Below are 72,089 nucleotides of genomic sequence, written 5' to 3'. Positions count from 1 at the left end.
CAATGAAATTTTCATCCTTAATTAATAATAAGTAGCCCCCCCCCCCCCCAGCATATCAAGCTGGTTCTCTATATTTCTTATAAATGGTTTTAAATCCTTGTGAGGATAGACTCCTTTTATTTTTTTATTGTCTATTGTGCCCAACAGATAACTTTCATGGTGTGGTAGTCAACAATTTTAAAGGGCCCTGTGTACAAAATTGACGACTTTGGGTGATTCCGTACTAGTGCTAGATCGCCGACATTGCATTTTTGCACAACGCAAAGTTTCTTCCTATGACGGTTTTTTCTAAACTCTGCCTGCCTTTGCAGTGTGGTATGAGCTTCTGTCAGCCTATCCTCCCGAGACAGTTCGTCATTAATTTTAGGCAAAGGCTGCATCGACTCTTTTCTTCTTCTTAGTCAAACATCAGTTCAAAAGGAGTTGCTCCCGTGGAGTCATGAGGCAAATTGTTATAGATATCTTCAAATACATGTACATAGTCAATCCATTTGGTTTGTTGACTAGGTAAATACGTTCTCATAAAGCGATTTAATTCCCGAAAGATCCTTCTACGGGATCCGCACTGGGATCCCGTAAAAAATATGCTTAATTCCATGTTATTCAGTGAAATCTTTCAATTTGCTCCTCTACGTTCTCGGGAGGAGTACGTACAGACAATATAATTTGATTTATTCCCGGGCGTCCAATACTAATTACAAGGTGCCGTCAGCCTTCTGAACCGGAAGCAAGGGGTTGTTACAATGTGATAGTGAGGTTTCTATGACCCCCATTCTAATATCATCTTTATTTATTTGCAGACAACTCCTTTCTTTGAGTGAGGAACGGAATATGTGGAGCGACAAAACGTTTTGTGCTCCTTGACCTGCATATCATAGACGTAACCTTTTATGATGCCGAACTTCGCCTAAGCTGGCCGGTGTGGCTGAGCGGTTCTAGGCGCTTCAGTCCGGAACCGCGCGACCGCTGCGGTCGCAGGTTCGAATCCTGCCTCAGGCATGGATGTGTGCGATGGCCTTAGGAGAGTTAGGTTTAAGTAGTTCTAAGTTCTAGGGGACTGATGACCTCAGATGTTAAGTCCCATAATGCTCAGAGCCATTTCAACCATTTGAGCTCCGCCGAAAACACAGGTGCATATTGTGTTAGTGTGTTTCAACTGCTGCTGTTGATTAGAGTTCAAATATTCTAATTCGTCAGCTTTACTTTCAAATTTTCTTATGTCTTTTAATTCTTCATGAGTATCTTAAATATTAGTGTGACCAACAAATGGTTCTTCTCCGTTTAAAAACAAAATTTGCGGCTCCTCATAATTTATAGTGAGACTCCCATATTCCATCCTATCACCGACCGTGATCGTAGCAAGGTCCAGAGTTATTTGCCATTGACGAAAGTTAGGGAAGCTCGAGCCAAGTCTACAATCGCGGACCTGTCTCGTAAAAAATCTAAACCCAGGATACATGAGACTGAAAGATGCTTTACTACCAGGAACGAGCATTTTATGACTTCGTTTCCCACGGTTACCTCCGCCTGTACCTGAAACTTTATATTTTAATTTTTCCCTTTTATCGCACCGTGAATTCGACAATTCTGCACCGGAAGACGTGGCAATGTTTTCACCGCAACAATATAGCCGTACAGTTCCTCACTCATGACCGACATCGATGCACCAGTATCGATAATCACATTTACCGGTACGTTGTTAATTGTCGCCTGAATCGCAGCTTGTACACTCTCTTTACCTCTGACGAACTGCCTCTCAGGTTCCCTTGAGAGTTCGTCTCGTATATCCATGCCATCGTTGTATCGTAGCATGGTTGTCTGTGCCCTGATTCCGCCCCCATTTAACTTCCTATCGACCGAGCATGGGGGACTTACGCTGGTCGCTGAGCGTTTAACGCTGTGCGGAGTCATGGTTGTTGCTCCGTCACGTGCTCTACTATATGTACATTTTGACTACTGTTTATTACCGTTTACACTTTGATCACGATTGCCACTATTCTTTGGACTACCCTTTTTGTAGTTCCCATTTTTATAATCATTTCCGTTATTCGGTTGCCCATTCTTCTGTGGGCTTCCAAAACCTTGCCATTATTGTTGTTAGAGGCACTATTCGTTTCTCCTACTGTTTGCTAGCGTCTTCCTGAATTAAATCCAGGGAATCAATCATTGACATGAATGCTTCAAAGTCCAGTACCTTGTCATACTCAGGTACCTTTAATATTTACGTAACGAACCTTTCTTAACGGTATACAACTCTGGATTATAGACCGGTTTTCTAGTCTTTCTTGAGGACCAGAATTTATTAAGAAATTGCTTCTCGAATTCCTCAAAGGCAGCGCACATTTCTGTAGCCTCCATAGCCCAGAGAGCGACATCTCCTGTAATGTACGATACGACTAATTGTATCTTTTGTCTTTCTGACCAGTAGCTCGGCTTTACGTTTCTAAAGTTTTTTTTTTTTTTTTTTTTTTTTTTTTTTTTTTTTTTTTTTTTTACAAAGACGACAGGATGTGTCGTTTTGTTGTCTTCATTAAAGGTTGGGATTTGTCGGTATTTTAACACCGACTCATCTAATTTCATGCGCGAAGCGAATGTGCAATCTCGCTCACCGCTACTGCCTTACCATCTGCTTTGTTTGTTCCGCAAAAACTGGTATTTTGCTGCGGGGTAGGATTGTCGTTGCCATGCACGTTACCGATCGGTGCATTACCATATCGCGTCTTGTTTTGCTCGCTGAAGCAACTATTCTCGCAGCTACACCTCACTTCAACTCGTCAGCGTTGAGTTCCCCTATCAGATATGTCACGCGCCCTCTCCCTATCCTCACGCTCCTTGTCCTTTTCATCCCTTACGAATACTACATTTTAATTAAACTTTCATCGCCTTCTTTCTCTTTTAATTGTAGTTTCCTGAGAAATTCACACATGAGGTTTTCCATGGAACTCATTTGTGTTTGCGGTTTAGTAACAGTTCCGGTATCCGGTAAATCTGTTTTTCCGTCTTTCACAACTATATCCTCAATACGCCCATCAGCTTCCCTTGAAGGGACTTGCGCTTCGTGTTCCCTACTTGTGGATTGGACATCCGATTCCTCATTGATAGTCTGAGCATCGTTTTGCTGTGGTACATTTTCCACGCTGTGCTCAGTATCCTCTACGTTTTCACTTTCTAACATTACTAACTTCTCGGGCGACCCATAGCTCATGTTAAACTAAATGACTTCTCTTACATACAATGGAATCACAGATACCATCACACGGTATATATTCACTTTCCCCTTCAGTCCATTAACCACTGGGTTCCCTTCCGAAAGGTTACACACAGTTTAAAATGGAAAAATGTCAATTTGTAAGGTGCTACTCAAACTGCTGTCTAGCACACACAAAGCAATGCGCACTAGTGCAATTTACATGTAAATGTTACTTGACGTAAGTAACAGTTAATCCAAATTTTCATAAAGTTCCTGCACCAGAGAAAGTTACTTGTCACTATATCAGCAAGCTGGTGCACTGACACAAATGCCCAAACATTGTAAATGCTTCTGACAATAGTCAACGTATGGTCCAAGCTCAGTTTCTTTTTGTTCAAATTAAACGTCTCTGTTCTCCTTCAGTTCACTCATACAATAGAGTTCATTCTCGTTCAGTTCATGAAAAGAATCATGTGCAGTATTAAGTATACATCATACACGTACACATACATATACAAGTTATAAAGATTAATCACTAAGTATTCTTAAGTTCACTGAAGTTTTCTATATTTGTTAAATATTCTTGCCACTCTGTAACGAGAATTTGGCCCCATGCTGGGCGCAATTTGTACTATTATCCAAGCTGTATGATATTGTTCGTGTAGCACAAGAAATAATTAAGATGACTTATTCTCAGTATCAATGGTAAATGCAGTTGTAAATGCAGAATACTCTATTCTACTAACACGTAATGATGTTCTCTGATATGAATGGTTGCAAATTAGAAAGTGCAACTTTAATTGGGCTTTGCTATTTTCAATAAAAAGAAATGCTCTTTTCTTGGGCGCCTTGGCCCCACACGCTTTAGTTTTCTGAGGGCCAGTCGTTACTAGAATATTATGTCTCACGTACCTTTCGTCGTCTGCAGACGCGCGGTGCCGCTCCGCAACACGAAGCTGAAGTGCTGTGTTAAAGTGCACCAAAATGTTGTCGGTTACGTGAAAGGTTTTGATTGTTGTGCGAGTAATATTAATTTCTATTCAACTGCAAGTTTAAGCAGTCTGGTATGTTTGTGTTTAACGTATTAGACATGAAATGTAGCAAAGCTAAATGTCGCGCACATGAAAATCCGACCAGCTTCATTGTTCTGTTAATGAGAAGAGACTCTGCGCTTTCTATGAGGTTCGCATTGAAATCTTGTTATAACACTGATTAAAATTCTCTGAAAGCTATTTTCTATTTACATCTGAATTTCAATTATTTTTTATGTAGTGAAACGTGAGAGTCCTGTTCCGTGCTGACTGGTGCAGGCTAACAAAAAAACTCTTTCTGCAATGAAATATTCAGGGCCGGCGCAAGCCGAAGTGCCGCCCCGTGCGAGCTGCTAAATCGCCCCCCCCCCGTTTTTTTTTTTTTTACAAAACATTTGTGGGATTTTATTTAAACAAGTCTGTAGGAAATGTCAGCAATCAATCGCAATTTTTGTTCTTACTTTTCAGATATACCTAGGTTTCGGCCACTGAGTGGCCAGTCTCTCAAAGCTTTTAATATGTGCCTACATCTAAACCGTCATGTTGATAGTTGCGTTCAGCATGCCGGTATAGATGTAAACATAACTCAACGCATTGAGAATAGCCACACTGTCCCGAAATCTATGTAGATCTGGAAAATAAAAACAAAAATTACGACTGATTGGTGACAATCTCTACAGATTTGTACAAAGCAGTCGCTGAGCACCAGCTCAAAAATGGAGTCAAACCTGATTGAAGAAATCTAGCAAATTTTAATAAGCCTTGTGAATTTACAAAAATGTTCAAATGTGTGTGAAACCTTATGGGACTTAACTGCTAAGGTCATCAGTCCCTAAGCTTACACACTTCTTAACCTAAATTATCCTAAGGACAAAGACACACACGCCCATGCCCGAGGGAGGACTAGAACCTCCGCCGGGACCAGCCGCACAGTCGGCTCGGCTAATCCCGCGCGGCACGAACTTATAGTTAACGTAAATAAACATTTTTCAGTGGTTGTGAACAGAGAATGTATTCAACGGAAAACAAAATATATTTACAATTTATCGATAATTTGGTTTGAACAATAATATTTACGATAACTAATGTTGAACAAAATAAAAAACACAGTAAATAACAAAGACACTGATCATTATACAAAAATTTAAAGAAATACTAGACAAATCGAACCTTCCTGGCTTTTGCTTGTCCAAATTCTTTCACGCGATCTGTGTAATTTAAGTCCTCTGCAAGCTCGCTCAGTCGATGTTGTTGCAAGATCATTCAAACGAGTTTGGCTCATCGTTGATAGGAGGTATGTCTTTATCAATTTCAGTTTTGAGAAACCCCTCTCTCCACTCGCAACTGTCACTGGGAGTATTAGGAAAATTCTCAGAGCAATGATAAACATTAGGGCTAAACTTACGTCTTCCTATAAACTTCAGAGTCTCTTTTGGACCTATTCCAGGTTTCAAGAATGTTGAAAGCACTTTTAGTTCTTCCCTCAACTCCAGTGCATCAACGTCGCAAAATCGCTGCGAGGTTTCTACACTTTGTGTCCAGGCTTTCAGGAGATGCATTCTTCAGGTCACCGATGTCGTAGAGAAGATCAAAATAATCACAATGAGATTTCTGCTGATTGAATCTCTCATCCAAAGATGTGGTTACTATATCTAAAAGATAATAGTAGAATTCAATCTTGTAAAGTTTTGTTGGGTTATCTATTGTCTCATCCCTTCCTTCATAGGTAAAGTGTATTGGCTTCTCACTTCGTCGCAGGGAAACGCTTATCCGTGGTAACGTTAGGTCTTCTAGCTCTAATTCTGTAGGCAATTCTTTGGAATCCGTCAAGAAAGACACAACCTTTTCTTCTGTTCTGCAGGTCACAAAATATGCTTTCGTTTTTTCAAGCATTTCCACGGCCTCAGAAACATTTATGACAATAGTCTGGAGGGTCTTACTGACTACACTGATGTGAAGCAGAACGCCGTACCAGATTACCGGAAAAGTGAGAAAGATGTAATTTTTTATTTGATTCGCGAGTGACGTTGCTTCGTGAGCGGTCATGCCATCGAATTCTTCTGATATCTGAACCAGTGCATCATAAACGCCTCCAATTTGAAACCTCAGGGGAGCATGTGGATCGATGCGAATTTCTCACCTATCGTTTAATGGCTTCAGCAACAGGTTAGGCAGATACTTCAAGACATCCCAACGTCGTACGGAGGACGGGAAGAAGACATACAAGCTTGTCGAAAACATGGAAACAGCATATTTAGAAGACATGGCGGCATCGTTTACAACAAGAATCAATTAGTGAATGCTACATGTTATATAAAATGCTCTCTTGTTCATATCTGAAATTCTTTTCTGGGGACCAGATTTCTTTCACGTTAGCTCCATTGTCGTATCCTTGGCCCTCTCATATTACACAATATGATTTTTTTATCTTCCAAGAACTTGAGTACGACCTGCGTCAAAGTGGAGCTTGAAGAATCGGTCACTGGAAGAAATCCCAGGAAATGCTTCCGAATTCGGACATCGTACACCCGGTCGAGTCTTGTCTCCTGGACGAAACGTACCGCAAATATCATCTGCTCAACTTTTGAAATATCTGGTGTGCAGTCCAGAATTATACTGTAATATTTTGCAGATTTCATCATTAATAGAATACTGTTGGTTATAGATAATCCAATAAGATGAATTATTTCATTCTGTGTTTCTTTTACAAGATAATGATGACCCTTGTTCTCACGTTGCTTTGTTCTGTGCAGATGCTCCATCATCACAGTGTCGAACTTTTCGAATAATTCAACGAGTTTCAAGAAGTTTCCGTTGTCAGGCTGAAAGATTGTATTTGTACTTCCTCTCAAAGGCAGACATTGCCGACGACCCAGAAAGGGAATTATTGCTGTTGAGCGCTCAAGAACATTTTACCAATGTTCGCTTTCTGTATTCAGAAGCCTTTGATGATCGGCGTTGACAGTTCGTGACTTTTTCAGTCCCACGATCCACTTTTTATGTGAATTCAAATGCTCGGTAGACTTCCGGCTTCCCGTGACATTCGAAATACGAAGCAACCTGCCGCCAGTCGCTTATACCGTTCTTTACAATTTTTACTGTAGATGAAGAAAAAAGTTTGTAACAAACGCAGAACACAGCATCCTTGCTCTTTGAGTACACCAACCAATGTCTGTCTGCTTCTTCTAAATTCTTCTAAGAACAGCTGTAGTACACAGGGCTGAAACGCCGGCTGTCCGCATTTTTAGGACATTCTTCAGCTTCCTTAATGCACTCGGGAGGACCTCGCATGACCAAAGTCGTTCGAATGCAGTCGGTAATAATTTCTGGCCATCTTCCGGGATCTGAGTCAATTGTGTCTTCCAGTTTAGGCTCTCCTTCAATCCCTTCTCCGGTGTTCCGACTGATTTTTCTCCGGTATTTTCCGAATTGGGTCGCCTAATGTCAGTTCTTCCTGATGTTTCAATCTCGAAGATTTTGTCACAAAGCAGGTCTTGAGTCCAGATGAGGTCTGTTGAACATGTTGTAGATGGCCCACCGTCAGCGTTGTTACTGTTTCCAGTGGTAGCGGTACTGTGTTCGTCAACTTTCTGGTCATGTCCTGAAGATAAAAATGTAGCTGCAGTAGCTCCACTAGTTTCTGTCCTTTCAGGATCTATTTTTCCACCCTCGCCTGTGCTAGGTCCTTCTCTCTTTGGCTTGAAATATCATTGTAGTGCATCCTTTTGCTTCTTATCCTCATCTTCCTTCAGCGCCAGTCTTTTCCTATATACACGTCCAGACAGTCTTTTTCTACCGTCAGTCATGTTTCGATCCAGCCTGTAAAGAACGATTACCTGAAACTAACTGTTGGTGTCAGTGTACTAACTTTATTTGCAACACACTTCGCAGACAATTTCCTCATATTCCACTGCACGTAAACGGAAAATTATATTACTGTAGGATACACTGTTCAGGAGATGAAGTCATAAGAACTGAGCCGCGTGAAATTGAATTTCAGGCCGAATTTCACTACAGATGCAGGTGAAACGGTCAAAGAATGGGGCGGAAGACAATGTAGAGAGAAAGAATCAGGACGTGGAGTAACATAATAATGCAATAAATACACACCCGGGCATCGAGGGGTAGTAATGCTAGTCGAATTATATTAACTCACAGCACTGCGGTTGTTCATTTCAAAGAACTGACACTCGTCATCTGTCGCAATTTCCATGTGTCACTTCTTTCGTGTCTGATTGTGGAATAAGGGGTAACAATTTAGTCATCGCCGTATCACTTCACTTTTCTTCGCTTTATTTTCATTCTACCTATTGGGACGACGCTTGATTCTTTGCCGACTAACCAATTTTTGAAGTAACAGATCACAAGAAAAATAAGTTTTCCTATTCTGAAATCTTGAAATAGAATTTTTCTAACTTATGAGTAACGTGCACGCGCAATAGTAATTGTACGTTATATGAAAAGCACTTACCAATTACACCCCAAGTTGCAAGAAATTCGGACGCACCAATTCTTCTGTTCTCACGAAACGCAGTGAAAGTGCTTCTGACGAACCAACCAACCAACCAACCAACCTCGGCCAACTACCGAAACGAATTCTGTAGTTTTCGTTGTAGAGAACGCAACAATACCTATTACCTGGCAAGGCGAAGTGCCAGAAACTAGGTCACGTGACGAGGTACAGCGAGGCTACGGTTAAACTAGCGCCCAAGAAGCAGCAAGAAGCTCACAATAAGTATGCGACCAATGATAAGGATAAATGCATTATCAGGCAGCAATTTCTATGGCATTACGAACAATAGAAAGAAATATGAACTTTGCGAAAACTGCACAACTTTTGCCAAACAGAAATGAGCTTCAAAGTTGGCAAGGAAACCCTTAGAAGCAGTCTATGGATTTTCGTTTCAGAAGGTGTCAAAATTAAGGTTCTGTTCTGTGGGTCGGCTGTTGTGGCCGAGCGGTTCTAGGCGTTTCAGTATGAGACCGCTATAGTCACAGGTTCGAATGTCTGTGATGTCATTAGGTTAGTTAGGTTTAAGTATTTCTAAGTTCTAGGGGACTGAAGACCTTCGATGTTAAGTCCCATAGTACTCAGAGCCATTTGAACCATTTTGCTTTGTGCGGACGAGAGGGAATTGTTGCTAAAAGACCACATTTTCTCAGGTTTTCATCATAATCAAAGTGACCAGTAGTTTACTAAGAGGAAACATGGATTCACACGCATTATACAGTAAATAAATGTCGGCAAAGTGATAGTGTGCGAGTAGTATTGTCAAACAAAACTGCTGGTCAGAGTTCAATTATTGTTCATGCACGCGGAGACAGGTGTTTCATGGCTCAAAAACCAAAACGTCCGACTATCATTCAGAAACGCATAACAAAAATTTTAAAAAATACGTCGAAACCCAAAATATGCCAGGCTAACTAGCAATGTCTTTATCCCTTGTAATTACTCGCAGCGTATTTACCCATTCGGAATACTTCTAGCCATTGTAGGTGTTAGACATGTTTGAATGTAGTAATGTTCAACCATTTTTTTCCATAATGCGGGAAGAATAAAACACTCGGAACCGCCATTGAAGGGCTTAGCAAAATTGCTCCAGCCTTAACATGTAACCGCAGTATCGAATATTGCATTCGAATTTCCAAATTAGATTTCGTCTTCCGCAAAGTCAGTTGTGAGTAAACGCACGGCGCGTAACAGGGTGGCAGCTCTCCACTCATAGGAATACTGGCGTGTACGCCCACCTCCGTGTTCCTCCGGCGTAAACACGACGGTGCTGCCATAGTGGCAAGGAAGAAATTAGTCCTCCTCACTACCCTTGTTCAACAGGGACGGCCGGCAGTTAGTCGAGGCGCTATGCCACAGTTCCCGAAGTCGCTCCCTCCGAGGTTTGGTTTCGAATCCCCTCTTGGGCATGAATGTTAAGAAAAGAAGGGGGCGGCAGATTTGCCGCCCCTCGGAAAGTGCCTCCCCGTGCGGCCGCACGTTTCGCACGTGCCTTGCGCCGGCCCTGGAAATATTAATTCACTTTCAAGTGAAACACTGAAGCAGATAATTGTCAGTGAGTGAGTTTCTATTTTTAAGCCATGTGGCATAATAAAAAGCTTAAAATTATGTTCTCGCCTGTAATGGCGTCTTTCAAACACAATCAGCTCCGTCTATGAAAACTGCAGATTATTCAGTAATAATTATGGGATGCCTTTCCCTACGCTATTGAAAGGAAAGCGCAAGTTTACACATTTATATGATTGATTATTATTATCATAAGAATGCTTTTTCTTATAGTATTAGTAACAAACACATACTATTCTCATCGCAAATCGTCAATGGCGTCCTTCTACAATCAAGAACAAAACGAAGAATAGTTAGTTTTTTCTTTCTTCCTCGTTAGAGGACTGTCTATTCATTTTTATCTTTGTTCACAGATTATCCTTGAAATACAAAGTTTTCGTATTAATAGTAATTTTCATTGTTCTTTTTCTATATTATTTTACAATATTTCACTGCAATAATCACAACACATCGTCTTTATGCCTTTTATCAATGTTTTCGTTATTACGACTACTTTTATATCGTCACACTAGTTTCGTAAATTTTCACAATAACGTCATGGGTATGGCACGTCAGGTATTAGGCTACCACATCTACAGGCTTTTTATAAATTTCTTAACAGTTGTCCATCTACTGGTCATTTTAGAACTCAGTTTATTATGCTGACTGAATTCAATCATTAATCAGCGTTTAGACTGTAGCAAGCTTTGCGCTGGTTCATCTGTTACTAATCGATAACTGGACATAATACATAAACAATTCTCATTTTTTGATTCTAGCATACCTTTCAGAAAAGATACTTTAACATTTGTGGGTTGAAGACATCAAAATGTTAGGAACATTTTCCAACTAATAATCTTCATGATATAAGCAACTGTGCAAAAAGCATTGTTATCGAAGATATTTTATAGTTTTCAACACTAAAGGCTAAAAGCCATGTAAAACTTTATTTACAACGAGAGAAGTACGAACTAATACGTAATTCTGTGATGCCAGCCTGCCTACCTACAGCAGCATATTTTTGACCGTAATCCATAAATTTCCTGTTCCTAATAATGGATGATGTAAACAAACATCTAATTGAGAAACATCGTATCAAGCTGAATTTCTTGAAATTTCTCTTGTCGGTTCTAGATCACTAGATACACTTTCAGGAACTCAGAAAGTTGCAACAAATTATGGCAGAGCAAATTCTCGCAAATTCTTTTACAGCTACTGCAGTATCGGGAATCACCGACAAACGAAGGTGAGTATTTGCTATTGATTGTTACACACTGTTGGATTTCAGATGTGGTGGAGGGTCTTGCGATTACACTTGCACTGCTAATGAGGTTTCTGCTGTCAGATTTTGAACTGCAGGTTGATTTATGTAACAAAGGACGCTGATATAATGGATAATTTAAAAGAAAGCACTGGCGTGGAGATCTGAAATGGAATACATACGGGGTGCTCAAAAAGTCTCTCCGCAGTGCAGGATTTATTATTAGCCGGTTATTTTCAATAAGATGGTGCAACGCTCATACAGCTCGCGTTGCTATGTCACTGTTTGCTAATGTTTTTGTTGATCGCATAATTTTATAGGGACTTTGGCCTCCACGATCGCCTGACCTAACACCACCTGAAAATTTCTTCTCGGGTGCAGCGAAAGCAATTGTCTATAAAAATCGTCCAAAATCCATCGAACTGAAAACTGCAATATCCACTATCACTTCTTCTGTTACAGAAGAAATGTTACATCTTGTGTTTGGAAACATGATTAGACGAATTGACTTGTGTATTCAACAACAGGGGGGAAACTTTCAACATTTAATGTGAAAATTTGTAAGTAAAAATGAATTTTTCAATACATTAATGTCTTTTGTTTCATTAAGTTTCCTTTCGGTATATTCACTGCGGCATACGGCACGCGCGGCTAACAATCATACGGCACTGCGAAGAGACTTTTTGAACACCCCGTATAGGCGCAATGAGGAGAATAAAGAGACGATCACTAAAAAGTGGACCCAAAGATGTTGATGTTTGTGACAAGGAATTACGTCGTCGCAGACAACTGAGATACGTACTTTGCTTTCTTGTGTAGTAGAAATATCGTTTGAAGACAAGAATTGTACTGTGAGGGCTGAAATTTTCATTCAAAGTGTTTAAAACTTTGTTTATCAACATGGTGAGTAATAGTTGCCAAGGCAGTGTGCCAGTAGAAAGTCAGGAGCAGGTAGCAGACCATGTTGCGGTTTTAAATAGCAACCTCACTGATAGTGAAAGTGAAATCGAAGTAAACAGTGAGGCAGCTTAAAACCAGATTCGTGACAATGAAGCTGTAGGGAGTGTCCATGTGAGTGCTTGTTCGCCATTCCTTGGTTTTGGCGACACTGGAGTTGTAGACTCGAACACTGGAGCTACAGAACTTTTGTCAAGCAAATTGAATGAAACAGCTAGTATTTCAACTAATACTTTAGGTGGGAGAATTATCGAAGCAGCTAATAGTTTAATTAGCGCCTTATGTGGCCAGGGTCAACTGAAGACTGAGATGCAACTCGTTGCCTTTGACCAATGACGACATATTTTAGTCATAGATATTAGTTTATTATCAAGCCGTCAGGCGAATGCGAAAAAAGGCAACAAACGTAAAATTTGTATCCTGTACTGACGTTGACTATAAGGGTCAACTGCAGAATAGAGTACTGGTAGTAGCGAAGGCGAAAAAGCAACAAACATAAACATTTGTGTCCTGCATTTCAGTTAACCTATGTAGGTCCACTAAAGGATGGCATAGAACCTTCGCAGTTCGTCTGAGGTACAAGATGTCAGTGCTATATATTTCCTTTTTTTTCCCGCTACAATTAAGCCGTTGAGTTCAAAAAGGGGGTATGTCACTCAATTGATGTTCTGAGATATGGTGAAAAAACTGTATAATTGTGAATAGCGTTATTCCCAAACCTTATAGTTAGTCCCACAGACTCGTGAGGAAGAATGCAATGTTATACCAACAATCCGTAATCATAGGCCGGCCGGGGTGGCCGAGCGGTTCTAGGCGCTAGTCTGGAACCGCGCGACCGCTACGGTCGCAAGTTCGAATCCTGCCTCGGGCATGGATGTGTGTGATGTCCTTCGGTTAGTTAAGTTTAAGTAGTTCTAAGTTCTAGCAGACTGGTGACCTTAGAAGTTAAGTCCCATAGTGCTCAGAGCCATTTGAACCATTTGAACCATTTTTTGTAATCACAGGATGACGTCAAGTAATATAAAATAACTGACATATCCGCTTTTTGATTAGAACAAGTCATTGTACTGAAACTTTGTATAACGAAACAAAATACCACATCTACAAGCAAAATATTATTTTTAATCATTTCAACATGGTCATACACATGTAACATGGCAGAGTTAATTCCACATGTTTTACTTATTAAACAATCCTTTTTATATTGATATATATACGTGTTCATAAATTTGTCACTCTTGATCACTGTCCCAAACTTCACCTCCGGATTTATTGGCGTCCTCTCAACCAGTCAGTTTATTAATGTCGCACTGCTTTAGAAGGCAGTCAAAATACTCACGAAACTGCAAAGGGATAACGTCAATCTTGCGTGCAATATCCTTCAGTTTCTCAGGTTTCAGTGGAATGACGTCCATGTATGCTCTCGGCACATTATGGAAATGAGGGACTGGCTCAACTTACCAAGACGAAAATTATATTTCACCATTCCACTGTTGGGTGAAACAGAGACGCATTTTGATTGGTCAGTCAACTCAAGTAGTTTGTAACAGCCCATTTTTCTCCTTTCACAGTTACAGACTTATTAAAAATTGAATCTAGGTGTTTCTTATAGTCAAGAAATGCGTCTTGTGCGCATAGTTCAATATGCATGTGTTTCCTTGCTTTCTGCAGTACTGTGAACCATTGGTGGGTAGTATACATTATGTACCGTTTCCTTTTCCGTAATTCCAGATTTGTAAAGTACCTATCACAGTCATTGTAGGAATTCCCACGTGTTGGGAACATGTGGAAAACGTTGGGAATTCTACCACTATGAAGTAAAGTATACCAAAATTGAACCATTGTGCGATTCCTATTCTGTCCTGTACAGGCATCTGAAAATGCATAGAATGTTTTCACACTGGAGGCCACATGCTTAGTTACGAAAGCCATAAGGAGAGAAACCACTACATTAAGACCCTTCTTACCGGTTACTTCATCAAACATACAAATGAAAGCTTTGATATCAGAAAATCTATGAATACAAAATATGCTACAGTCGCGGGTTCGAATCCTGCCTTGGGCATGGATGTGTGTGATGTCCTTAGGTTAGTAAGATTTTAGTAGTTCTAAGTCTCAAATGTTAAGTCCCATAGTGCTAAGAGCCATTTTTGAATACCAAATATAAATACCCATGGCTACGGTAAATAGAACATATCAGCTACTAGTATGTGTGGAACAGGCACGTTCTGCATGAAAACGAATGTGATCATTTCTGATTTTCCCACCTCTTCTCCTTGTACAAGTTTTTCACAACATGCCATGTTATCACAGAACTGACGTGCCCAAAGCTTATGGAGTTTCAACTCATTTTGCGCTGCCATCTTGATAGCAGGGTTGTTCTCTCCTTCAATTGTACATGTAAGCCTTTCACATTCACCACAGAAGTCCACTTGAGGACGACCAAAGCAATAGTTCTAATGGTTCTTGAAAAATCATAAAAATAACGATATCGTACCTTTGATTTAAATAACCTTGGGTCAGTAGTGTTACTTTGACTCTTTGAGACCTATGAATTATCTACATTTCCTGGTCGTATTTTTCAAGAAACACGTTTGTCACAGATAAGGAACTTGAGAGGTGCCTCTTCTTCCTACCACAAAGTCCATAATGCACTACCCTTACTACCCTTACTACACTACTGGCCATTAAAATTGCTACACCAAGAAGAAATGCAGATGATAAACGGGTATTCATTGGACAAATATATTATACTAGAACTGACATGTTATTACATTTTCACGCAATTTGGGTACATAGATCCTGAGAAATCAGTACCCAGAACAACCACCTCTGGCCATAATAAGGGTCTTGATCCCACTGGGCATTGAGTCAAACAGAGCTTGGATGGTGTGTACAGGTACAGCTGCCGATGCAGCTTTAATACGATACCACAGAATATTACCTTACATACAGAGAATTCAAACAATGAACATTGTATGATTATTTACATGCCATCTGCACCTGTTTCCCTCATAGGAACAATGTTTCCTTTCCAGTTGGTATGCTCCAAACCCTTGACCTTCTTTTGTTTAATCACATTCCTCTTCCACGATTCGGGGTGTCTTTTCTTACTTCCAGATTCATGTAAATCATCTTTGGACCCGTCTGACGGTTCCATGACCGAAGCCATTTTGAAATCTCACAGCTGATACAACTATAGTATCCTCTGCCGCAACTGACCTATATGGATCAGCAGAAGAATATGATACTGAAATGAAATACCTCATTAAAAAAAAAAGGCGATGTATGTAACATTATGTTCGAAATATGGAAGTCATGCTATATATCCACTATTTGTTTTCTCTGTACAATATTCTTTTACCATTCATCTTTCTTTGCAATGCATCATCTGTGCTAACTTGTGATGTCATTTTTCAAAGTTGAATGATTGTATCCTATTCTTCAGCATTCCCAGAGTAGTAGGCTCAAACAGTGGAATTATAGAATTATTGTCAAGCTAATTAGCTGAAACAGCTAATATTGTAACTAGTACTTTAGGGGGCAGATTTATGAAACACACAATACTTTAATTACCACCTTACATTACCATATTGGTGAACCATACAATACTCTGAAGGACTGTAGGACACAATTGGAAAATACCAATACAAAATCGCAAAAAAAGAAGAGATTGCAAAGCTTACAAATAAGGTAGAAACACATCAGAAACAGATTAATGCTCAAGTTGGGTCTGTGGAAACCAATGTTGGTTCTCTTGAACCAGAACTCAAAGCAAAAATTGCTCGTATCGTGGACTATTTCAGAGTTGTTCACTTGAACGTAATAGATGGTTGTGATGTATTGAAAAATGTAATACATAACAAGACATCAGAATTTAAATTCAAGAAATTAGAAGATCATTGTAATAAGAGTATCAGAGTTAGAGTCCAAAGTCACTAATATAGAAAAGCTTGTAACTCATTATAGGTATATGCAGTAGTGAAATGAATAAAATGTGCAAGAAATTTACCAAGTTACAATTGTGCAGTTTCCAGGTGACAGTAAAATTTACCCCATTTATAATTTTTTTTTTACGCGAATTTAGGGACATCTTTGTAAGTGGTATAACTGATAATTTAAAAATCAAAATTGGTAAAGAAGTTTTTGGATGGTGAGGTGCTATCATGGGCAAAATAAAATATTAGTACTGAAATGTCTTATGAATTTGTGTTTTTAAAATAAATATTGGTCAGTAACAGAGCAAGCAAGAACAGAGAGTGAATTTTTAAATGGTCTGATTTATAGAGATATGCAGGAAAGCATGAAAGCTTAGGTGATTAATCCATTTAAACAAACCAATTGATAAAGTCACCCACATTGACATCTTGAAAAGGAGTCTTCAATGTTAAGTGCAGTGGGGACTTGGGTATGGACCAGATGAATCTGTAGAGGAACTGCTAAAATACATAGATAAAACTGACAGAGCCTTAGAAGGAAATGCAAATAAAGACAAGAATTTTAGTTGGAATAATATATATCAGTCAAATGGACTCAAGAGCAACTGTTGGAATAAGTGTGTAAGGACAGATGAGAAAAACTTCAGAAATGACTATCATGGGAAAGGAAGCAGAAGGGATAATCAGTGGAGTCAGAGATAGGAAAAGAAACAGATAACAGGGATAGCCAATAGGGGGAGAGAATAAGGAAGATTATAACCTGAGGTAAAACAGAGGCGATGATCAGGGATAATGAGGGTTGCTTCAACAGGTGCCTGTCAGTTTGCAGTCATTAGTATCAGACAAAATACTGTGAGTCAAAAGGAGGAAATGTGAAGCCCCACAGATGCATTAGCAGTGGGATTTCCCAGGTGTGCAGATTACAGTTTGACAAAGTTTTGGAGTGCAATGAATTTTGAACACAATAGGAGAAATTTAGAAATTGGGGAAATATATTAATGTAGAATGGCTGCAAAAACTTTTCATAATCTGTGTAGACCAGAGAACAGTAAGAATGTGGGTATTAAAGTGTTGATGATAACTTTCACCTTTATGGTATAAGTAATTTGATGAGTAATGAAAGTGCGGTAGGTGAGAGTTAATCTGTTTGTTCGGATGTTGAAACTAGTGAGTCTGGTGATCTTATGTCAAAAGGAAACTTAGTGTGATAATTGTGGTGCTGAGGCTGAGGACTCTGACAATGATCTGTGATTAGTGAAGCAGAGGAGATTTATGATTTGTGAAAGTAATGAGAGATTTTGTGATGTTGTAAATGATGCTACGATTTGCGAAGTCAAATTATTTTTAATGAGCTAAATGTGATGATTTATTTGGAGATCAAAAATGATATTCTGAAGGGAAGTGATAATGCAAATAGGGTGATGATTCATTGGGGGTGATGGATATGATAGGGTAGTGCAAGAGGATCAGATTTTGTAGTTGGATGTCAGAAAAGTGGGGTGCACCAATAGTGAAGAGGATAAAAAATCAACTTGCTTTGATGATGAGATTTTAAAAGTTGCTTCGGGTCAATACAGAAATATGGATAATAATGTTAAAGTTGTTGAGAAAATAGAGGGGATTTGCAATGAATTACATCCAGTCTGATGGGATGAGAAAAATGAGGGCAATTTAGAGAAAGATAATAAGCCTGTAGGAGCTTTGCAGCCTATTTTCGAAATGAATGTGATCATTATCAAGGTAAGGGTAGTATTAGTTGTGAAGAAGTGGAAAAGGGTTTATTTGAAAAAGAAGGTAGAGAGGAGGGGGAGTTACAGAGGAGTTCTTACATTTTTGTTAAAACTGATAACTGCGAAGGGGACTGTTTGATAGACACTGGCTGACCAATCAGTAGAATTACTGAGAAATTGAGAGATCAAATTAATCACAGTAAGAATTTTACCAAATTGTCTGTTATTGGTGTAAAGATTAAGGAAGCAATTGGGAGGCACAGTAAAACAATATAGTTTCAAGTAATCCTAGATTCTGAAATTGGTGATGTACTCTGTACAGGTTATCTTTTCAAGCTGAGGTTAATGAGGATTTAATTTTGGAGGTTGATTGGATTGTTGAAGCAAAGGTATGATTTAAATGGGAGACTGAAGAACTCATCATCTTGGAGCCAAAGAGTGGGATTACTGGGAAAACTAAATTGTTAATGTTAAATTGCACTGGCAAAGCCAATCAGATAAAAGGGGTTATTTGTAATGAAGACAGGGGCTATGTAATTGATGAATGTATTAGTGATGAGGGACAAGATGTGGATGGGTAGTATAAATTGGTAAATTTAAAAGTTAATAAGTCTAATAAGCTTAACCAGAACAAAAAAAATGAATTGAATGAATTTGCATTTGAATTTCAAAATATGTTTAGTGAGAAACCTGGAACAGTGAGGAACTATCAGTGTAAATTTAAGTTGAATCCTTATGAGCCATTTTACACAAAACTTTACTGTATTCCAACTTCAAAAAGAGGGAACAACAGAAAATGCAGAGCTGGAGGATCATAGGAAGAGGTTTTTAGTAATATACAAATCTGTTGGTTATTGTGGAAAAAAGAGAGGGAGTGAGAATTATACTTAATTCCATACAGTTAAATAAATATTTGCAAAGAGAAACAGGTCATGCTGAGAATACAGACGAGCTGCTAGATAAATTTGAAAATAAATCCTGTATGTCAAGATTTGATATTACTTGCGATTGTCATCAAATTTCTCTTGAACCTCATTCTCCGCTTTTTCATATTGTGGGAGATGTTTCCAATTATGTGTAGTATTTTTTGGGTGAGATGTGCCTGTGCCTGTTGCCGAATTTGTTGGGGCTTAGAGTTGTGTGTTGGTGAAGGAATCATTAAATAAACTAATTTATATATGGCTGACCTACATGTAACAGGGGAAAGATAGGAGGAACATTGAATATTGTAGAAGAAGTGTAGCAAACATTAAGAAAAGGGGGAATGATCATACAATTAGAAAAGTGTAAGTTTTCAGTGAGTAAACTGAAGGTTTTGGGACACTACATAACAGAGGAGGGAATTTTGTCGAATGAAGAGAGAATGTTGGTCTCAGTAATATTCCTAGAGCTAGAAATAAAGTAAATTATTTTTTGGCTTAACTTATATAAAGACACAAACTCTTAATGTACTATGTTTGAAGATGGATTTGGGATGAAATGTATCAGCATGCCTTTAAGGAGATAAAGAAAGAATTTTGTGACAGCAAAATCTTACACAGACCTGATCTCTCTCTACCCTTTTGTGTAATATGTGACAGAAGTGATAGTGGGATTGACACTCATTTATTTCAAGAAAAATCTCAAGATGGGAGAGTGGTACACTGTTCAACAAATTTTGCAAGTAGAACTGCATGGAAATATGAAAAAATTACTTAGTTACCGAAAAGGAACTATTGGTTATTCCATATACATTTTTAAAATTCAGGAATTGTCTGTTAGGACTTCAAACCACTGTGCTCAGATCATAAAGTATTGAGCTTTTTGTCGGACTGTAAGCTACACCATGATAGGATCACACGATGGGTGCTTTTGTACACTAGTTCAGTTACACCAGTACTTAATTATGTAATAGGTAAAGCCAATGTAATTGCCAATGCATTTTGTAGACTACCATTTGGGGGGGGGGGGGGGGGTGAGAATGAGAAGAATGAAGAAGAATGTGATACAAGTTTCAAACTATGTTAATAAGGGGAATTACAGATAAAGGGACAAGTAAGGTTTGTAAAGACATCAGGTGGAATCAAAATCATTATCTAATTGGAAACTAGTAAATGGCTTTATTGGCATGAAGCGAAAGGAAAAAAGTGGAATGCAGTTTAAAGATTACAAGAGGACCTTTTTTTCCTGAGAAATAGCCCAGGCAGTGGCAAGTTTATTGGCACACTTACCTACTATGAACAGGAAGGGGACAGTCATTGTGAAGCACTGATATTTCTACAGAAAATTCAAGTAAATTTATATTTTTATATCATGACAAGAAGGGTTAGACATCTTTTAGCAACTTGTTACAGATGCCATAGAATAAAAGTTAGTAACTAAACGTGTAGAGCCTATATGAAGAATGTTCTGAAAATGGAAATAGTGGGGAGGGATTTTTTTTGGCAGTTACCAAAATCTAAAGGTGGTTACAGCTATATTTTTGTAATGGCTGATCTATTCTCAAAATTCATCAAATTTTACCTGTTAAGAAAGGCTACAAGCAAAAGCATTATCTCTAAAACATGTGAAGACTATTTTCAGAATGGACGGTGATCTTTGAAAGTGTTGAAAAACTTTTTTAGGTATGAAAACATTAATTTCTCTGTTGTTTTTTTCTGGTAGTAGTCCAACAGAAAGGTATACGAGAGAGAGAGATTGTTTAGAACACATTGCAGTAAAAATCATTGTAGATGCATAGAATATGTGAGGGATTTTGAAGCCATTTTAAATATTTTACAGCATTCTGTTTTCTTATTATGAAATTATGCAAAACAGAAAACCTGGCAACATTTTCAATGAACTTGAATGTAAAAGCTTAACTGCACAGGAAAGGGAAGAAATTGTTAGGATGACCATGGAACAATAGTACAATTTAAGAAAATAGAGACATGACAGAAAAGTAAAAGTTACACAATTCAGAATTGGGGACCTGGTTCTTGTGAAAACCAATGAAAAACCAAGAGCAATTAGTAAAGAAAGCAAAAAGTTTTTGACACACAAATTGAGCTATTTGAATTGATATCAAATCCCCATCCAAATACTTACACATGAGTTTATCCTAAAACACTAAAAAATTTGGCATAAGGAATAAAGTATAGTACACGATTTTTTATTTTACAACAATGTCATTATTCCTCTCAGGGAAATGTTTTATTTGTACATTAAGATCCCTCTAGGGATCCAAACCTGGACCATTTGCTTCTGTAATTTAGCCTTCTGATGGTATAGTTATTCTCTATCCTGGACTCTGGCTTTGAATGTCAATTTTCATTTTGAAACTTCCTGGTAGATTAAAACTGTGTGCTGGACCGAGACTCGAGTGTGGGACCTTTGCCTTTCGCGTTCAAGTGTTCTACCAGGTGAGTTACCCAAGCACAACTCACGCCCCGTCCTCACAGCTTTACTTCCACCAGTACCTCGTCTCCTACCTTCCAAACTTTACAGAAACTCTCCTGCAAACCATGCAGAACTGGCACTCATGACAGAAAGGATATTGCAGAGACATGGCTTAGCCACAGCCTAGGGGATGTTTCCAGAATGAGATTTTCACTCCGCATCCCCCCCCCACAATTAGTGGTAAAATAGCCAACTGGATAGCCCATCAAAAACTGCACACAGGTCAAGCATGAAAACTAGAAGAATGTGTTCTGAACTGTGAAAAAAGAAGGAAAATAAAAACAGTGAATGGTCCAAGCAGATGATGGCAACATCAGGTGACTTGCAGCAACCATGGTGTCATGGTTGTATGGTTATAGTGTCGGACTGTTAAGTGAAATATCGATGTCCAGATCTCCCTTGTGTCCAATGTTTTCACGAATTTATGAACTGTCTGTCCAGTCACTGATATCTGCTCTCCTTCTGTAGTCTTCACAGCTCTCATACTATACATAGGTTACAGAACATGAGTCATGTGGTAAGAGTATATTACCATCGCAAGGAAATGTGATGAATAGAGAGGGAAGGCGAGATGCCACATAGACCTCTCACAGAAATAAAAACAACAAATAAATGGATGTTAACTGTGTTACAATAAAGGAATTAGAGTGTCAAAATTTCTAAAACAGAATGCAAGAGTCATAACATGTGTAGAACAAATAGGAGTTATGCATGTCTGATGGTCCATTCCTTACACACTGCTGTTTCAGACTGAAGTTACACCACGAGCCATACACAAATTTGAATACAATGAACAGACACGTCAGTGACCAGATGCAGTTCATAATTTTGAGAAACATATTGGGTATTGGAAAGATTTGAACATGGATTTCCTCCATTGCAGTCCAACTCCATAACCACATACCCACAATCCCTTCATTATTCAGAATTCTGTCGATGTTGCACACCTTGAGCTTAGACTGTTCACTGTTTCTATATCGCTTCCTTTTTTTTGTAGTTCAGTGCACCTTCTTCCTGTTTTGATGCTTTACCTGCGTTCAGTTTTTGACGGGTTATCCAGTGGGCCATCTCACCACTTAATCCGAGGGAGGATGCGATGGGGAGTTTTGCTTGTCTGTAACGACAGATGGAATGTTAATCTTTTGCAGCCCATTCTTCCTTCCCTGGCTGCATTTTCTTCGCCAAGCCCCTTCCTCCACAGCCTTACTTCTTCCCCACTGCCCCTTCCCCCCCCCCCCCCCCCCCGTCCCCACCTCAGTGTTCTGATTTAAGTTGACATGGCCATACACCCGGTTCCCTGCATTCCTTGCAATTTTGTCCCTCTTGCCTCTTATTTCATTCTTTATTGCGTTTTGGCGCCCCTTGGGGTCTGACCTCCACTTCTAAATGCTTAGTCTTTAGTGGGAGACATTTGGAGAACAACTCTCCCTCCTTGGATTCCTTTCGCCCGATTCCTTCCCCTCTTCCTTCCCTGCCTTAGTCCTCCTCCACGTTGATAGATCACAAGAACGTGTAACCAGTCCATGTGGTGGGGCTATTAGTTACCCATTTGGCCCTTGACAACACAGGGATCACACTACTGATAAGTGAGCTGTTGCCTCCCTGTGTATGTCAAGGAATGGTTGCTTGTCATCCTGGAGCGTTGCAACTCCTGGCAATGGGCGCTGTGCCAGGCTGCCCTTGATGTGTGTGGCACCCATGGGGAGAGCCCCTGATCGGAGTGTGTGGTTTCAGGGTGGATGCTTGGCGCAGGAAGCGTATTAAGAGGCAAAAATCTGACCATCCCTCTGTGCGGTAAATGTTCATTGAATGCTGCTTCGTATGCAACTTTCCATTTCCTGGCTACACCTTCGGAAGAGGGCCAGGCTCGCCGTCTTTGGATGATACACTTTCCCTGCTACCTGGTCTGTACTACAATGGACGGGAACACATTCGCTGCCAAAAAGCCACTACTTTTTGTGGAGAATATCGTGGACAAGTCTCTTAGAAAGATGTGGTCAGGCTCCCTGATGATAAAAGTTGCTTCTGTTACCCAATCTGCAGCTCTTCATACTTACAATCGTCTTGGCCCTGTCCCAGTGTCTATTACCCCTCATCAGTCAATGAATATGGTCCAGGGAATGATTTTTCAGCAGGACCTCATCCTGCAAACTACTGAGGAACTCCATCTGAAGTGACACAGTGTTCACTTTGTTTGACGTGTGCAGAAGGGTCATAAAGACAACTGCGCCTATACCGGCACTTTCGTTCTGACTTTCGAGGGTGATACCCTCCAAGAGAAGGTCAAGGTCATGTGTTACCGATGGGATGTGAAACTGTACATCCTGCCACCCATGAGGTGCTTCCAGTGCTTGCGTTTTGGACATTAGTTTTCCCACTGTACGCGGACCCTCTGTATGGTGACTGTGGACACTTACTCCATAAGGGAAGCCCCTGTGTTCCACCACCTGTGTGTAAATTGTTGTGACTTCCTCTCTACATGCTCGAAGATTGCCCAGCTTACAGGAGGGAAATGAAGATCCAAGAATAGAAGTCCCTGGATCGCCTATCTTATGCTCAGGCTCGCTGAAAATACGAGTATTACCCAATCCACGCAGCGTTGATTCCTTCAACTTTTGCCCCTGTTACATACTTCCTTCCCTCTCCTCCCTCTTCCTTACCCTAATCCCATCTCACTCTCCCTTTCCCCTCACCTGCAGTTCCCACACCCTCCCCTCCAGGTGTCACTCTCCTTCCCCCTGCCTGGACGAAGGAGTGCCACCATTCTTTTGCCACCTACCACTGATGGGGCTCCCCTCTGGGACACACTCCCCGGCATGTCTCAGACCGAAAGCAAGCTACCGTGACTCGGCCGTGAGACGCACTGTCCGTGCACCCCAAGGTCGCTTGCTCTCTTGGTCCTAGATCTTGCAGAAGCTTAATCTCCCTCCGTGCCTTGCCTTCCTCATTCTCCGAAAGAGAGGGAGGAGGAGGAGGAGGAGGAGGAGGAGGAGGAGAAGAAGAAGAAGAAGAAGAAGAAGAAACAAAAGCCCCAGGACAAGACCCCCCCCCCCCCCCCATGGTGCCCCCAGAAGTGTCATCTCCCATTCACAAACTGATTCTGACCTTTTATTTATGGATGTCACTCCACCCTCGTTAGTGCCGATCACTGGCAGAGTATATGCCCTCTCCTCAACTTCTGTACGTATAACCTGGACTCTCAATACACGCTAATCAGTGGACTCAGTTCCATGATAACCTCTCTCCAACGTTTTGCGGTTATAGAGCATTCTGTCGGAACTGTGCTGGGACTGGGATAGTACCTGGAGGGATCTGCACTTTAGTTCACTCAAATGTCATTAGTGACTTGCTCCCCCTTCATACCGGTCTTGAAGCAATAGCAGTAAGAATGCGAATGACCCCAGCAGACGCCATTTGCAGTGTCTACCTAAGAAGGTCATTTCCTTATGTTGAACTGTCAACCTTAATACAGTAACTCCCACCCACGGATCTCCTCGGAAACTTCAATGCACATAGTCCTCTGTGGGGAAGTGCCACTTCCACAAGTAGGGGTCTTTTTACTGACAAACTAATTAAAGGCTTCGATTTGTCTCCTCAGTGACGGTTCCCCTACACACTTCAGTGCTGCTCATGATAAATGTTCTGCTGATCTCATGATCTCCTGCCATGCTCTCGTCTTCCTTACATGTTTGCCCCATGATTATCTTCGTGACAACGACCTTTTTTCGGTGATTCTATCGCTGCCATACCGCCACCAGGCAGACAGGCCACCACGTTGGGCATTGCGCAGAGCCACTATTCCTGATGTGCTCTTCGACACCTCTCTTTCGGACTGCATTGATGCGATCGTGTAAAAGTTTCTGACTCTCCTTCATGACGCTGACACTGCTACCCCCCTGTACACAGATTTCACTCGTCGGAGACCAGTACTGTGGTGAACCACGGATGCAGCAATCGCTCTCCAGACCGCTTACGGGCGTTGCAACGATTTAAACAACTCTTTCACAGACCAACCTTACACTTAAGTGTCTTGGTGCTAAGGCATGATACCGTATTAAGCAGAGTAAAAAGGAATGCTGGGAGCGCTATGTTTCCTCAAATGCTGTAGCCTTTTGGGCCGACAAGAACAGTCAGCTGTCCAGGGTCTTGTCCCACATGGTGCTCTGTGTACTGATTCATTGGTCCTTGCAGAACTTCGCAACACACTTAGCGACAACATCGGCATCTTCTTCCTATCCTGCTACCATTCTCCAGCATAAACGAAGAGTTCAAGTCTCCGTTTCAACCCTCACCAAGTTGAATCCTATAATGAACCCTTCACTGAGTGGGAATTCTTGCAGGCTCTTATCTCTTCACATGACACGGCCCCAGACCATATTCCATCCACAACCAAATGATCTACCACTTGGACGTTAAACAGAGGCCGCTTCTACTCAGGGTCTTCAAACGCATGTGGCTCACATGTGCCTTCCCCTCCCAATGGTGAGGCAGCATAGTTATTCCTGTTCTTAAGCCTGGGAAGAACCCAATGTCTCTAAAAAGCATCCGCCCGATTAGCCTGACCTACTTTGTAAACTGATTGAGATGATGCTTAGCTTCCGATTCTGTAGACTACTCGAATCGCGGGGCCTTTTGTCCCTGTTCGGTGTGTCTTCTAAGAAGAATCATCTACGACTGACCAATTACTCAGATCAGAAACAGCGATCTGACAGGCTTTTACTGCCAGCACCTTGTCACGCTCCTTTGACCTGCATAAGGTAAACTATTTTGAACAAATAGTTCATGAACCCACTCGAAGCGTAAACGGTTGCGAAAGCTTACTTGACCTATTAGCAACAAATAATCCTGGACAAATAGCGAATATAGGGATTAGTGACCACAAGGCAGTTGCTGCTAGGCTGAATGCCGTAATACCTTCAACCATAAAAATGAAACGCAAAGTAATCTATTTAATAAAGCTGATAAAAATGCCTTATCGCCTTTTTAAAAGACAGTCTCCAGAAAAGATGATGATTGATTTCAAAGAGATAGCATCGACAGCAGTTGAGAGATATATACCACATAAATTAATAAGGGATGGTACTGATCCCCAATATAACACAAAACGGGTCAGATCGCTGTTGCAGAAGCAACGAAAAAATCATGCCGAATTTAAAAGAACGCAAAATCCTCAAGATTGGCAAAGTTTTGCAGAAGTTCGAAATATAGCGAGTACTTCAATGCGAGATGCTTTTAATAATTTCCATAACGAAATTCTATCTCGAAATCTGGCAGAAAACCCAGAGAGATTCTGGTCATACATAAAGCACACAGGTGGCAAGACGCAATCAACACCTTCACTGCGCGATAACAACGGTGAAGTCACGGATGACAGTGCCACCAAAGCAGAGTTATTAAACACGGTTTTCCGAAACTCCTTCACCAAAGAAGACGAAATAAATATTCCTGAGTTCCAATCAAGAACAACTGCCAAGATGAGAAACCTCGGAGTAGCAAAGCAGCTTAAATCACTTAATAAAGGCAACGCCTCCGTTCCAGATTGTATACCAGTCAGGTTCCTTTGAGAGTATGCTGATACAATAGCTCCATATTTAGCAATTATATGAAAACCACTCACTCACAGAAAGTTCCGTACCTAAAGACTGGAAAATCGCTCAAGTAACACCAATATCCAAGAAGGGAAATAGGAGTAATCCGCTGAATTGCAGGCCCATATCACTAACGTCGATTTGTAGTATGGTTTTGGAACATATACTGTGTTCGAACATGATGAAATACCTCGAAGAAAACAATTTATTGACACACAGTCTGCACGGATTCAGAAAGCATTTCTTCTGAAACACAATTGGCTCTTTTTACTCATGAAGTAATGTGTGCTATCGACAGGATATGTCAAATTGATTCTACATTTTTAGACTCCCAGAAAGGCTTTCGATACCGTTCCTTCAAGCGACTTCTAACCAAAATGCGTGCGTACGGAATATCGCCTCAGTTGTGGGACTGGATTCGTGATTTCCTGTCAGGAAGGTAGTTATAGACGGAAAGTCAACGAGTAAACAAAAGCAATATCCGGCGCTCCCAAGGAAGTGTTACAGGCCCTCTATTGCTCCTGGTCTGTGTTAACGGCATAGGAGACAATCTGAGTACTCGTCTTAGATTGTTTGCAGATGATGCTGTCATTTACCATCTTGTAAAGTGATCAGATGACTAAAACTAATTGCAAAATGATTTAGATAAGATATCTGTACGGTGCGAAAAGTGGGAATTAACTCTGAATAAAGAAAAGTGTGAAGTTATTCACATGAGTACTAAAAGAAATCCGCTAAATTTCGATTACATGATAAGTCACATAAATCTTAAGGCTGTAAATTCAACTAAATACTTAGGGATTACAGTTATAGATAATCTAAATTGGAACGATCACATAGATAATCTTCAGGGAAGAGCAAACCAAAGACTGCGATTCATTGGCAGAACACTTAAAAGGTGCAACAAATCTATTAAAAGAGACTGCTTACACCACGCTTGTCCACCCTATTCTGAAGTATGGCTGTGCGGTGTGGGATCCGCATCAGGTGGGACTGACGGATGAAATCGAAGAGGTTCAAAAAAGGGCGCCTCGTTTTGTACTATCGTGAGATAGGGGAGATAGTGCCACAGACATGATTCGTAAATTGTAGTGGCAATCATTAAAACAAAGGCGTTTTTCATTGCGACGGTATCTTCTCATAAAATTTCAATCACCAATTTTCTCCTCTGAGTGAGAACATTCTCTTGGGACCCACCTACATAGGGGGAAATGATCATCACGATAAAATACGAGAAATCAGGGCTCGCACAGAAAAATTGAGGTGCTCGTTTTTCCCTAGCGCCTTCCAGAGTGAAACGGTAGCGAGACAGTTTGATGGTGGTTCATTGAACCCTGTCAGGCACTTTATTCTGAATAGCAGAGTACCACGTACAGGCAGACGTAGACGACACAGTCTGGCACCATAACACTTCAGTTACCCTCCGTGACTGGGGCTTTCGCGGCGCCCTTCAGATTTTTATCTGCGAGTATTATGCTACCGGCTCTTCCAGGCTCGAGTTGGTACTTCACTCACCATCCCTTTGGTCCGGGATAATGGTATCCCACAGGGTTCTGTGTTAAACGTCACATTCTTCCTCATTGCCATCAATGGGCTTGTAACCTCTGTTGGACCTCTGGCGGGTTATGAATTTTTGCTAAAAGCCTACGTGACGCCCGAATCCGGAACTTTATTGAGGTGACCAGTGCCTATGGATTTAAGTGCAGTTCTCTTTCTTGGCACTTCTTTTTCATAATAAGCGGACATGGCTGCCCCATATTCGCCACATAAAGACTACATGCATGTGAAAGCTTAAATGCTCCCGGCCTCCTGGCCCACATATCTTGGAGTGCGGGCCGTGCTACTCTTCTCCATCTTTACTGTGCTATGGGTTTGTACAGACTATATTATGGTTGTCAGTTTTATGGCTCAGCGGCTCCTTCCACTCTGAAATTACTTAATCCTGTTTATCATTATGGGATGCGTCTGGCTATCGATGCCTTTCGCCCTCGTCCTGTCGACAGTCTCTTCGCAGAAGCAAGGAGTCCCTCTCTACAAATACGACAAACCTAACACTTGCTTTCTTATGCAATCGCCTATTCGATGTTTCCCCGACCATCCCGTGTACCCCGTTCCCTTTACAAATGAGGAATGTGTGCCTCCTGATACCTGTCCTCGGGTGGAAATGCCAGTTGGAATGCAGCTCACTTCGTTTTGCTGCGATCTCCTCCTTTCTGGAAAGTGCCCCATGTATTTCTTGATGGTGCCTCGACCACAGATTAGGACCGACCTAATCCAGGGTGCTAAGGTCTTGTCGTCGCTATGGTACTCTGGCGTCTTGTTATGTTCCATCATTAAGGAGTTCCAGGATGCTACGATCTTCTACACTGATGTTTCTAAAATGATCGAGAAGACAGAATATGCTTTTACGTCTCCTACTATCATGGAACACCATTTACTGCTGGGATCATTTAGTGTGTTCAGGAGAGCTTTTAGCCAGTAACAAGGCCCTCCATTTTGTTTCACAGGCCTCTGTCCAAAGTGTTGTAATATGTATCGACTCAATGAGCAGCCAGCAGGCTGTAGACGGATGCTACTCTCGTCACCCTTTTGTCTATGCTGCCCATAAACTTCTCTCTGCCCTTGGCTATGCTGCCTACTCAGTTGTCTTTGCCTTGGTCCCAAGTCATGTGGGCATGGTTCCAGGTGTAGATATGCGGATTCACATCAAACCTCTTTTTATCCCAGTGGAATGACTTATGGTGCTCTACTGCTCTCTACTACTGAGCACAATCCAGGAGACTACTGCAGTTTTGTGCCCATCCTTCCGCTCCTCTCAGAAGGAATCCGCTGTCTTATGCTGTCCATGCATAGTCATACTAGGCTCACCCATTATTTTCTCTTGCATGACGAGCCACCCCCACAATGTGGTGGTGGAGACAGACTGACACTCTCCTATATATTGCTGGAATTTCCTCTTCTTTCGACCCTTCATATTAAGTATAGCCTTCCAAATTCCTTGTCTTTACTATTAGCGGATGATTCACAGATGGTTGAACTGGTCTTCAGTTTCCTTCATGAAACTAGCTTTTATTTTCATTTATAAAGTTTTGCTTTCCTCCTGGTGGAGGGGCAGGGTGGTTGTGATTGGGCCCCCTCTCTTTGTGATTTCTGGGTCCAGCACCCATGACTGCTCCCATGTGCAAGGACCAGTCTTTTATCCTTCGATTTTTCCAGTTTTTAGATTTGTCCTGTCTTTTTCTGTCTTCTACTTTGTTGGTTTTAGCTTCCTCACTTTGTAATTTGATCCCTGTGACTGGACTACCCACTTTTTGCGGACGACTCTACCTTACCCATGTAATTTTTTGGTACTGATGACTTCACTGTTTAGCCCCATAGCCCCCCTCAATCAACAAAACAACCAATTTTGCTTGGCATTAGAATAGTTTGTTGAAGAAATATATTGTACACGCTAGGTTACCTATATTTATACACTGTTGAAAACTAAACTGCACTGTGGTGTTTTGTAGTGAGTACTTAATTATGCACACAGAATTTAATACGTGAAGTATGTTACATTAGCAGTCATAAGAAAAAAACCACACACATGAAATGCTATTTATATTGAAAGATTTATTTCTTTAGCCTGTTAAAGGATAAGGAGTGAGAATTACTTTTATATAAGACGCATATTATAATGAGGATATTGTACAAATTTTTAGAAACTGTGCATATACTGTAGATAATTTTGTGATTCAGTTGTAATAAGTAAGGAGGAGACAGATGCTGTTTTGAACTAATGCACATACATTTTAGATGAAGCCAATTTATAGATATATGTTGTCTTTATGTGCTATTTCACATGATTTCTATGTTACTGGTAAAGGAAAAATTAATAAGATCAATATTATTTCACGCTATTGATCTTGTCATAAAGCCGGCGAGTGTCTGGTGGACTATTAGGAAGAAGTCAGAGATTAGCAATAAACTGTCCCAAACTTGTTAACATGAGAGTTCTAGAATGTTTATGCTACAAACAATACTAAAACTTGATTTTAACTGAAATTAATAAACCTACCCTATTATGTTACTGAAAATGTCTTATTGACAAAACATGTATAATTTTCCTTCTGGTACATGTTCTGAAACTATGCAAAGACATATTGAATAAAAGAAAAGATTGTCTGAGTGATGAGTCACAGCAGTTTCTGAAGGTATTTAGTCGATCTTTTGTCACACACAAATTCTTACTTTCTTGAATTTATGAGTTGTTAACTGTTCAGGTATTGTAAGATCAATGGTCAAGGACTAGGAAGATTGGAGAGTTTTGTGGTATATTATGATAATTTACTTCACTTGTACTTCACATTTTACTATGGTACAAGCACATAGCATCGCTGGCATATTTATAAATTTGAGCGAGTTTTTTCGATATATGCATCTGTATTCACAAATTTCTCTGTTATTGTATTTTGAGAGGTGTTAAATTGCAAAACTTATGTCAATAATTCATGAGAAATCACAGATGTCTTGCAATGCAAGTCTACTATTGAGCCATTACATATACACTTTAAGGATATTACGTCAAAACAATATTTGTGTTACAAACACAACGAATGCTATTTACACTGCACATATAAGGAGTGCAAAAGGAGGGTTACTTTGGATGAGCTGTAGTGAAGAGTAATTTTTGTCTTGCTGCTATTTAACTTCGTGGGATCAGAAAAAGAGTTGGTTGAAAAAAAAACCACTTATAAGCTATCACTTGTAGACACACATCTTAATGAAATAATAATTGTCCATTGCCTAATTTGCACACTGAACATGTTTTTTTTTTTTATCACATATCAGTGTGAGGAATACTTGCACAAAAAGAAATGTTCACACAATATTCCTTACCTTATATGATCACTGTTGTACAGTACTGACAAGCGTAATGAATATACACGGCACTTCACCGATATGATATGGACATTAGCGCTAAAGGATGTCGCTGCACAGTAGTTTCTTTCCGTTGAACAAAAATTTTATTACTTAATAAGGATTTATGAGTTATGCATTACTTTGCAAAGGAGCAAGTGTAATGTCAAAATGAATAAATCGCACAAAGAATTGAAAGTAACTAATTATCATGCTATCTACACTCTGTTCTACCTTGTTTCGTGTTTGGAGCCGAGAGTTGAGAATTTACGTGTTACCCACAATTACCACTTAGAGAAGTAATGCACCCATATTGATATAATTGACCAGAACTTACCTTGCTAGAAAGCTACTGTGTATGAAACCACACTTCTTTAACGATTATGAAATTTGAGACCATTTAATATAAACATTATGTCTGTGTGTTTGAGCATCAACTGTGTATAACTGTTTACTGCTCTGCTTTTTTGTACTCTCTATTGTATATGTTGGAATGGTGAATAGTGATTCAAAGTCAATTTATATATTTGTAGACATTAGTAATCATGAAGACTGTGTCCCTGGGGCACTAGAGGAATATAGAAGACTTGAGTAAGACATCGCCACAAATGGACTGGCTTGTTCCCAAGCAGTGAGAGAAGTATACAACACTGAAGAATGTGTAATTGTTTTATTTTATGAGTAACTGATTCTATTATTTCTTTTTCAAATTATATGAAAATAAACAAGGTTTAAATTTAAGTCCTTTTGCTAAGCTATGCTTTGAGAAAGTACTCACTTACTGTATATTTAATCTGCCACACTCACTGTCACATTTTATGTTCATTGAAGTCAAACTCATGTTGTGCTGAATGGGAATTTTTTGATAATTTTATACTATGTTTCTGACAAGTAGTTGAAGTTTAAATTTAGAAATGGTATCTTATTTGGTACTCATCTACGATACAGTGGGATGGGGGTGTTGAAACGTAACTAATATACGATACTTATGATACCCATTAGGTGCTGACCTCAGGTATCATGCTACATCTACAGGCTGTATATAAGTTTCTTAACAATCTTATTTTATGTAGCTAGCAATTTTAGAACTCAGTTTATTGTACTGATTAAAATTCAGTCATCAATTTCGTCTCGACTTAGCAAGCTCAGCGCTGCTTCGACTGTTACTAGTTGATAATTCAACACAAAAAACTTATTTTGTAATTCCATAATACCTTTCAGAAGTGAAACTAGCTTTTTTGTTAGTATTTATAGGGTGAACACATACAAATGTTAGGAACATTTTCCAACCAATAATATTCATGATATAAGCAAATTTATAAAAAAACATTGTTATTGAATATATTTTATAGATTCTAGTCCTAAAATCTCTGTAAAACTCTTTTAGGATGAGAGAGTGAACTAATACGCAATTCCCCCATGTCAGCCTGCCCTTGCTACCTCGTTTTCGATTGTAATAAATTAATTTTCTGTTTCTAATAAAGGATGATAAAATAAGAAGTGGGAAATCAGCAATCAGTCTGTTTTCTGACCGTTTATGTGAGGCAGTTTTGTTATAGTTTTGTAATTCTGAAGTGAAACATCATATCAAACTCAATTTTTTGAAGCTTCTCTTGGCAGTACCAAACCATTAACTACATTGTCAAGAACTCAGGAAGTTGCAGCAAATTATGGTGGAGCAAATTCTTTTACAGCCAGTGCAGCATCTGAGGTCGCCGACAAACGAAGATGAATATTTGCTATTGTTCACCTCTGTTGCATTTCCCGCTCAACTGCAGTGATACATTATACGAACGTGTCTGAAAGACAACACAGCTCAACAGCAGGCACACTACAATCAGTACTTGTAATTTTTGTAAGTGGCGTAGTCTGCAATAATTGCAACGTGTTTTGTACTTGTCATCACACAGATTCTCATTTTATTCACTTCAAGTGATTTCTTGGCAGAATCGATTAGCACGAAATGAACACGAACTACAGCAAATACACTATGTCATCAAAAGTATCCGGACACCTGCCTGAAAATGACTTAAAAGTTCGTGGTGCCCGTCATCGCTTATGCTGGAATTCAGTATCGTGTTGGCTCACCATTAGCCTTGACAGCAGCTTCCCCTCTCGCAGGCATATGTTCAGTCAGGTGCTGGAATGTTTCTTGGGGGATGGCAGCCCATTCTTCATGGAGTGCTGCAGAGAGGAGAGGTATCAATGTAGGTCGGTGAGGTCGACACGAAGTTTGCGTTCCAAAACTTCCCAAAGGTGTTCTATAGGCTTCAGGTCAGAACTGTGTGCAGGCTAGCCCATTACAGGGATGTTATTGTCGTGTAACCACTACGGCACAGGCCGTGTATTATGAACAGGTGCTCGATCGTGTTGAAAGATGCAGTCGCCATCCCCGAATTGCTCTTCAACAGTGGCAAGCAAAAGGGCGCTTAAAATATCAATATCAATAGAGGCCTGTGCTGTACTGTATTAGTGTCACGCAAAACGACAAGGGGTGCAAGACCCCTCCATGACCACACCAAACACCACCGCCTCCGAATTTTACTGTTGGCATTACGCCCGCTGGCAGATGAGCGGGCATTCGCTATACCCACATCCTGCCATCGGATTGCCACATTTGTACCGTGATTCGTCACTCCACACAAGGTTTTTCCATTGTTTACGCTTTTTAAACCAAGCGAGGCGTCGTTTGGCATTTACCGGCTTGACGTGTGGCTTATCAGCAGCCGCTCGACCATGAAATCCAAGTTTTCTCACCCCCCGCTTAACTGTCGTAGTACTTGCAGTGGATCTTGATGCAGTTTGGAATTCCTGTGTAGTGGTCTGGGTAGATGTCTGCCTATTCCACATTACGACCTCCTTCAACTGTCAGTCAACAGACGAGGTCGACCTGTACGTTTTTGTGGTGCACGTGTCCCTTCACGTTTCCACTTGCCTCAACGGAAACAGTGAACGTGGGACGTTTAAGAGTGTGGAAATCTTGTTCACAGACGTATGTCACAAGTGACACCCAATCACCTGACGACATTCAAAGTCAGTGAGTTCCGCGGAGCGCCCCATTCTGCTCTCTCACAATGTCTGATGACTACTGAGGTCGCTGATATGGAGTACCTGGCAATAGGTGGCAGCACAATGCTCCTAATATGAAAAACGTATTTTTGGGGGTGTCCGGATCCTTTTGATCACATAGTGTACATCTAGACATGAAGCCAAATTACAGAATCACGGAGCAAACTGTGTTTGTTAGCTCCGCTGACAATGTTTTCCTGAACGTTCACATGTTATTGCAAGCTACCGTAGGATACATAAAATTGCTAACGAGACAAAGGCAAAATATTGAATTTTCTAATTACTGTTATTCGGTCTAAAAAAGTGTGATATATTGTACAATGTAAAACTTTGAAAAGTTTACATTTGAAATTAAAACGTCAAATCCGCAATATTTGATAAAGTACGAAGCAATGTCATCCTAAAATAAGACAAAATAAAACCCTACATTCGGAAGATTTCACATTTGTCAGGCTCGAATAGTTCTGTTCCCGGCAAATAAATCTCAATTCAGTAGTAATTTCTGGCGTGTCAGTGTTTGCAAAATGTGATGGTGTAAGTGATGTAAAACAAAAGCAACGGAGTCCTTGACAACGAGGTATATTTGTTTTTTCTTTTATCTTTATATTTTCTGTCGCACTTTAAATATTTCCACGAAAGTGAACCATGTAATGCCCATATTGTGCCGTAGCGTGATCCCGAACTGAAGTCGGCTTTTGCAGCGGCGAATGTGAGAACTGGCCTAGCGATTTGGAGGGTATGGTTAAATGATGGAGTCCTCTTGAGTAAAATGTTCCGGAGGTAAAGTAGTCCCTGATTCGGACCTCTGGGCGGAGACTTCTCAGGAGGACGTCGTTATCAGCGGAAAGAAAACTGGCGTTCTACGAATCGGAGCGTGGAATGTCAGATCCCTTAATCGGGAGGTAGGTTTATAAATTTAAAAATGGATAGTTTAAAGTTATATATAGTTGGAACTAGTGAATTTCAGTGGCAGGAGGAACAGGACTTCTGGTCAGGTGAGCATAGAGTGATAATTACAAAATAAAATAGGGGTAATGCAGGAGTAGTTTAATAACGAATAAGAAAATAGGAGTGCGGGTAAGCTACTACGAACAACATAGTGAACGCGTTATTGTAGCCAAGACAGAGACGAGGCCCACGCCTACCACAGTAGTACAAGGTTATATACCAACTACCTCCGCAGATGACGAAGAGATTGATGAATTGTATTATGATACGATAAAAGAAATTATTCAGGTGATGAAGGGAGACGAAAATTTAATAGTCATGGGTGAATGGAATTTGATAGTAGGAAACGGAAGAGAAGGAAAAGTAGAAGGTGAATATGGAATGGGGGTAAGCAATGAAAGAGGAAGCCGCTTGGTAGAATTTAACACAGAGTACAACTTAATAATAGCTAACGCGTGGTTCAAGAATCATGAGAGAAGGTTGTATAAATGGAAGAGGCCTGGACACATTGAAAGGTTTCAGATAGATTATGTAATAGTAAGACAGAGATTAGAGATTTAGGAACCAGGTTTTAAACTGTTAAGTCATTTCGAAGGGCAGATATGGGCGCTGACCACAAGCTATTGGTTATGAACTGTGGATTAAAACTGAAGAAACTGCAAAAAGGTTGGAATTTGAGGAGATGGGACCTGTATAAACTGAAAGAACCAGAGGTTGTAGAGAGCTTCAGGGAGAGCATTAGGGAACGCTTCACAAGAATGGCGAAAAGAAATACAGTAGAAGAAGAATGTGTAGCTTTGAGAGATGAAATAGTGAAGGTAGCAGAGCATCAAGTAGGTAAAAAGACGAGGGCTAGTAGAAATTCTTGAGTAACAGAGGAATATTGAATTTAATTGATGAAAAGAGAAAATATAAAAATGCAGTAAATGAAGCAGGCAAAAAGGAGTGCGAACGTTTCAATAATGAAATCGACAGGAAGTGCAAAATGGTTAAGCAGGAATGGCTCTAAGACAAATGTAAGGATTTAGAGGCATATATCACTAGGGGTAAGATAGATACTGCCTACAGAAAAATTAAAGAGACTTTTGGAGAAAATAGAACCACTTGTATGAATATCAAGAGCTCAGATGGAAACCCAGCTCTAAGAAAAGAAGGGAAATCAGGAAGGTGGAAGGAGTATATAGACGCTCTATGAAACTGGAGATACGATACTGCGTGAAGAGTTTCACAGAGCACTGAATGACCTAATTCGAAATAAGGCCGGAGAAGTAGACAACATTCCATTAGAACTACTGAGGGCCTTGGGAGATCCAGCCCTGACAAAACTCTACCATCTGGTGAGCAAGATGCATGAGACAGGCGAAATACCCTTCAAGAAGAATATAATAATTCCAATCACAAAGAAAGCAGATATTGACATATGTGAAAATTATCGAAATATCAGTTCAATGAGTCACGGCTGCAAAATAATAACACGAATTCTTTACAGATGAATGGAAAAACTATTAGAAGTCGACCATGGGGAAGATCAGTTTGGATTCCGTAGAAATGTTGGAACACGTGAGGCAATACTGACCCTACGACTTATCTTAGAAGCAAGATTAAGGAAAGGCAAACGTACGTTTCTAGCATTTGTAGACTTAGAGAAAGCTTTTGACAATGTTGTCTGGAATACTCTCTTTCAAATTCTGAAGGTGGCAGGGGTAAAATACAAAGAGCGAAAGGCTATTTACAATTTGTACGGAAAACAGATGGCAGTTATAATAGTCGAGGGACATGAAAGGACAGCAGTGGTTGGGAAGGGAGTGAGACTGGGTTGTAGCCTATCCCCGATGTTATTCAATCTGTATATTGAGCAAGCAGTAAAGGAAACAAAAGAAAAATTTGGAGTAGGAATTAAAATCCATGGAGAAGAAATAAAAACTTTGAGGTTTGCCGATGACATTGTAATTCTGTCAGAAAGCAAAGGACCTGGTAGAGCAGTTAAACGGAATGGAGAGGGGCTTGAAAGGAGGATAAAAGACGAACATCAACAAAAGCAGAACGAGGATAATGGAATGAAGTCGAATTAAATCGGGTGTTGCTGAGGGAATTAGATCAGGAAATGAGACACTTGAATTAGTAGATGAGTTTTGCTATTCGGAAAGCTAAATAACTGATGATGGTCGAAGTAGAGAGGATATAAAATGTACTCTGGTAATGCAAAGGAAAACGTTTCCGAAGAAGAGTAATTTGTCAACATCGAGTATAGATTTAAGTGTCAGGAAGTCTTTTTCTGAAAATGTTTGTATGAAATGTAGTCATGTATGGAACATTGACGATAAATTGTTTCGACAAGAAGAGAAGAGACGCTTTCAAAATGTGGTGTTACATAAGAATGCTGTGGATTAGATGGGTAGATCACATAACTAATGAGGAGGTATTGAACAGAATTGGGGAGAAGAGAAATGTGTGGCGCAACTTGACTAGAAGAAGGGATCGGTTGGTATGACACGTCCTGAGGCATTAAGGGGTCACCAACTTAGAATTGGAGGGCAGCGTGGAGGTTAAATATCGTAGAGGGAGAGCAAGAGATGAATACACTGAGCAGATTCAGAAGGATGTAGGATGCAGTAGGTACTGGGAGATGAAGAAGCTTGCACAGGATAGAGTAGCATAGACAGCTGCATCAAACCAGTCTCTGGACTGAAGATCACAACAACAGCATCAGAGGCAACAACGATCTTGAACAAAACATGTGTATTTCACAACTCCTTATCGATGAACTCCGTAATGTGTTTAGTTTCCTAGTTTTCTTTATGACATAGAAAGAGGAAGTTTCAGACACCTATTCAAAAATGTAGGGTGTAAGGTGTCAGGCAAATCCAACACCTTCCATGAAAACCCTGACATGATAAGCAAATCCAGTAGTATGTCACATAGCTCCGAATAAATCGTGATTTTAAATTAACCAAAGTAATACGAGTAATGAGTGAGCAAATGGAATACCACAGACTAACACAAGAATGCCTAAATGCATGTTATACCTTCCCCTCCGTGAGACAGACGCAATTCCGAGGGGGGAAACGAGAACAGAAGCCAAGAGCAGAACCGTGTTAAGCTAGAAGGCCCTACGATAAGGGACGGACTGGACACCCACGTCGCCAGTTAACCACTAGGACAACGCCAGCTGCAAGTTTTATTGTGAGACTTTTTCGCGTCTTTGTTACGTCAAGGACCACCCCCCAGCCCATGTTAAAAGGTAGAGCCCTCCAGAAAAACAGTATAGATCTTACGATAACACAAAAAGGGTCACACCAAACGCAAGTTTTAGCGTGAGACTTTTTCGCGTCTCTGTTACGTTGCAGACTTTAAAAACATTGCTCCACCACGAAAAGTATAATGTTTCTCTTTGGATAGATAGAATGTTTGTAGGTGGAGCTTAAGGTTAACATTGAGACCCTGATTGGTCAGATGAAAAAACAGCCAGATAGTTTTTTTTAAAAACAAATTCGGTAAATGGTAGTAAGGAGAAGTTAGGAGAGGGGAGTTGCTGCCGAGATGGCGAGGTGAGTGGAGCTGTGCTGGCCCTGACGCTGTCTAAACACCGACAAGGTAATGAACGTACGCGATGGCGCATTTTTGAGCGCATAAGGCTTCACTCAGAACTACAGAAGTCTCATCTGTTACACCCCCTTTTTGCGTAATACTAGTGTCGATCGTCAATTAAAGCTCATGGTGAACACATTTGCCACTTGAAGTAAAAATCTTAAACGCGATGAAGCCACATCAGCCACTGTAATTTACGACAAGTTAGATAAGTAATTAAAGATAATTGAGGGTCACTGTAGACCATTTTGATAGTTGGCTCTTTTGTGAAATTTAATTTAAACCTAGATTACAGATTGATATGGCATAGGTCATTCTTCGATCCATTGTAGAACTTGGAAACCCATTCAGGGAATATTCGTTCACATTTTTGTTGTACGCAGTTGGTTTTTACCATCCTGTATTAAAACATTTCCATTTATCAATAGTGCAATTTATAAACGATGTTTTGTGAGTAGCATAAAATTTCCAATCGTAAAATTAACTGATTTTTCTGCGTTATTTTACCAGCTAACTAAAAATAGGAAAGCCTTGAACCCCTTCCACTAAATTTAGTTAGTATTAAGATTCTTTTACAGGGAGTGCAGTGGAGCTGGCGCTAAAATCATTAAGTATTTGGTTATATCATCGCTAGTCTCACTGAACTCTTCTGAATTCTACATGTTATGTGTGGTCTGGCGTCTCCTTACCAGCAACAGGTCCCAGGTTCAAACTAGTCCATTCTCTAAAAAACACACTCAGATCGTCGTTGTGCAGAAGTGGTAGGGAGACACGATATAGAACAAACAGACACCACGCAGAATGTTAGAAGGGTTCGTTTCTGACAACTAGTGGCGAAAATGCGGAACGTCGTGGATTCAAGTAGTTTAGCAGTGACACTTTATTATTCACTAAATTTTTCACTCTCATTTCTTGGTCATTCCCTGGCACATTTTCTGCTTCTGTCTTCGGCGCTTATTTTCGCCTTTATTTTTGGATGGGACAATTTTATCTACTTTTCCACAATTTCATCGTATTTTTATTTTAACTAAGTTGGGCTAGAATACAGAATAAATTTAATCTCCAATGTAAACTGAAACAGCCACTTCTTTTTCACATTTGTTCCTAACATTTGTATTTGTTAAATCACTATGCAAGCAAAATTTTATCACGTATTTTACATAATTTACTCAGTGCAAAGTGGCATTTAAGTAAGGGACTGCTACACTGGCGCCAGAGAGTGGTCTGGCTATTTGATTAGGTCTATGAGCCATGTACTGAACGACTTTTTGTCGTTAATAAAAATTGCAGCAGATTACACAACAGTCGTAACAACACATACGTGTTTTAATACAGAATGACGGAGGGTTAAACCGCTGAAACGCGTCATGAAGTGATTGCCAACAGTGAACTAGTTTAATTTGTAACCGGGAACAGTCACAGTAAAACGTAGTAAAAAATGTTCGCATTTAATGTAACAATTATTATTATTAGACAAAATCACTTTTCATATCCTGTAAACTTATAGCGAGACTCGGACAACCTTAGCATACACTACTGCGTTGGTTTTTTTGTTTTGCAAGGGAGTCCTTAATGAACCTGGCGGTTCTTTCGGACGGACTAATTACATTCGTTTAATAACTGGGTGCAATGTTTTGACGAAATTTTCACAACATAGCGAAGGGACTGTTTTAAAGAGTGTGACATCCGAAACAAATGTGGAAAAAAATTATTAGAGACCCATTATTTCCGAGGATTGGCCGATTCCTACTTTGCACATTATTTATTTTCCCGATTTTACTGACGCGCTCTTAATTTTTAATTTACAAGTACAATTAGAACCAAACATCGCTAAGGCAACAGAAGTAGAAACAGGTATCAGAATTTGAATATATGTAAAACCACATGAGATGTCACGATTGACAACGTCATATTTTTAAAGTTTTGAAAGAATATTGAATTTCAAATACAAGTAATTGATCACGAACTCGATAAATGCTTCCAGACGGTAGTTACTTTTTACGATCGCTTCAGGACAACTGGTGCATAGGCTTTTTCTGTGACCGTTTTTATGATTAAGTTTTGAAATTCAGTCTTCTATTTGTTGATAGTGTTACAGTAATTAATGCCCAGACGAATTTTAACGTCAGATGCATTTGTACCCGAAAACACTTGTTAAATTCCCAGATACATTAAGTAGATGCTGGCACGAGAATTCAACCACATCCGCCACGAAAGGAAAGGGGAAAATGCACACTCGTGTGTCTAAAACTGACACTGTTAATTTTGTTTTGACCAAATGTTCTATTTTGAATTGGACGTATTTCATGTGTAAATTTCAGCATCCACAGTTTGCAGCGTGCGTTTCAACAAGTACCGAAGCAGAATACTGGTGACCCACACCTGTCCGGGTAGCCGAGCGTGTTTTAACGAGATCGCTTCGGGAAGGAAGCTGCAGCGGCCCGGATCCAATCCGGCCGGGGAATTAACAACGAAGGGTCAGTGTATCTCCCCACATCCCACTAGGTGAATACCGGACTGGTTCCCATGTTTCACCTCAGATACGGACTATAATAGTAATAATGGGCATTTGGGATCATATCTATTATTAGCTCACTTGAAGCAATGTTTAGTATTATCAGAAGAGGAATGGGTAATGGAAGAGGTGAAGTGACAGTGGCAGTTAAGAAAGGGCAGAATGTCGAGAAATCTGCCGACAAGGGGTAGGGAAATGTTCTGGGGGAGTGGGATACGAGAATGAGTTACACACTGTACGGGAGATGGCTATTGTGATTGGAGGTGGGCTGTAAGTAGTCTTTTGAAGTTTGTAAGGTATTTAATTTCTGTGATATTTTGAGGAAGTTTGTTCCAAAGTCAAATTCCTGGCACATATGATTATTTAGAAAATAAGGCCTATGATATTTATTGGTATTGAGAATTCCCTATCTTGGGAACGCGTATTTCCGCCATGCTGTTCAGATAGAATAATGGTTCAGGACAAATAAGAGGGAGTTCAATGACTGAGAAGACGATAAGGCAGACGCAGAATATGATAGTCTCTACGTTTATCGGCGCGTAGCTGTGACAATTTTTCCTAGGAGGATATGATATTGTGCAAAAAGTGTACGTCGCAGATGTATAGTACACAAGCATTCATCGCCAGTTCCAGCCTGCATGAGCTCCCGTCCGGAAGTCCATGAAGAATGGAATCACCATAGTCAAATCTAGGGAGTTATAGTGTCTTTACGAGCTTTTTAAGCTTGATAGGAAGTGAAGTCATACTGACATCTTCTCAAAGACTGCAGATGTATGTTAGACCATTCTAAATCATGGCCCAAAGTTATCCCAGTTCTTTACAGAAGAAAAATCGTGTTAGGGCTTACCATGTGCAGAAAACATTTTCCGTTTGTACCACCCGCTTATACTTTAAATAATCGATTGTTTGTGACCTTGAGGGTTGGTTAAGCAAAGATACCGGCGTGGCGTAATAATCGTTTAGCTGCTCAACAGGAACTAAAGGTTTAACCGAAGGTTTGGGTTTGCCTATTTCAACAGTTCTTTGATTTTTTCCACAGGGCGGTAGGCCTGTGAAAGTCGTCAGCGAGTGGGATAAACATGAGCTTTGCGTTCCTCACAAATTCACTAATTCGATCGCGCAGTTGTCTGTAGGAGAAATGATTATGAGAGGCCGGATACTGTTTGTATGTCCTGTCTCTTAGTGAAGTTAGATACTTCATTATCTATGTCGAAGTCCTTTCCTAACGTTGTCTACGAAGAAACATCATAGGCGTCAACTGGATGCCCAGACAAATTCATGCGCTTAATATCTGTAAAAATTCGCAACCTGTGTTTTCTTTGGGCTTTGCAACCTTTAAGTCATGAACATTACATCTTGAGCAGAAAAGTTAGGTACAGTCATTTGATTGGTGTCAATTACCCGATTTGAAGACTTGGTTGCAAATATATCTATAAACGAATGAGAGTGTGCTGCATGGTGAGTAGGCCGAAACAAAGTATGCGCGTGAATTTTGATGCAGTATAACTTTTGTTTAAAAAATTTATGTCGATGTCTCCAAATACAATTACATGTTGGTACGATTGACTGCTTGAGTGCAGATTCAAAGCTAGAAAGCTGTCCAATTTTAGGTGGATTGTAGGATAGTACATTACACAGATGAAACACTTTATATAGAGCCGTTTAATATCAATGAAAGTGTATTCTGGTTGTTTGTCCTGCAATTGTGTTTCTCTTGGTTTGAACATAACAGCGCTTGCAGCCTAGTAGGGATGGGGGTGTTAACACTCTAGTCAGTTACCTCAGCAAGTAGTTGATGTAATGTACCTGTGTCAGTATTGTTATACACACACAGCAAAAATTTAAAAAAGCCTTTTTCTATTTGAAACGTTTTAAATTTTGTGGCATCCAAACTAAGAAGGGGTTATCTAACTGGGGATAGAGTAGGACAGTATGATGACACTTTCTCAGATTTGGTGGATTTGATTAGTCAGAAACATGAATATTCATTTGACTGCTCAACTGAAGTGACATTGCGTAGCATACTGGATGGAAAAAAACCCGGCTTTATAGCCTATAACGCGATTAGTAGTGTTCAAGATTGTAGTGCTAGTGGCAGTGTCAGTGGCGGAAACAGGCTAACAATTATGGTGATACGAACCTTCACCACAAAGGTTCTCTGTGTAAGTTCAATATCTTATGTTAGTCCTACTTGGTAGGAGTCCCACACAGTTAATATTTTGGGATGCGTCGCAGCTTTTAGTACAACTGCATTTCTCCAGTGTTCTAACATTATTATAAAGTTTACTACCTGCGCTAACCACGACTGAGCCTGTTCTCACTCCATTTCATATCCCTGCACAAAGAGTTATTCTCAGGTATGAGCTGGCCAATTCCAGCTGTGGCTCATTAATATTATATTCGTAGGGTACTACGTTTTCTTTTTGTTCGTTTTGTGAAGTGGGCATTGTTACATTTCTGAACATTTAAAGCAAGTTACCATTCTTTGTACCACTTCGTAATCTTATCAAGATCTGACTTAATATTTATGCAACTTCTTTCAGACAGTTTGTCATTATAGACGACTGAATCGCCTAAAAAAATTTGATTACTGTCCGCAGTTCCTTTTTTAAGACGTCTTGCACCATCTAGTTTTCAAACGAGGGATCCTGTTCTACTGAAGTTGCCGCAATTTTTTCTTAACGCGATTCATTAACAGATTGTAGGATCCATTATCAAAGAGCAGGGATGACCTTATTTGCTATTGTCTTTGTAGGTGTTCCGCTTGCTTGTTCCAACGGGGGAGAGGGGGGGGGAGAATCTTTCCTATGACCTCGTGGAATGTGGTTTTCTGTTGCAAATAAATGTCTTCCTGCTGGCCTCTACGTGTTATTAAGCGTGCGAGTCAGAGCCTTAGTGATCCATCCAATAAGGCAGTCTACGTGCTGTTCGTCGTTGCTCCCTCTGCCCCCCAAACGACACTACCTTCTGCAACGAGTCAGTAAAAACATCCACAAGTAGTGCTTACTGCTCGCCTTGTTTCGGTTAAGTAGTTATAGGTACAAAATAACTAAGGTAGGGTATTGTCAGTGAAGTGAATTTTATTCAACCGGGAAACTACACTCCTGGAAATTGAAATAAGAACACCGTGAATTCATTGTCCCAGGAAGGGGAAACTTTATTGACACATTCCTGGGGTCAGATACATCACATGATCACACTGACAGAACCACAGGCACATAGACACAGGCAACAGAGCATGCACAATGTCGGCGCTAGTACAGTGTATATCCACCTTTCGCAGCAATGCAGGCTGCTATTCTCCCATGGAGACGATCGTAGAGATGCTGGATGTAGTCCTGTGGAACGGCTTACCTTGCCATTTCCACCTGACGCCTCAGTTAGACCAGCATTCGCGCTGGACGTGCAGACCGCGTGAGACGACGCTTCATCCAGTCCCAAACATGCTCAATGGGGGACAGATCCGGAGATCTTGCTGGCCAGGGTAGTTGACTTACACCTTCTAGAGCACGTTGGGTGGCACGGGATACATGCGGACGTGCATTGTCCTGTTGGAACAGCAAGTTCCCTTGCCGGTCTAGAAATGGTAGAACGATGGGTTCGATGACGGTTTGGATGTACCGTGCACTATTTAGTGTCCCCTCGACGATCACCAGAGGTGTACGGCCAGTGTAGGAGATCGCTCCCCACACCATGATGCCGGGTGTTGGCCCTGTGTGCCTCGGTCGTATGCAGTCCTGATTGTGGCGCTCACCTGCACGGCGCCAAACACGCATACGACCATCATTGGCACCAAGGCAGAAGCGATTCTCATCGCTGAAGACGACACGTCTCCATTCGTCCCTCCATTCACGCCTGTCGCGACACCACTGGAGGCGGGCTGCACGATGTTGGGGCGTGAGCGGAAGACGGCCTAACGGTGTGCGGGACCGTAGCCCAGCTTCATGGAGACGGTTCCGAATGGTCCTCGCCGATACCCCAGGAGCAACAGTGTCCCTAATTTGCTGGGAAGTGGCGGTGCGGTCACTGCACTTGTGGTTCACGTCCACGCTGTAGCGGCATGCTACCAGTGTTAAAGACTGCGATGGAGCTCCGTATGCCACGGCAAACTGGCTGACACTGACGGTGGCGGTGCACAAATGCTGCGCAGCTAGCGCCATTCGACGGCCAACACCGCGGTTCCTGGTGTGTCCGCTGTGCCGTGCGTGTGATCATTGCTTGTACAGCCCTCTCGCAGTGTCTGGAGCAAGTATGGTGGGTCTGGCACACCGGTGTCAATGTGTTCTTTTTCCCCATTTCCAGTAGTGTACATTCTGCTTGTCGCTGAAAGTTATCCAGAAATGAATTTGACATCTTAAATTTTATTTTTCTATGAATGGGACTTGAAAACAGAAGTTGCTTATATGACAGCTGAAAGTTTAAAGAGTTCTCACGCTACGGTACCCCTACATTGAAATTGTCACTTATTCAAGAATTTTGAGCAAAGCACAGTTTTTCGACGTCATGCTTTCCTATTTGATATTCAGATTTAAATTAAACTGCGTAGTCTGAATTTTTTTAAACCTTATAACAAAAAAGGAAAGTGTTACGCATCTAATAAAAATAAACTTCTGTAACAGTGACAACTCTTTACTCGTTCGTTGTGTTTTCTACTTACTATCAAACGTCTCCAGATTAAGCGGTAGCAACTTTGGCTCTTTTCAGCTACAGCCTTTATGCACTATAGGTAAGCGTTTTCGTTGTTTGACACCTAAACTAAATCTAACACCGCTGTGTCTGTTAGGAAAAAAAAATGTGTTCGCAGTTGCAAATATTGAAACCAACATTCCGTATGTCTTAGTTCCTACGTCGCAATGTATACTTGCATACACTTGGAATGTCTGCACAGGGAAGACGTCTAACCAAGTCGCTGGTTGGTATGGGTGGATTGCTGCATTGGAGCACAAACTCCAAAGCAGATTTCTGCCTCTCTTGTCCCTACGAGTTAGAGGTTTTGGCCGAAGAGTGGTATAACGTTTCATTGGAGACGGTATAATGTTATCCTAGTAATCCAAGTATTGCGCTAAATGGACAATTAACCCCTGACTAATTAATCATTCCCAAGCACAGGTGTTAATATTTTGCCTAACCCCTGTAGTTGACAAGTTTCACAGTAGATTGTCATCACCCCTAACTGTATACTCGCGTTTTAGCTCAACAGCTCTATTGTTAAGGAAAGCTTACAGTAACAAGTACTATTACCCGAATGTTAACTGCGCACCTTTTATACGTAATGTTGGTTTGAGCAAACATTTTACATTACTACATGGGTGTAAAGTAAGACACCTAGATGCGAATAGTTTGTTTTATTTCACCAATTAATAACTTTTGAAAGAGCAGCCTTGTAAACTATGTACATTTAACGAAAGTTTCGAATTACGGAAAGAAGTCTTGCGGTCACTGCCTCTGGTGCAGCGAGTGCGTGGACAGTGGGGGCTGTTCCGTCTCCGAGACCGTCAGCGCCGGGAGCTTGGCGAGTGACGCGCCGCTTGAAGACGGAGACTCCGAAGAGGCGGGGGTCGGCGCCTCTCTGAAGAAGCTGCTCACGAGCGGCGCCCGCGACAGCAGCCAGAAGGCAGCTCCCACCTGGAAGGCGGCCAGCGCCGCGGCGGCGCGAGCGCCCAGCCTCAACGCCTGACGCACGCTGCCCGCTGGGGGCGCTGACGTCGGGCTGGCGATGGTGGTCTGGGTCGGCGCCGCAGCTGCCGAAGAAGACGCCTCCGCCGCAGCTGTCTCCGCGTCTGAACAAGGAGACACGGAGTCACTCTAAGGTCGGCAAGCAGCGTCCTCGCAATGTTTCACTGCGAAGGCGGCTGCCTTCTGAACAACTTTGGAGTAAACATTGTTTCAGACATTTTAGCTCCCTTTTGCTTTGCGTACTGAAAAAAGGTCACAAAGTGCCAAAGGTATTGTACATGCAGTGACAAGTACCGTGGATCAAAAAGTCAGTATAAATTTGAAAACTTGATAAACCACGGAATAATGTACATAGAGGTAAAATTGACATACATGCTTTGAATGACATGGGGTTTTATTAAAAAAGCAAAAAGTCAATGTCTGACGGATGGAGCTTGACAGCAAAACTGCAACTGTGACGGGTTAGGGGTATGCCGATATGTTACAAAATCTCATTATCCCCAGCCTGGCTGATAAACACCTGTTAGAACGCACGATGTTTATGCAGGATGGCGCTCCACCCCATATTGCTAGACCCGTGAAAGATCTCTTGCGCACGTCGTTTGGTGATCGAGTGCTCAGCCGCTACTTCCATCATGCTTGACCTCCCAGATCCCCAGACGTCAGTCCGTGCGATTATTGGCTTTGGGGTTGCCAGAAGTCGCAAATATTGTCATCGACATTCCTAGGGATGCTGAAAGACAACATCCAACGCCAATGCCTCACCGTAACTCCGGACATGCTTTACAGTGCTGTTCACAACGTTATTCCTCGACTACAGCTATTCTTGAGGAAAGCTGGTGGGCATATTGAGTATTACCTGTCAAGAACACCATCTTTGCTTTGTCTTACTCTGTTATGCTAATTATTGTTATAATTAGATGAAACGCCATTTGTCGGACATTTTTGAAATTTTGTTCTTTTCGGTTCTAATAAAACCCCATGTCATTCCAGTCATGGGTGTCACATCGCACCTCTGTCTTCATTATTACGTGATTTACTCAGTCTTCAAATTTATACCGACTTTCTTGATCACCCAAGTATATAGAACTAAGGGCCAGATTACTTTAGTATGACTCGTCAACTTGAAAATTAATAGCTAGCAGTGACTAAGCCGAACATTCAATACTTTACGTCGCTTTTTTTTTATGTATACCAAATGTTCAACAGGTAAAGTAACCTGAATAGGAAGGAACGAGGTCCATATAACACTGATTATATGTATGCAGGTCATACAATCCTGCATTACTTGTAGATCACACAAAGTGCTACGCGTCATTAGCAGTGCTCCACCCGTACTGTTCTTCGTAATGAATAAAGTCTCGAAATCCTCAAGACTTTTTATATATAAATTACTCCACATGACTACAGGAACTAGAAATTCGATTAAATATTTCATTCTTACTCTCGGAAAGTACGATCACAACCGTAAGTTGAAGCATAAGCGGTGAAGACGCTACTAGGTAGGGCATAACCACCTATGCCGAGCTATCATGTACAGCAACAAAATCGGCAACTCCCTGCAAATCAGCAACCTTGACTGGATATGCCAGCTGCTATTAAAGCCGACCAGCTCGCACAAACCGCTACCCTACCGTGTTAATGCGATGTATCACCGATCTGACACTAGACGATGAACCCAGCTATTATAGGAATGATGCAGACCGAGAAGCCATCTTCGTTACCTAGCTGCAGCCGTCGAGTAACACCGCTCCACATCGAAGATAATGACCTGCATGATACCTGCTACTAGTAAAGCCTACCCTTGATGACTTGTCGCAGGCAGCAAGAAAACCGCTGCTGCACCTACAACCCGCCGCGACTGTCCAAGAGTCGCACCCTCCCTCCTTCCCTCGGCTATTGCTTTGGCACTTCCTGTTCTCTAGACCGTTACCCATTGTTCAACCTTCGACCCTACTTATCGCCAGATAAGCACGTATTAACGGTCAACCATAACCAGACACGTGCAAACAATAGTAACCATATCTTGCGAGATGTTACTCAGTGACAACGAATATGCAGAGATGGCATAAGATCGTAGCTATAGTAACAACATTTTTACATTTTTTTCCTTGGAAAAGAAAAAGCTGAATATTATTTACGTAGTACACAATGTTGTACGCAAGATTCTTCCAGAAAAATAAAGACTTTTCCAAGAATTTGTGGAAGATTCATACATAACTAGGAAGTCTTAAATCGGTTTCATTGTTTATTAACTGTTACCGCTAACAACTCAGCATGCTTAACTCACCAGATGCTACTTCAGCTTCTGCGCCGTTCAGTTTGTTCTCCAGTTTGTCCAGCCAGCTGTCCACGATGCTGATCACACTACTGTATTTATTAATTATCGTTTTAGCAACCCTATTGAGTTTCTTCCTGCCGAGTTCGCTTATAGCTTCGGTTTTATGTACTGCGGGTCGCACGATCTTCGTTATGTGTTGCGTGATAGCATCATACAGCTGCAAAAGAAAGATTCGTTATGCGGTATCCACATTACCATTTGCGAGTTCACATTTATTAACAGTTACCTTTTCTGGCGACTCCCTCACTGCGGGAAATTTCTTTTCTATTACTGCCATGCCTTTGCTAACCGCTTCGTCTGCGTACTGAATAATCGGCCGCCAGCTACTCACTTTGCTTTCTGCAAGTTTGAGAACCGAACCAACTACTTTTTCGGTCAAGTTAAGTGACCAGTTGATGATGCTGGCCTTTTGCTTTACAGAGCAATACGCGTCTTTGCTTTTCTGGACGGCGATTACCACCGCTGGCCAATGTTTCAGCAGCTGAGCTATCTTGTATGTCTGCTCTGGCGCCTTCCCAACTGCGGGAGACGGGGCCGGTGCAGTAGCAGGTAATGCCGTAACAGAGTTCTCAGGCTGGACTGGCCTGCCTTCTTCAGACTTGACAACGGTTGATTCGCACATGGTACCTTGCTAAAACTATTAATTAAAACAAACAATTACCACCGAAATATTATAAAAATCAGTTACTTATAATCAACACTATTCAACTTTACTATGAGAGCTGCGAACTTTCACATACCGGACTGTTAAGGAAACAGTGACCCTACCAGACTACATTCAGATTTGGCTCAGCCAGGAATATATAGCATTTGAGGCGCGCGTCATTGTGCGTTCAACGGTAGAGGGCGTGACTGTCTGTCGTGCCTGACTGTTAATAACATTACCGTTAGTTCTTTTATGCGTACATATATTTTCAAAACAAGTAGCAATATTTATTCAGCATCTAGATGCTTATAGGTGGATTCATCTAAATACAATACTTCAGTAGCATAATCCGCCCAACAAATTGTGCTTTGTGTAGCGATGTAGTGCCAATCGCCCGACTAAAGTTTGTCGTTCGCCACTGCGCGCGGGACTAAATGCTGTTCTAATACATACGACAGGGTGCAAGACGGATAAAATTTTAGAAAAAAGAGTTTCTGGAAAAATTTAAAGACTGCAGATGTTCGTAGAACACGTCATGCGAGGAGTATAGCAATATATATGCAACAAATGAAGCACTTTTTTCATTTTGAGTACGTAATGGTTTCGTGTGCCACATAGAGAGGACAAAAGTCCTCAGCCTTGTGTATTTAAGTTTATTGGTTTTATTTCCGATATTTAACGGAAATGAAATCTAAAAACCGAATCACCGATAGATTAGACCTTAGATTTCATTTCCGATACGTATAGGAAATAAGACCGAAATACATACAGTTGATGGACTCGTATTCATGAAACATAGTAGCTTCATTGTTAGAAATGTTACAAAAATCCAGGCTACATCTACATCTTCTACTACGAACAACAAAGTGTAGGACTATTTTTACAGTTCTAACAGTTGATAAATGTTTCATTTCTTATGTCTGTTTTTGTATTTACTAGACGATCTGCGCCTATACTTCTGTTGTCTTTCTTATTCTGATTCGAAATTTATTTATTAAACTTACAGGGGACTTCGTTTATTCTACATATTTAAACAAAACAATATGGTTTGTATACATATTTTATTAATTTTGCTTTGGACTGATGACCATAGATGTTAAGTCCAATAGTGCTCAGAGCCATTTAATCATTTATTTTGCTTTACTTTCCTCAAGAAACTGTAAACCACACTGCAGGTTTCAGGTGTCATTTTAGATCATAATTGTGGGCCTACAGCTGCCCTGAATTTGAGGTTCTCGTAACTTTCACCAATGGCTGGTACTGACAGCCTCTGCTTGCAAGCTTGCAGCCTCTTTCAGATCTGCACCGTATTCTTATTCGTTAAGAATGGTTTGGTGATTTTCCAACAGCTCCGGAAAGCACTTTTCATCCTTACTTAGAAGATTATGAAAATAATTAGCTGCCAGCTGCTTAAGTAACAGAAGGGGGGTGAATTTCTTTCCTTGCATTAGCCACTTTGCGCACAGCTTCTCTCGGCTTTCTTTTTTTCAATTTTTTGCTTCTAAAACAGCCAAGGCAAACCCCCATTTCTGTTTCTGTGTGAAACCAAGTGGCTTCTCATGGGACATAAACTCAATGAAATTAGAAAACAAATCACAACAGGACGGTGTTGTAATCGCCGAGTGCAGTCGGTTGGAATGTGTGTAAGCTGGGAGGAAATTGGTCGGTCGTTCGACCGATAAATTGGTGCGTGTGTAGAGGCCCGAAACGGTGACGCCATGGCACAACTGCTTGCTACACCAGCGCCACGTTCATGAGGTTTCTACCGGGAAACATTTACACTAATCAGTCAAACGCAAAGGTTCTACTCCTATGCATGTAGTTTTCCGGTAGAAATTTTGAGTGGTGCACGTTTGTTTTCGTTATACTGGAGATAAGTTTTTGAAAAACTGAAAGAACTTCAGAATTAATTTGTCATTACACCTTGCCTATATGTGTGTTTTGTTCCTGTTGGTTTTTATTCTCTCCACAGCAATTCTTCTGAAATAATGTAGCATTCGTAATGTAGATGCTTCGTTAATTATTATTCAATGTTGCTAAAGCTCTATTTGAAATGCGAAGATGTTAAACATAGCTAAATGTATACGTTTGTGCCACGTGAATGACGCTGGCTTATGTAATAGCGTAACGCCATCAAAAAATCGAAGTCCTTTCACTTTCCGTAACTGACCAACGTAGTCTACATAGTCGCGTGTAGGACACTTCACATTTCTCCCGAACAATAAATGTTTTATTTAATGTTTGGAGGAGGCATAAAATTAATGTTCTGCATAGAATATTAGCGAGTTTCGCGAAAATGTTTTCACCCATGTGATAACCACTTGTTTTGTCATGTTGAAAGCCGACATTTAGTGGTTGACTTGTAATTAAAATTCAATTAGTAAAATGCATTCAGGGCCTGCGTAAGGAATTGTTGTAGGTTCACACAAAATTCAGAGGCGTCCACACTGACGTTCTTCCGTCTCTCTGGCGGTGAGATGGTACGTCCTTACTTTTCGAACTGCTTTTTCGCGCATTACTGACAACCCAATACACTGCTAAGCAGGTGCCATATGCGTATGGCTATTTAATGGGCAGTGCTTATGATATACATGTATGTTGGACCTCTCTTAATGTAGAATAAGTAAGATATTTTGGAAACTTTGGTCTTTTTGCCACACGTGGGTGCATGGTTCTAGTGCATGATACTGAATACTTAACCTGTGGGCAGTGCAGTGCAAATGTAGTAACCCCGACACAGCGGGTAAGAATCTACAAATTTCTATTGCACGACATTAATTGAACCACGTTTAATAGTGTCTGCTGTATAGAACGAGAGGGGACATCGATTAACTTTAAGGAAAATTTAAACCCGTCAGTAGGTGAAGATTTGGGCTGGAATTTACCAAAATCTGAGTCAAGCTTCTTCGTAAAGTTGCTTTCTTTCCAGACAAGATAAAAAATTTAGCTTAATTCATACAGTCGTAGTGCATTCATTACTGTTCCTGTAGCTCACGTAGCTTCAGTTATTCACCCTTCTAGAACAATAGTGTTCCAAAGGCACTAAGCAGTTCATGCTCCTTAATCTAGCAATGATATGTCACGATACGGAATGCTTAAATATGTAGCAGAAAGTAACGGAACCTAGTTTTGTACTTGGTACCACAACTTAATATAAGGTGGATAGACTTTAGTGTACATACGTATTTAAGGTCGAAACCGGGTAGCTAATTCGAACAAATATGGCAAATCGGATATCACAGTAAGAGCAGATTCTGAGTGAGCACAAAAATTCCCCAGAGTAATTTTAGGACTAGGAACGATATATAATCAAATCGTGTTATTTTTGTAGCTACTGACATTACACCTGGAATGTGCAAAGAAAGATACGGTTGCAAATGAGCTCTTAGAATTGTAAGTAGGCTGTTTAGGTTTTTTTATTGGTAACGCCGCAGCCACGTAGCGCTCTGTATGAAAATCACTGGCTGTGCTGTGTGCAGTCTGTGGCTGGTTCGCATTGTTGTCTGCCATTGTAGCGTTGGGCAGCGGCAGCTGGATGCTAACAGCGCGTAGCGTTGCGCAGTTGGAGATGAGACGCCAGCAGTGGTGGATGTGGGGGGAGAGATGGCGGAGTTTTGAAATTTGTAAGACTGGATGTCATGAACTACTATATACATTATGACTATTGAGGTAAATACATTGTTTGTTCTCTATCAAAATCTTTCATTTGCTAACTATGCCTATCAGTAGTTAGTGCCTTCCGTAGTTTGAATCTTTTATTTAGCTGGCAGTAGTGGCGCTCGCCGTGTTGCAGTAGTTCGAGTAACAGATTTTTGTGAGGTAAGTGATTTGTGAAACGTATAGGTTAATGTTAGTCAGGGCCATTCTTTTGTAGGAATTATTAAAAGTCAGATTGCAGTGCGCAAAAAAAAAATATATTGTGTGTCAGTTTAAGCACAGTCTTGTATAATTTTTCAAAGGGGATGTTTCATATGTCGACCCTTAGCCGAGGATACCTCACTGGAATCTGATTTTTTTCTTGTTGTTTGTGTAATTAGTGTAGCTATCGTTCATTGCTAGCGCGTAATTGTAGAGAGAATCTCCTTTGTATTTGTAGTTTTTCATTGCTGTACAGTAAAACAGTTGTGGCATGCATGTAGATTTGCAGCAAGTATTTCGCAGCTGGGCTTGCAATTAACGAGATATTATTTTCAGTGCTATGTTAATGTGTTCTTATTTTTGCTCTTATGTGTTATCGTGTGAAATATTGTGACAATAATGGCGTGTGAAAAACGTAACACTAGGCTCCAAAGTAAACTGAGAAATAATAGTGACGACGAGCGTCGCTTATCAGCACCACTGTGTAGTGAATTAAGACATTCGAAGTAGTAATTTAGTAATTGTGCATAGGGAAATGGAGCGGGCGGCAAATAATGGTGTAGACAGTGAAACAGGTAGTGAACAGGGAACAATTATCGATCGATCGATCTGATTTTTTTCTTGTTGTTTGTGTAATTAGTGTAGCTATCGTTCATTGCTAGCGCGTAATTGTAGAGAGAATCTCCTTTGTATTTGTAGTTTTTCATTGCTGTACAGTAAAACAGTTGTGGCATGCATGTAGATTTGCAGCAAGTATTTCGCAGCTGGGCTTGCAATTAACGAGATATTATTTTCAGTGCTATGTTAATGTGTTCTTATTTTTGCTCTTATGTGTTATCGTGTGAAATATTGTGACAATAATGGCGTGTGAAAAACGTAACACTAGGCTCCAAAGTAAACTGAGAAATAATAGTGACGACGAGCGTCGCTTATCAGCACCACTGTGTAGTGAATTAAGACATTCGAAGTAGTAATTTAGTAATTGTGCATAGGGAAATGGAGCGGGCGGCAAATAATGGTGTAGACAGTGAAACAGGTAGTGAACAGGGAACAATTATCGATCGATCGGTCGGCAACAGCTCTCCTCAGGAATCCGAAATGACAGGACACAATATTGCAAATACTGTAGACTTAGGTTTCGGGTCCTCACTGTTTTCTCAAATGAGTCAAGACACATTTTCTGCTTGTCAAAATGTGAATGTTGCCGGTGAAAATGCACTGCCAAAAAGCATAGAGAAACAGATTCCAGACACTAATACATTATTATTGCAATTAATGCAACAAATGGAACAAAATCAGAAACAAATGGGACAAAAGCTTCAAAAGTTGGACACAATGGAACAAAATCTTCGGAAGTTAGACACCACACTTGAACAAGCACGTGAAGATTTAACTAATGCGTTACATAACATTGAATCGAAATGTCAAAGTCTGTAATGACATAAAATACAAATTTGTGAGCATTTTCAACCTATTTTTTCGCGGCATGAAAATGCACTACAGAATCACGAAGCAGCAATAAAAGAACTGCAAACTATTGTTCATGAATATCATGAGACCTTGCAAGCTAAAATTGACTCAGTTGCATCTACCGATTCGGTTACGCAACTTCCAAAAACTCAAAGGACACAGTAGATACGATTTCAACACAAATGGACACTCTGGAACTTGGTTCAGAAAAACACACAGAGGAAATAATTTCACTATCGGATAAAGTAGCCAAACTTTCAGTCCAGTTCACTAACTTATCTACAAACGTAGATGATCTGAATGACACAAAACATGTAGCCTTCACTGACACTGAAGAGTATGAACAAATTAAAAAATTCAAACAGAATCAAAATCAAATCAACACACAGTACAAAAGAGAAATGCGGTAAGTTCAAGATCAATTGGCTCAAGTAATAAAAGAATTACATATGTCAGGACACTCGCGCTCTAGTACGGGAAGAGGGACATAGAAACACAGAACAACCACAAAATAATAACACAGGACACTTCGGAAGTTATGAAAGAAATTGGCAAGGCGCATTGAATTTTGAGATGGAACCGCCGATACGACGTAACAATGACCGATATGCTACTCGCCGACACGATGATTTTGACTATAAGCTGTTCATTACTGCACGTAAATTCAAAACATTTAAGAATTCTGGCAACGACATTCATCCACAAGTGTGGCTCCATCAATTCTCTCGTTTTCCTCCCAACTGGTCATTAGAGCACTGATTAGAATTTATTTGTGGCTACTTGGAGAATGAACCAGCTGTAAGAATGCGATCGGTCATTTACTATTGTCACAGTGAAGGAGAATTTTATCATGCCTTCCTCTCAGCATATTGGTTTCAAGCTACACAAGACCTAGTAAAACATGGCATCATTATGATGAAACATTTCGAACAATCTGAATTTTCCAGTCTTGTGAAATATTTTGAAGACATGTTACATAAGAATCAGTATCTTTCAAACCCATACAGCCCCTCAGAACTCATCAGCATTTGCTTAATGAAATGGCCTGAACATTTACGACATATTTTGGCAGGACGTTGCAAAGAAGACATTAAAGCTTTTCAGGGACTGTTACAAGAACTGGAAATTGACACTGACAATCGCGGAACGCGAAAACAGGAGCACAACAATTACAGGTCACACCTGTCACAATTCCGCGTTGACAAATAATACACAAGGCTATTCGTACAACGTAAATAGTGACCAAAACAGACACCAACCATATGACAACCGTTGGCAGAGTAGTAATAATTACAGGGAAAGATCATCTCTCCGCGGTAGTGACTATTACAGAGACAATCAGAGAAACAGACAATATGGGAACCAAAATAATTATCAAGGGAGACAGAATAACTTTAGACGCAACCGTCCAGCGTGCAGTTACGATTCAGACAGAAATTCCCACCACGTGACCGACAAGAGAGAAAATATGGAATCTACCGACATGACGACAGACGATATGATCGTAACGACAGACCTGAATTGCAGCAGAACTGGCGGGAATCAGAGCAGGGCCCTCTCGACAAGGTGAATTTGTAGAAGTTAGGTCTCCAAATCCCAATAACGACGCGCGCCAACAAAGACACAATAGGCAATCACTCATACCGCTGGCAGCCTCAAAACGTACTTATGAAACTGACGACGCAGCTAGTAATTACGTTAAAATGGAAGACATTAGGGACATATTACTCCAGGAACACGACGTAAAACATAACAACATTGCATATCCTGTGATTCACATTAAGTAAATGACGTAAAATTTACGGCAGTACTTGACTCTGGCAGTCCCATTTCAGTAGTTAGGGAAACAGCCTTTAGCAAATGCAACAAATCGAACGATTGCCCCCACACTTCCGTTACGTAAGATTAAATTACAAGGTGCAGTCATTGGAAAAAGTGTAGATGTACGTCAACAAACCAACTTAGAATTCTTTTGTCAAAGCCACAGCTTCTCTATGAACTTTCTTATTGTTCCATTATTGTCGACGGAAATTATACTGGGAGTAGACTTTTTGAATGAATACAAAGCAATCTTAAACTTTCACGATGCTGAAATAAGTTTAGAGAAAAAAGGTAAGTCAATAGCTTTGAAATTTGAAGATTGGCTCTCAAACCATGACGAGGAAATTAATCGGCTTTACCTTCTGTCAGACAACAGTTCGGAATTTTCTACGGGACCAGACACTAACAATCACTCTACAAGTACTGACAGGGATGATATCGATGGCATATTTGAAACTAATGAGTTAATTCAGAATAAAATTCAAACAATTTAGAATTTTAATGACACTGATAGGAAGGACCTTTTTGAGATTTTACAAGCACATTCCACAGTTTTTACTCACCAAATAGGATCAATCAAGGGATTTCAATACCAATTTCGTGTTTGTGAGCATTCTAAATTTTGTGTTAGACCACACGTAATTTCAGCACATTATAGGGACCGTGTTAGAACAGAAATACAATCTCTGCTTGACGAGGGCATTGTTGAGCCTGCAGTAAACTCGTACAACAATCCATTACATGTTGCTGAGAAGAAAAATGGATCGATCAGGCTTGTCTTAGATTTGAGACAAATCAATACTATCATTATTCCTGAAACAGACAGGCCGCAAACGTTGGAAGAACTCCTTCAAAATTTTAATGGTGTAAAAGTGTTGTCTTCCATTGATCTCAGATCAAGATTTTATCAGATCGAACTTCATCCAGAATGTAGAAAATACACAGCTTTCCTTTGTTTCAGCGTTTATCAGTTTCGGAAACTTCCTTTTGGTTTGAACATTTCTTCGGCAGCATTCATTCGCGGGCTAAATTCCGTATTACCTGATTTCTTAAAACGTCAAATCACCTTATATGTGGATGATATTCTAATAGCAGAAGCCTCATGGGAACAACATAATCGCATCCTCAACAGTTTGTTACGTATTTTTGCAGAATCTGGAATTACAGTTAACTTGGAAAAGTCTGAATTCGGTGGGTCAAAGGTGAGGTTTTTGGGACATATTTCTTCTGAAGGCATTCAGCCTGATCCTGAAAAGTTAGAAGCAATCAGAGCCATTCCAGTTCCATCCACAAAAAAACAAGTCCGCAGTTTTCTAAGTCTCGTAAATTTTTACCGTCGTTTTCTGAATATGCAAATTCTAGTTATACCAAAACTTTCTCTCACTGGAACAAATACTATTTGGAACTGGGACGAACAAGCACAGTTGGAATTAAATTCTTTGAAAGAATCTCTACTTAACGCGGCAATACTAGCTCATCCAGATCTGTCACAAGATTTTTGCCTTAGCACGGATTCTTCTAAAGTCGGTCTTGGTGCCCATTTATTTCAAAACCACAGAAAATGACATTACTGTTCAGAAAACCATTGCTTTTGCTAGCCGAGTGCTAATAAAATCTGAAAAAAATTATTCCGTTACTGAATTAGAAGCTTTAGCTATCGTTTGGGCATTTAACAAATTCCGTTTCTTTCTTTCTGGTAAGCACATGAAAGTATACAGTGATCATCGAGCATTGCAATTTCTTATGTCTTCAAAATTAAATCGTGACAGGTTAAAACGTTGGGCATTGTTTCTGCAAGAATTCCACTTCACAATAGTCTACATTCCCGGCAAGGAGAACATTGTTGCGGACGCTCTGTCACGCGCACCTGCTGGGCTTGAGAAACGTAACACAGAAGGCAACCTCGAGAAAAATTTCAGTGTTCTTTACATTCAGAAAGTCGCCTTTGAAAACTTCATCGCCACATCTTTAAAGGACATTGCTCATGAACAAGATAAAGATCCGATTTGGAAAGACATCAAAATAAAATGGCATGAAAAGACACACGCACAGATTCGGCATTATTATCTGGTTAAAAACAACATACTGTTCAAACGCTGCACTGTTGATAAGCTATGGGTACTTTGCATTCCAGACGATTTCGTTAATAAGCTCATTTGGTACATTCATTTCAGCTATACACATTTTGGTCCACGAAAATGTTATCATATTCTTCGGACGACTTATTTTAACAATATGGAAAAGAGAATTCGAAGAGTCTTGTCTATTTGTAAACTTTGTCAAAAGGCGAAACCATCTACTGTCTCGCATCGTGCTCCATTGTTTCCTATCATGCCCTCTAAAAGAATTTGCTGCTGTTGATCTCTTGGGACCGCTTGTCAGAACATCTAATGGATTTTCGTACGTTCTAGTCGCTGTTGAACTTACTTCAAAATTTTTTTCTTTCACTGCATTACGTAAAGCCACTGGACAGTCTGTATCCAACGCCTTTGTTAAAAATTTCTTACGTGAAGTTGAACACGTTAGTAAAGTCATTTTAGATAACGGACCACAATTCAGATCTGCTGTTTGGTCACGCATGCTTCGTAACCATAAAATCAAATCTGTTTTTATTTCATTGTACTCACCACATTGTAACCTGTCTGAACGGATTATGAAAGAAATCAATAAGCTTTGCAGACTTTGTCACAGAAAGCATCAGCATTCGGACAGATATTTACACTTATTTCAAAACGTGCTGAATGAAATGCCTCATGACTCTACTGCTTTACCACCTGTTCTTGTACTGAAGAATAAAGAACCACCGAACAGAATCAGAGAGCTTGTACCTTTTCCGAATACACGTAAACTTCGACACAGACATAATTGATTTGGCTATTAAAAATATAAATTCTGCTGCAGACATAGGGAGAAAATTACACGGTAAAGCAAATGCAAAGAAATTATATATGGGTCAGAAAGTTCTCATTAAAGCTCATTCATTGTAACATAAGAAGAAACACTTGTCACAAATTCTTTCTAGTTTACAATGGACCTTACAGAATCCGACGTATACCACATGATAATTGCGTTGAAGTTGAAACTCTGCGTTCTAGGAAGAGTAAAGGTTTACACCACATTTCACATGTAAAACCGTTTATTGAAAGATAATCTGCTTTTTAACTTTGTCTTTGCCATAAAATGTTTCACTTCACGCTACTAGTACAATTTGTCAGACTTGGAATCTGTTAACATGCAACCATGTTTGAAGTTAAATACCCAGTCAAGAACCAAGAGAACCTATTTAAACAGAATTTACGAATGCATTGTTATAGTGAACAGACGTTAGTGTTATTGTGTGTGTACATTCTTGCTTGTTAGTTGCACGATTACGTAACGACTATAAGGCTGACGTACTTAGAACATTTACCAGTACTGCTAATGAGATTTTAATGCAACATTTTGGTTTACTTGAAAATACATTCTGGATTTAAAGTACTTTCTGAGAGATACCAGATGACTCAGTGATTAGTTTATGTGACACCTATACGATTTTATCACGACGCGACTAATGAGTGACAATTTACAATGTTGCTTTTGCACTGTATCTGTTTTATATCTGCACAGTTTTTCTGAATTATTCTGGAAAGTAAAACATGTTTTACTAGTAACTTTTGTGGTACAGCTACAATGAGACAGCCTTTTCTGTAGCACAATAATACGTACAGTACAGTACTTACTTCATCACGGCAATAAGTGTAATAACTAAGATATCTATACGCAAAGCATTTCACTTTCGTTTATCATGAGGTAAGTACATTGACTTCTGCAGAACTTGGCTTTCGGAGGACAATAACGACACTTTCACAGAGATTCTTACAGCAAGACGCACATTTAGCGCTACAGGGCACGCATTTGAGTGATTAAGTTGGTACTTAAACCATTTATTTTTCAACATATTTGAATTACAAAGAAAGTTTTCCGTGATACATTTCATTCCATTGCTGTAATCTGTAACACATGAGGGTATAATTACATTAATCCTCAGGGGGGTACACGCTTACTTTGTGTACCATGTGTATGGCAAGCACAAGGAGCCCTAGCTAATATGGTATTTGCTTATACAACTTTACACATCGGTACCATATTTCTCTTAACACATTAATTACACAGCTATCTGATCATTTAACTGGGAGAGACAAATTTTACTACATCAGTGACAGAGGTTTACGTAATTACACAGTTGGATTACTTCACACTTACGAAATTGTATTTTGTCTGTACTTTGCGAAATGTTCATATTTTTTCGGAACCATTGTGATACTATGAGAGCTTTGTATGATGTATTTGGTATGGGATCATGATTTTTAAAGTACGTTTGCGGCAGATGACACTTTTGACATGAGTAGATAATTTTTTTTAGGTTTTGAAATTGTTGCAGAAAGCTACGACATTTTTGAGATTTGGCTGAGGTGTTATGGTGGTGTTATTACGACGACGATGTGCATTATGCTTTTGAGGTATGCTTATGATCAATAAGCTGATGCTATATGAGGAATTTGATTATGCTATGTTTTTATTATGATGAAATATTAGTGTCGCCGCAAGATTGACGTGTAGACGAATATGTACATGTTTAATAAGGTAAGAAATAAGGAGTAGTGGTTAGGGACTCTGATTTATGAAAAGGATGTTGGAAACCGAGAATCGTACTTTGAGTTATGAAATGTGTGTGCATGATTGAACGTATTAAAACGCTGTCGAAAATTTTTTGGACACTGTTATATTTATAGGATTTTATTTTCTACACGTCTGTAACGCAAATTCTCAACCTGTGAAAATATTTTTACATGAGACCGTAACTGTAGCGGAAACTGCTGTCGTAAATATTTCGGTAAGAAAGGTAAGTGGCCGTGACGTAATGCGTTGTGAGCGGCCAGGTGTGCCAGCCGCCTTGAGAAAGTCATTAGTGTGTGCCTTTCGGAGGCACAGGTGGAGAAAAAAGGCCATTAACCTCGCAATTGACATTCCTTTGTAGAAAGCATCGGAAATACAACACGCCCTAACTTGAAAACATATTACACTGTGAAGCCCTTAATTTATATTTACTGAAATGAAATTATGAGAAAAATTTTATATCTATTGTCTTTCTAGCTGAGAGATTGCTCATTTTGTTTAATATCCAGTTTCTATCTGCACTGCAGCATTGGCTAAAATAAAATTTAATAGATGTACTAATATCGCTATTTTCTGTCTACAGATCCAGTAAACAGTAATTTTATGATCTACTTCCAAAAAAATGAGGGAGCACAAAAATACATTTCCCTTCACAGTAACTGCATACATAATTTTCTTTTCAAGTAGTTGGTAATTTATTTCATAGAATAAGTTTTTGTGGTGCACCACTTTAATTATATAGAAATTAAAATGTGAATATACATTTCCCTTACCTGCGTTGTTGTCTTTAGTGTACTATTTTTTCTGGGTTTGTCATGTTTAGGTATAAGTTATTACATTTATTGCTGCTTGCTTTGCTTACTTGCATTTTTTGTCATTGCTGTTTGTATTAATTGTTTTGTGCTGCTGCATTGCCTTGTCTCTTAGTTTAGCATCTGAGCTCAGTAGGTTTAAGTTAGCTTAAGAGGGGGTAGACTATATAAGAAACTGATGAATTGGAAGAAAAGCATTGAGAAGCTATAAGAAAATGGTTCGGCCAAAAAAAAGTAGTGTACAGTGGAGAAAAACTATAGTTGAAAGAGGGTGTGAACAGAATACTGAACGCATGCTTGGATAAGATTTTTTTTTTTGGCTGGAGCAAATGTTGAAATAAGAGGGATGATCTATGGAATGAAATTTTGGGTTGGGCTGCAGTACCAAATGTTACCCTGAAAACAAACCCTGTCCTTTCGTGTTATACCACTGTGTGTTCGTGTACACTTGTGTATTTATTTTCTTCCGGTCTCTGTGTACTGTTTCATAGAATTTTTTCTCTTCTAATACTAAGCTACATACACTATGATGAGGAATACTGTTATCCTCAAATATAATTTGCATTAATAACATCTTATTTACTTTGTAAAGATGTTCACACATTATTCTGTTTTGCTCTAATGCTCATGTGTGAAGTTGATGTTTCCAAAGTTATTCTGATCTTTTATGTATGTAGTTCTGTTGTAATTTTTGTAACACTGATGTGTTTGTTATTTCGATTCTTTTGTAAAGCCTGTATTACTGTAAATGTTATCTGTACTGTTATGTTCTTTAATGATATATTTTGTACCTTTGTTATTGTATTCTCATGTTATAAAATTGTAATTGACACCAGTTCATCAAATTAAGTAACTTGTAAATTACATTTCACTGCACATGTTTCTGTTGGTCATAGTATATGAACAATATGTGAGAAGTAGGGACTGATAGTGTTTGCATGTGTGTTAACAATTCAGCAAGGGACTGGATAATAGCATTGCTGGTTCTAAGGACATTTCAAACAAATTCCTTGTGAGTGGACAAGTGGTGGTTTATGGACTTGCTATATTCTCCGCAAGACTCTTCGAGGGTGATTGTGCACCTGCACAGTCACAACAGATAGCTGCTGGCTATCTCTACAAGGACTAAAGTGGGTCTACACCTTTGATGACTCAGCAATACCATTATTTCTACAAGAACTGCAGTGTGTCTGCACCTCTGGTGGCCCACCAATACAGTAATCTCTACCAGGACTACAATGGGTCTACTGTGTTGACCCACCTACCAATATTCTTCAAAACTTCGACTGACTCTGCTGTGGGTTTGCTCTGTTGTGGCCCATTACCTGTCTGCATGTCAAGAGTCAGCACTGTCTTTCCGTTGGAAGGACAACACTACTTCTTCAAGACTGCATGGAAATCCACTACTTCCATGTGCATTTTCTTTTACTACTCAGACTTTGAGAAAAACACTGCAATTTTACTTTGATGAATGATCAGGACTGTCCTTATACACTGTGAGAAAATTTTAGCTTTTGGCCAACACTGTATCGATAAGTGTGTGCAATTCATTTCTTTATTGTAATTATGAAAAAAATTTTCGAATCTGTATTGCCCACTGCCCAAAAAAATTTGTAAATTTCTTTGTGGGGAGCATGGGGGCTATGTAAGTAGGCTGTTCAGGTTTTTTATTGGTAACGCCGCCGCCACGTAGCGCTCTGTATGAAAATCACTGGCTGTGCTGTGTGCAGTCTGTGGCTGGTTCGCATTGTTGTCTGCCATTGTAGCGTTGGGCAGCGACAGCTGGATGCTAACAGCGCGTAGCGTTGCGCAGTTGGAGATGAGACGCCAGCAGTGGTGGATGTGGGGATAGAGATGGCGGAGTTTTGAAATTTGTAAGACTGGATGTCATGAACTGCTATATACATTATGACTATTGAGGTAAATACATTGTTTGTTCTCTATCAAAATCTTTCATTTGCTAACTATGCCTATCAGTAGTTAGTGCCTTCCGTAGTTTGAATCTTTTATTTAGCTGGCAGTAGTGGCGCTCGCCGTGTTGCAGTAGTTAGAGTAACGAAGATTTTTGTGAGGTAAGTGATTTGTGAAACGTATAGGTTAATGTTAGTCAGGGCCATTCTCTTTTAGGGATTACTGAAAGTAAGATTGCGTTGCGCAAAAAGTATTGTGTGTCAGTTTAAGCACAGTCTTGTATAATTTTTCTTAGGGGACGTTTCAGAATGTTTGTAGACTGTCAACCAAATTTCACGATATTCTCGTAAGGAGAAAAATAGATTTGTCCATGTGATATCCTTTTGAGTTATTTGGTCGCATAAATATATAAAATTTTGTGCCATTACATAGTTGACTTCCGAAATTACGTTTAAGAGTGGCAGGGCGCGTTTCGCTGCCTGTAAGTTGCGGTAGTTTGATTTTGAAATTTTCTTGTAATTTGATAATTTGCGCAAATTAAAGTTTCTCTGGACTGATCCGCAAATATGACCACGCAGCTACAACAGTTGCTTTTGATGCCATCTGAAAATCATTTATATTTTAATTAAATGTTGACAACGAGATATATTGCAAATTAGTAATGTCAACTTTTCAGCATTTGCAATATACGTATGTAAAAAACACGCTTACTCAGGAGGAATGGTCAACTTACAGGGGTATGACAGGAAACAGAGCCAAAAAATACAGTAAACATGAGAGCTAAAGTGCATACCTTAGGAGCAATGAACACTTGTTCATCTTCGCTACTGCTAAAAACATTTCTGTTGAACGCTGAAGGTATCCGTGGAACAGATTTCGACGGCGTCTGAGATGACGTTGGTGTGATGGCTCTGTCCGCCGTGGTCGTCACACTATACGTTTGCTCGATTTACTCTTGATTAACCCAATCGCTGGTTCCCAAGCCTTGCTAAGATTATAGCCACAGTCACGGTTTATGAGGTCGTCATTGGTGCGAATTTCGATGGCCTCTCTAACAACGCTGTCCCAGTATCTCGACGTCTGTACCAGAATCCTCGTGCTGTGACCGAACACAGTTCCCTCTGAGCAGCCATAGCGTACGGATCTCCGTGCCGGCACGTTCACAGGAGCTCAGTCCGTCAGTTCACCTGATGATGGCGACATGTTTGATCGCCGAAGTATTGTGCCCGTTGGACACTATAGACCGGCAGTACACCCGTGGATATTTTGATTATCAAATACGCCGGGAGAAACTCAAGAATCATATACCATCCTCATCACGAATCGTCAATGGTGTCCTCCTACAATCAAGAACAAAACGAAGAGTAGTTAGGTTTTCCTCTTTCTTCCATTTTTGTCTTTGTTCACAGATTGTTTTCGGATTAATAGTAATTTTCATCGTTATTTTTCTATATTTTACGATATTTCACTGCAATAATCACAACACATCGTCTTTATGGCTTTTATCAGTATTTTAGTTATTACTATTGTTTTAATATCGCTGCACTAGTTTCGCACATTTTTACAATGACGTATGGTCCTCCAAAATGTAGTAGTTATTTGTCCCTTAGCAAGCTACGAACACTACCCACAGCTTTAGATCTAGAGTCCATTTAAAGTTTGTATCATTACACTTCTCTCTTAATTAGGCAATAGCATTTTACTGGGGTAAGTTGTACTAAGTAACAAGTATTATCCCTCTAGTTACTTCAGTTACCTTTCATATTCTCCTATTTGACTTGCGTGTTATGTGTTACGAAGATAACGAAGTACATGGTTTTTTTTTTTAAAAAAAAGCCCCCCCTTTTCAGGTTTAGCCGAGAGTGGGAAAACAAGGGAAAAAACTACCCTAGGGCCTCAAACTACACACAAAACAAGCGTCTAATCTGCTTCCATACAAAGACAAATATTGTAGATTTCCATGAATTTAGTTGTTATAACAAGTAATTATTATAGAAGCGTTTCAGATTTACAATATACGTAGAAAATTGTTAGGGTGCCATCATAGAAATGGAAATTGTAGAAACAAAGTCGTTACTTATTTTCCATTACGAAAAGTTTGTCTCTTTCGTTGGTGGTGATCGGTCCGCAGCGAGATGAAGACGGAGTGCTGCTGTGGCGTTGAGACTGCAGTCGCCCACATGCTCTGCATTTTTGTCCATCAGCTAGACCGTTTGTGCGTCTCGTCAGCAGCAGTACAGTCGTGTACATGGAATAGCGCATTAGAATTCTCACTTGTACGCCCTACATCTGGAAAGAAGTTTTATTAGCACTTTTAATATTGTGTCCCCTTCCGTGTAGTTACTGTTCATGTACACTCCTGGAAATGGAAAAAAGAACACATTGACACCGGTGTGTCAGGCCCACCATACTTGCTCCGGACACTGCGAGAGGGCTGTACAAGCAATGATCACACGCACGGCACAGCGGACACACCAGGAACCGCGGTGTTGGCCGTCGAATGGCGCTAGCTGCGCAGCATTTGTGCACCGCCGCCGTCAGTGTCAGCCAGTTTGCCGTGGCATACGGAGCTCCATCGCAGTCTTTAACACTGGTAGCATGCCGCGACAGCGTGGACGTGAACCGTGTGTGCAGTTGACTGAGTGAGGGCGTATAGTGGGCATGCGAGAGGTCGGGTGGACGTACCGCCGAATTGCTCAACACGTGGGGCGTGAGGTCTCCACAGTACATCGATGTTGTCGCCAGTGGTCGGCGGAAGGTGCACGTGCCCGTCGACCTGGGACCGGACCGCAGCGACGCACAGATGCACGCCAAGACCGTAGGATCCTACGCAATGCCGTAGGGGACCGCACCGCCACTTCCCAGCAAATTAGGGACACTGTTGCTCCTGGGGTATCGGCGAGGACCATTCGCAACCGTCTCCATGAAGCTGGGCTACGGTCCCGCACACCGTTAGTCCGTCTTCCGCTCACGCCCCAACATCGTGCAGCCCGCCTCCAGTGGTGTCGCGACAGGCGTGAATGGAGGGACGAATGGAGACGTGTCGTCTTCAGCGATGAGAATCGCTTCTGCCTTGGTGCCAATGATGGTCGTATGCGTGTTTGGCGCCGTGCAGGTGAGCGCCACAATCAGGACTGCATACGACCGAGGCACACAGGGCCAACACCCGGCATCATGGTGTGGGGAGCGATCTCCTACAGTGGCCGTACACCTCTGGTGATCGTCGAGGGGACACTGAATAGTGCACGGTACATCCAAACCGTCATCGAACCCATCGTTCTACCATTCCTAGATCGGCAAGGGAACTTGATGTTCCAACAGGACAATGCACGTCCGCATGTATCCCGTGCCACCCAACGTGCTCTAGAAGGTGTAAGTCAACTACCCTGGCTAGCAAGATCTCCGGATCTGTCCCCCATTGAGCATGTTTGGGACTGGATGAAGCGTCGTCTCACGCGGTCTGCACGTCCAGCACGAATGCTGGTCCAACTGAGGCGCCAGGTGGAAATGGCATGGCAAGCCGTTCCACAGGACTACATCCAGCATCTCTACGATCGTCTCCATGGGAGAATAGCAGACTGCATTGCTGCGAAAGGTGGATATACACTGTACTAGTGCCGACATTGTGCATGCTCTGTTGCCTGTGTCTATGTGCCTGTGGTTCTGTCAGTGTGATCGTGATGTATCTGACCCCAGGAATGTGTCAATAAAGTTTCCCCTTCCTGGGACAATGAATTCACGGTGTTCTTATTTCAATTTCCAAGAGTGTATGTTTGTGAACTTATTTAGTTCGTCCAGGTCTTTTCGTCTACACGTAACTTGACTATTTAAAAGTGTAGCAATCTTTCTCCATATTGCACACAGTACAACTTAAGAAAGTGGGTACATTCCGCACACACGCACTGTGGTGGGTAGCCATGTTTGTTTCCTATGCGTATTTCACCAGTCTGTGTTGACACACAACGTATGTGGTTGGCTACACCGTCACTGAAGTCTATGGCAACGTGAAGTGATTTGTATCACTGATCCAGATCCACCACATCAGATGATGCACTTCTTTTTCCGAAAATTGTCATATATTAATACAGTTATATAACACCATTCGTTTTACAGATCGCTACAGTGTCGTTTGAAACAGCAACAGTCCTTTCACAAAATATAGTAGTCCGCAGAGAAGTGTTTTTCACAGAATGAAACTGCAATCATTTAATAATGACAATAAAGTGAAGTTTGTTTATTGGCAACTCAACGTCACACACAATAAACATCCTTCGGAGTGTCTCGCAAAAGCATCAGTTAAATAGTCATCCGGATGAGCCAACGGTTCAGGTTTACAATGTTGGTGCCCAGATTATTAACTGATATATCCTTCGTTTTTTGTTTAGTCATTTATTCATGGTGTGTAGGACATTATTACAAGTACAACCAGCTACCAGTCCCTAACAGAGCGGTCGCTAAACATTATTTCAAATTCTTACAATTTCCCAAGATGGGATTCTATGTAACTTTGGAATAGTATCATGTAATCCAGATTGGTAACATGTTCCCCCCTGTGGTGCATGCCATATTTATTCACCCAAGGTGCACCTCTTCACACTTACATTCTAGATATATTTACAAAGAACATAAAATAGTAATTGCAAAAAAACTCTTTAACTGAAATTGCAAACTTTATAGAAATAAATTTGGCCTTCAAATGGTCTTAGGTTTTTTTCATTAACTATCTTAACTACATTTGCCAGAAAAAGCTTGTAAGTCCTGATGACTTCCTTCTTGTCATTATCAGTTAACTCTAACTCCATGAAATTATTTCTTCCAGAAACAATGCTTTGACTTTGTAGTCAATGATATATACTAGTACACACATATTATGCTGCACTTGCATACATTTTTATATATACACAGTAATTGTAAAAACAAATGAGATACACAATAATTGTTAAAAACACAAATGCAATATATATTATAATCCTATAAACACCAATGAAATTTTCATCCTTAATTAAAAATAAGTAGCCCCCCCCCAGCATATCAAGCTGGTTCTCTATATTTCTTATAAATGGTTTTAAATCCTTGTGAGGATAGACTCCTTTTATTTTTTTATTGTCTATTGTGCCCAACAGATAACTTTCATGGTGTGGTAGTCAACAATTTTAAAGGGCCCTGTGTACAAAATTGACGACTTTGGGTGATTCTGTACTAGTGCTAGATCGCCGGCATTGCATTTTTGCACAACGCAAAGTTTCTTCCTATGACGGTTTTTTCTAAACTCTGCCTGCCTTTGCAGTGTGGTATGAGCTTCTGTCAGCCTATCCTCCCGAGATAATTCGTCATTAATTTTAGGCAAAGGCTGCATCGACTCATTTTCTTCTTCTTGGTCAAACATTAGTTCAAAAGGAGTTGCTCCCGTGGAGTCATGAGGCAAATTGTTATAGATATCTTCAAATACATGTACATAGTCAATCCATTTGGTTTGTTGACTAGGTAAATACGTTCTCATAAAGCGATTTAATTCCCGAAAGGTCCTTCTACGGGATCCGCACTGGGATCCCGTAAAAAATATGCTTAATTCCATGCTATTTAGTGAAATCTTTCAATTTGCTCCTCTACGTTCTCCGGAGGAGTACGTACAGACAATATAATTTCATTTATTCCCCGGGCGTCCAATAATAATTACAAGCTGCCGTCAGCCTTCTGAACCGGAAGCAAGGGGTTGTTACAAGGTGACAGCGAGGTTTCTATGACCCCCATTCTAATATCATATTTGTTTTTTTTGCAGACAACTCCTTTCTTTGAGTGAGGAACGGAATATGTGCCGCGACAAAACGTTTTGTGCTCCTTGACCTGCATATCATAGACGTAACCTTTTTTAATGCCGGACTTCGCCGAAGCTGGCCGGTGTGGCTGAGCGGTTCTAGGCGCTTCAGTCTGGAACCGCGCGACCGCTGCGGTCGCAGGTTCGAATCCTGCCTCAGGCATGGATGTGTGTGATGGCCTTAGGAGAGTTAGGTTTAAGTAGTTCTAAGTTGTAGGGGACTGATGACCTCAGATGTTAAGTCCCATAGTGCTCAGAGCCATTTCAACCATTTGAGCTCCGCAGAAAACACAGGTGCATATTGTGTTAGTGTGTTTCAACTGCTGCTGTTGATTAGAGTTCAAATATTCTAATTCGTCAGCTTTACTTTCAAATTTTTTTATGATGTCTTTTAATTCTTCATGAGTGTCTTAAATATTAGTGTGACCAACAAATGGTTCTTCTCCCTTTAAAAACAAAATTTGCGGCTCCTCATAATTTATAGTGAGACTCCCATATTCCATCCTGTCACCGACCGTGATCGTAGCAAGGTCCAGAGTTATTTGCCATTGACGAAAGTTAGGGAAGCTCGAGCCAAGTCTACAATCGCGGACCTGTCTCGTAAAAAATCTAAACCCAGGACACATGAGACTGAAAGATGCTTTACTACCAGGAACGAGCATTTTATGACTTCATTTCCCACGGTTACCTCCGCCTGTACCTGAAACTTTATATTTTAATTTTTCCCTTTTATCGCACCGTGAATTCGACAATTCTGCATCGGAAGACGTGGCAATGTTTTCACCGCAACAATATATCCATACAGTTCCTCACTCATGACCGACATCGATGCACCAGTATCGATAATCACATTTACCGGTACGTTGTTAATTGTCGCCTGAATCGCAGCTTGTACAC

The 72,089-nt window shown here is 40.4% G+C and overlaps 1 protein-coding gene across 1 annotated transcript; it reads right to left on the bottom strand.

Moving 5' to 3' along the window:
- Window positions 1–47,516: 47,516 nt before the first annotated feature.
- Window positions 47,517–50,980, bottom strand: LOC126273458 (uncharacterized). The gene is made up of 4 exons (XM_049977020.1): window positions 50,944–50,980; window positions 50,430–50,840; window positions 50,153–50,360; window positions 47,517–47,966 (listed from the first exon to the last, which is right to left on the bottom strand). Exons 2-4 carry the CDS (start codon window positions 50,823–50,825, stop codon window positions 47,623–47,625), a joined length of 948 nt encoding a protein of 315 aa, XP_049832977.1. The 5' UTR covers window positions 50,826–50,840; window positions 50,944–50,980; the 3' UTR covers window positions 47,517–47,622.
- Window positions 50,981–72,089: the final 21,109 nt, after the last annotated feature.

This window comes from Schistocerca gregaria, chromosome 1 (assembly GCF_023897955.1).
Source record: "Schistocerca gregaria isolate iqSchGreg1 chromosome 1, iqSchGreg1.2, whole genome shotgun sequence".
NCBI lineage: Eukaryota > Metazoa > Arthropoda > Insecta > Orthoptera > Acrididae > Schistocerca > Schistocerca gregaria.
Note: the sequence above shows the minus strand (reverse complement) of the source record. Positions and strands in the feature narration are given on the sequence as shown.

Excerpts from the sequence above, each read along its gene's own strand:
- LOC126273458 (XM_049977020.1), bottom strand. The coding sequence starts at position 50,825 with ATGTGCGAATCAACCGTTGTCAAGTCTGAAGAAGGCAGGCCAGTCCAG. Across the intron at positions 50,361-50,429 it reads TGAGGGAGTCGCCAGAAAAG|CTGTATGATGCTATCACGCA; the intron begins GTAACTGTTAAT and ends TTTCTTTTGCAG. Across the intron at positions 47,967-50,152 it reads AGAAGCTGAAGTAGCATCTG|ACGCGGAGACAGCTGCGGCG; the intron begins GTGAGTTAAGCA and ends CTCCTTGTTCAG.